The sequence below is a fragment of the Poeciliopsis prolifica genome, unplaced genomic scaffold (assembly GCF_027474105.1).
Source record: "Poeciliopsis prolifica strain line A6 unplaced genomic scaffold, Auburn_PproV2 SCAFFOLD084, whole genome shotgun sequence".
Classification (NCBI taxonomy): Eukaryota; Metazoa; Chordata; class Actinopteri; order Cyprinodontiformes; family Poeciliidae; genus Poeciliopsis; species Poeciliopsis prolifica.
Genome location: NW_026562459.1, coordinates 540,811 through 612,899, shown reverse-complemented (window position 1 = coordinate 612,899; position 72,089 = coordinate 540,811).

Sequence of the window (72,089 nt, the reverse complement as noted above, 5' to 3'; positions counted from 1 at the left end):
ATTGTCCTCCTCTTACGCAGATCGAAGATCCGGTGGCAGGGATAAGAGGTCCAGCATGGGAACTTAGACATCCATCTCCCAAAGACACTGGACAGTTTGTTCTGATGATCCCGAAGCATTTCCAGGATATTTAGTCTCTCCAGCATGTTTTGGTTCTTCCTCTGGTCTCCTTCTTGAGGGAGGTAGTCAGAAAACCTCCAAAAGGATCAGATGCCAGGACTCAAAAGCCTTTAGATGCGAGGAAGCTGTAGACTGATTTCACTTGCAAGTAGCAAAACCTTATTTCAACTGCTTGCATCCAAGACCTCCTTCTATCAATCAGGATGGTTATCTCAAAATTACAGATTAGGGTTGCAATCTATACCAGATTTCTTTTTCAGGTGTTTCTTCACCACGACAGACAAAGCTGAAAACCATCCCAGTCCAACCAAAGGTTGTGGCCAAAAGAGGACAACAGAATTATATTGTCTGTAAAAAGTAAAGACGAGATTATGAGTACCAAACGAGACACCTTCCTCTCCAAGATCATCTGTTAAAATCTACTGGTTAATCTAAATCCACGATTTTGATAATCAGTTGATGCCTCGTCTACAGCAGCATAGATTAATCTTCTCTGTGGGGGTTGAGAAGTGTGATGCTTTGATAGCTGGAACACACTCTCTGCTCCCCTTTCTTTCTGTTATTAATGCCGTCTTCCTGCCCTGTTTCCAGCCATGAACGCCTCCACAGCTGTTCCCAAATCCTCATCTTTCCTCCCTTCTTTCTAAAGTCCAAAGCTGACATTTTCTCTGTTGAATGTTTGTGACTTAACTGTGCTGTGGCATAAGACGTTTATGTGCTTATGAAAAGTAACCTACTGCCCAAAAAGGTTCAGCCTGTGGTCATTTTCTAGATTTTCTAGAAAATAAAAATAAAAATTTTCTGTTTGCTTTAAGGTCTTTCCCAAGTTGAAGTCTTGGGTTTATTTTCCATCTTCTTGTGTTAGAGATCGCAAATGTACTGTATTATATAAAGTTAATTCAGAGTCAAGTGAAAACTGCAGAGTACCATCTTAGATAAGTCATCCAAATTCTGAAATTTTGTTCATGCAGGTGAGGCGAGTGGAAATGTTCTGAATTTCATTTCTTGTGAAATGAAGGCAGTTTGATGTCCTCAGGGAAAGGAGAGGATCTGAGTTACACACAGTTTAAATGTGTCTGCTGCATGGCGTGTTCCATAATGTTACTGCTGCCAATAACAAAGGCCTGCTATGCTGAGCCAGCGCTTATGCTTCTCTATTTTTCCCTGTATTAAGGAAGAAAGTACAAACTCGAAACACTCAGACACCAGGAAACATCACCCGAGGAAAAAGTGGGTGGAAGATCACTGGTTGGTGGAACTTTTGTGAGTGCAAGTGAACAAACGCTGCAGCCAACTTTTTTGCTTGCACAACTAGCACAAGTGCAGACTTACCCTTGTGCATGTAAAGAAAAGAAATGGTAATGGTGCCAAAAAGTTCTCAATGTCTCATTAACCAAAGTGAGAAACTTGCCAAGGATAATTGCATATAGCTCCTGACATTGACAAATCAATGTGATGTTCTGCAAAGTCTGTCTGTCCCTAGATGTCTAAAAAAATTATACTTGACATTTCTTTCAAAAGATTCTGATATCAGAATTTGATGCATTTTTGAAATGTGCAATGGTTTTATGTAGAAAAGCCCCCATAACTCTACTGTCAAAGAACTTCTCTGATTGTGCAGAAGCAGATAATGTGAATTACATCACTATGGTGATACTTTTGACACAGGAGAAGAAACAGCAAAAATCAGGATCTGCTGTCTTTACTAAATGAAGGCAGCAGGTAGAGTTCATTGTTTACGTTTGATATGTTTTGTAACTAATAAATTGTTAAATCTGCATAAACTCTTGTTGCTGTTTCATTAAGTCAAATGCAAACCTTAAAATTATAGAATATCCAATAAGTAAAGGTCATAATGCAGAGGTTAATGGACAACTCAAATCCTTTCTAACATGGTCGCATGAATACATATAATAATGATACAATCTGACTTATACTTTTGAGAGTTTTCTCTTTTCAATCCATGTATTATCATTTCCACCTGCTGTTTTTTTTTTTTTTGGCACAAAAAGGTTCAACTGTGACATGACGCAAAAATAGGTGGAAATTGCTCACGTTTTCTGATTGGACAAAGAAATTATCTCACTGTATCCACATGAGTTTTTTTTAATCATGATTAAAAATACTTCTAAAAACAAGTTCTTCAAAATGTTTACGCGCAGGTTTACGGTGATCAGAGTGAAAGGTTTCCTGAATGAGCCGAAAGGCCACTCAGAGACGAAGAAGTCGTTGCTTTGAAAGCAACATAAAAAGCCAGATTGCAGTTTGCAAACGCACACGCAGCTCTGAGACAGCAAAGCAGATGGAGGCCTGGTTTCAACTGCAAGTCCGAAAGGATTGTATGTGACAAAAACATTAATACTGTCACAAATCAATAAGGAAGATTTTAAACCTCTTGGTCTTTCAATCTCTAACATATCCAGACTTTTGTGATGACTGCCAGTCCTTGAGCATCTTGAATGCAGACATATCGGACGCTCTGCAGTAAAATATCTAAGAGAGATGATGTTGCCATAGAAACCAAGGAATATTTCTGCAGCACACAAGGAACTGCACTTAATGAACCTGAGTAGACGGAGCATTGCTCCTCGGTGTTAAACACCGGCCAGAATCAGAGGAGATTTTAATAATGTCCGTGGAAATTAGCACGGCGATGTGGCTGGAGGCGGCGCACCTTCTCAATGTTGAGCGCTTCATGTGATGCAGTGTGATGTGACATGCTCTACGGTCTCTGTGGGGAAAACCTATCATCGACTCAAAGCACAGCTGAAGAACGTAATTACCACAGAAATGTAAAATAACAGGATAAGTCAATTAACAGTTAACGCTGATAAATTCGCATGCAACTGAACTTTTCTCAGCTGCAAATTTTTCAGAGTGGAAAAAAAAACATTATGTTTTGATGAAAGTGTACTAAGCAAACCCCTGCAGGTAAAAACACATCATTTCTTGTTAACTACAGAGGAAAAAAAGATTTGAATGAATCATTTAGACACTTCAGCTCACTGTGGGAAACCTTGTTCATACTACATAAAGGATAAACTTTGTATATTACAAAGTTTGCAGGAATAAAATACTGAAAATAAAGCATAATTGTCTTACTTAATGCACTTTTTTTAACAACTTACAATTACTGAGCCACTAACTTCATGACGTTAAACTGACTCAAAAAGAGAATTAGTCATGACAAATAATAAAATGTTTTTGTTTGAGGGTTTTATGTATCAGTACATAGAAATGAAAAAAGAAAAAAACCTTAGCAGTTTCAAAAGTTCTCTAAATTGAATCTTGAGTTCAGAAAAATAACCTTTGGATAGGCCGTTCCTCTCCCCCTTTCTAGCTGTAGCTTTGCACATTTTTAGGTGTATTTTCAGTCTTCGTTCTGATCATTTTGAGCTGAACTGAGGTTTAACTGTTGGACATATTGCTTCAGGTTTCAGTCTAGAACAGAAATTCATTGTCAAGTCATGAACTACCAGCTGCTCAGGTCCTGCCACTGCAAAACAAGCCTGAATTATCAACCCTCTATGGCGATGCTTGAACAAACAGTTCACTGGTATGAAGTGTTTGTTCTGATTGGCTAAGTTTGACTTTTTTCAAACAATTTTGGCTCAGTGAGGCATAAACTGAGAATATATCATGTGATTGTCATGTTCGGTAAATGGTGGCCGGTGGTGGATCCACATGCAGAACGGTTGAGGCGTGGCATCGATGAAGATGTTAAAGTACAAAACTTTAAAAAAAACAGAGGGAGCCAGGGGAAAACTCAGAGATCCAAGGGGAAAACTGGCAACAATACACCTGGACTGATGAGCTAAAAGGTTGCAGGTGTGAGAAAGTGACACAGGAGTGAGAGAAAGCACTCTGACACAAATAACTACACAAAGAAACGCAATAAAACTAGAGTAACTATAAAAGGACTAGTCACAAGAAATAAACTTAACCAGTTTAAAAAAAACAAAAAAAAACAACTAGAATAAAATAGAAACAAGATTAATTCAATAAAAAGAAACACAAAATAAACAAACCTAAAAAAAAACTTAAGATCCTAAAAGTGAAATCATGTCTCTGTAAAAGATCAGTCACTTTAAATTAAAAAAATAATTTTACTATTTTAAAACAAGCTGATTACCCTTATTAGCATTTAAATGTTCAAACAGCACCACATTCCCCCATCCTGTAGACTCTAAATAAACCTTCACTCTAAAAGTACAAACTGTTTTCCATTAAAATGTTTTCGTCTCTGTTTGCTCTCATTTCCTTTTTAAACACCTCATTGATATTGAAAATGCCACAACTCTATAGCACTTAGTTATGGAGCATTAACAGATTGGAAAAAGATTGGAGCGTTGAGTTTCCGACTGGTCAGTCCAGTTCAAGTTAAATACCCCATAATCCCAAACAGTATTTGACTATGAACTGGGCACTGATAATTTGACGATAAAACCCCATCTAGCAAACCTAATATACAGTCCTTATTAAAATCTGTCAAGTGTTGGTGACATTGTTTAAATGGATTAGGAAGCTATGATTTATTGTCTAGGACACAGGGATAATCCCTAATATCCCTATGTTTTCTATAATTATACTCTGCTTTTTGTCTTCCTGTGCAAAAACCAGAAAATGCCCCAATTCAACACTGCAACACATAATTTAAAAAAAAAATACATCTAAATGTAATCATGTTGCACAAATTGAGGCTGGAATCCATGATATACTTTCACACTTTTTTGTCAGAGAAGCCATAATACTTTTGATCCTTTTACGTTAAACCCAATGTTTAAATTTCCACTTCATAAATCTCTTGCTTTTTTAAGGGAAATGAAATATTCTCCCTGCCCTCTGCACAATATAAAAGCGACATCCGATGCGGGGGAAGTCAGAGCGACTCTGACAGATTCATGAGTAAACTTAAGCTTAGAAAAAACTGCCTAATAAATCTTTCTGCTATGAGGCACCGCAAACACTACACACATTAAATCTTTTTAGCTTTGACACTATATATGTCAGACATCTCACTGAATACCATTTTATGTCAATGTATATAAATTACCTACCCGATAAAGACAAAAATAAACTATGTTTGGCAAGAATATTCCTATAAATAAAATGATATGCTCTTTAGAGAGACAAATGACCAGCGCATTTATCTAAAATTAACTGGCATTAGCTCAATATGTCTGGATGTGAAGTTTAATCACTTGCACATTACCGCCCTGTTGGACCTGACTGCACACTATTTTAAAGACGTTAAATGAAAAGGATGCAAACACAGACAGCCTTGGTTGTTTTGCTGATGAATACAAAGAGCTTCACGCCTTCCTCACAGCAAGCCACAGTCATTTAAAATGCAACAAATTTGATCCCAGCGTTTCCATGCTCTCAGAAATCCTAACAGGCTTCTTAAGGACTGTGGAACGGTGCCCCCCAGTGTGCAAACATGCACACAGAAGCAGGCGCTGGTCATGCGGGGCAGATGTTATGCAACAACCACAGAGAAAATGGTATTTGAGCAGAAACTTAGTGAGTTGAAGTGAAACTGGATTTAGTGGATGAAAAACATGGTGAGCTGCACAGTTTCATGTCAGATTTAATCGTGTTGATTTATGCTAAATCGCTGTTTATGAGGATGTTTTATCTCTGCATGACAATCTCTTTATGTCTCCCTTTAAGACCAGCCACCCCTGTGACCGCTACATCACTCCTGATCTCACTTCTTTTAATCCCTTCTTACTGTTCTGTTCTTTACTTTTGTTTCACCATATCTATAACTATCTCTGCAAGCAATCTTAAAGAAATAGAACCCTGGCTGTTAAATGACTAAGTCTCATTCCTTTCATGTTATTGGAAACATGGGCTTCTTAGTATTAAAGCACACACACACACACACACACACACACACTGTTTTTCCTTTCCCGTGTCTTGCCAACTCCTGCCAGCGCTGGCATGTGCAGTACTCCATCCATTCGCGCTTAGTCAGCTGAAATTGCAGATGCACCGTCTGAATCAAAAAAGCCTCCCTGCATTCCTGTGGCAGCATCTAAAGGAACATTTCAGTTACAAAAAAATCAACAGTGCCATCCTAATGAGATCAAGATGGATTAGAAGTTGCACTCTGCCGTGAGCTGCCAGCTTCTGACACAGCCCACCATGTGCTGGGCTGCTGTTTCCCTAAGATGTAAAAGGGCAACTTTTAATCTCATTTCCTCCTTCATGGAAAGGCATAATGAGTAATCGTGTTACCCATCAGCCCAGATTCTCTGCTCGAGTTATGTGCATTACTGACAGTGAGAAATGGTCTGCCTGAAATTTAACCCAGCACTTACTCCAAAGAGAGATGTACTGCGCACTGTGTGTGTTCAAATGTTAGTGCGTGCAAATGCCTGTGTGTGTGAGGAGGAAAGTAGCAGGCAATCCTTACAGAAAAAGTTGAGCTGTTATATACACCTAAAAAGCTGCACATAACAGCTGAAACCTTGTTCATAAGAGGTTTTAGCTGACATTATCTATATGATAGAACACACACTAGCATCCACAAGTCGAATACTCACCACCACAGGGTGGAGGGGGTGTTTTAATTGATTGGTTATGGAGTAACTAATAGTTTCACCCACCCCAGTTAATGTTTGCCCCTGTGGCTTTGGACTGGTGCCTTACTGGCGCTTCAGTGAATAAGTTAAACACACCACAGATTAGGGCATGACAAGATGAAGTGCCGATGATCAAACAGACATAAAGCAAGAAAAAAAACATGACCCCAATGTGTAGATGGTGCTAAAAAGTTTGGAAGAAGTCATAAAAAGCCAGCTGAGGTTGATCTGGAGGTTGCAGACTTTTTTTGTTCTTTCTGTCCAGATGGAAATGAGAAAAAGGATTGCAAGTTTTAACATAAAGCCACTGTCTTTTATTTTTTCCAATTTGACATTATGTCCCTAAAAATATTATCAGGCTTTTTACAAGCCTCTAGCAGGGAGCAGCAGTAATTGAACATAATGCTGTAATGGAAAATGTATCATATTTTCAACAGTTAACATGCTTTCAGAATGAGCTCCACTTTCAAATAGTTCATAACAAATATTTATAGTCTGTACTGCTTAACCAGAAGCCTGACATTGTGCAAAGAATGTGAGAAAATGACTTAAGATATTTAATACTGAAAAACTCTGAGGCTGATCCTGTGATTGAAATACACCGTAAGTCTTTGCACTTCCAACTAATTTATTTAACTTCATTATGCAGATGGAAAACATTACTTCAAGTACAATTTGAACCAGAAAAGCACAACATTTTTTGCATATTATGTCATTTACATATTCATCTCTGATGCAAACAGTGTGTTCCATTTACAATTGATCTGTTTTTTATTCTAAAGTTTTTAGGCATCTGAGTGATTCACAGCACCAAATTTTATGTTATGATAAGAAATGGATAATGGCACGTCTTCCCAGACTATCTTTATTCACAGACGCAAGATGTTAGACTGAGAAATGACTTTATGGGAAGATCTTTCCTTTCAGAAGAAGAAATGCTTAGTTTGAAATGAATTTACATATTTGGATCTCATTGCCTCATTTAGTGCTCTGATGGAGTGAAAATCAAGCGAATGTGAGGTCTGTGAACACCATCAGATGACTCAGAGACTGATCATGGTGTGCAATGGTTTTCCATTAGTCCTGCTGTCCCTCCCTTGCCCACCGCAGTCTGGTCATCCATTCCACATTCATCCAGGTCTCGACAACTTCCCCGACACACTCATGAAGCACAATTAACTTATTTGCCTTCTTATAAATATTCATTGGCACTAGCATATTATCATTTTGTTCAAAACGATTTCAATCAAATTAGCATAATTAAACATTATCTGTGGTAATGCTGCTGGCCGAGCAGCCGCAGCGAGACTACCCGGCCATGTTTCGATGTGTGTCAGAGCTAAACAGAGGCATGATGGATAATACAATTATGTTTGGGAGACAATGTGAGCCCCGCAGTATTGTTATTAATGTGCTCTGTTAATGGCGATGAATAGGCATGTCTTTAAGAGCGTTTCTTTTTGTGGAGAGAAAAACGGGAGATAAGACGAAGACAGAGAAAAAGTGAAAGCTGGGAATACTTTTGTGTTTGTGCAGCTATGGATTCATCGACAGCAGGAAAAAGTTCAGACACAGCCCCATCAAGTTCAAGTTAGATTTAACCAAGCAGCAGGTTCCTCTGCAGGATTAGCATGTCTGAGCTGCTAAAAAGTCAACTAGTTGCAATATATTAGTTTAAAATGATTCACCTTGAAAAATAAAAAGACGACAAAAATAAAACAGTTGACTTTCTCAAAATTCAAAAAGTATGTTTTTTAAATGATTTCTGTTATCACTGGGAAGGTCCACAAAATTTAAACAAACGTGATCTGTTTATATATTGCTATATCTCCGAAGTCGATATAGCAATACACTTACAATATCAGATTGTAAATTATGCTGTTCTCAAAAGGCAAAACATGACCTTAGGGAATATTTTTGGAAAAATAATGACTCTCCAATTAATTATTCAGTCCAAGTTTGACCAGTCTAACTTCTATATTTCAAACAAGAGACAAAGTCTAGAATCCTTAAAAACAGTGAAATAGCCCTTTACTACCGAGCCAAAAGCAAATCAACCAGAGTATTTAGTCAGTGTCAGTGACCAGACATATTTCTTCTTTAAAAGTCGTTTGTATCTTGTCACCCTTTCAACATTTAGATTTTCTACCAGATTGCAAAAATTATTTCAAAGAAATGAACATAAATATACAAAATAGTGAAGGTCTTTGATTTGCCTGCAAGTCGGGTTTCCTCGTACATTTCAGCCACAGAGCGCATCAAGGTCTGGCATGCAGGCTCACTGGAAGAGAAGAGAGCACTGAGGTACGTTTACTTCAACTATCAAATGAGGTTTTATCTGAACCCGTATTGTTTGTGATATTTTTGGAGAGTCAGAGCATAACATTTTATACAAGGGCAGTTTTATAGAAGATTTTGACCTTTTCAGGTTTAGTGAAGCACAGAGATATATTTAAACAGATCCAAACACAGAATTAGATGCTTGAAACAAAAAACAAGAAAGATTCGCCACCAATTTAGCATTATCAATATTGACTAATTTGAAATTCATATTGTGATATGTTTTTCAGCCATATTGTAAAATCCCCTGCATTACATCATTCACCAAATGAGTTTACGGAAAGTTTGACTTTCAATAAAACAAATTTAGAAACTGAAAAATGTGTACAAAATGTATAAATGTACTTTATGACATTTTAGTAGGTAAATAACTAGTCTCAGTGTTGTACCTGAGCATCTGATTTGCTGTTTTCTTCCTAACAATATGTCAGAGCCATCAGAACAAAACGATCTAATCACATCACTTACGACCTTAAATCAACCCATTTTTTGTTTTTTTCCTATAATACAAACAGTACATGTACCGCCGTTCAAACTTGTTGTTCTCACACCTGTGGATCTAAAATTATAACTGTTTAAAGTGGATGAATCCTGGCACAAACCCATCCACTAATCCTCATGCTTTCGGGGTGTGTCAGTCTGACTGTCAGAACATTCCAAGTACAACTCAAAGCCAAGCAGCTAAACACAGACACTGTGAGTCACTGTGAGGGTGTGGCTGCGTTTCCGAGTGTTCCCACTCGTTCACCACAATAACACAGACCTCACAGGCCCGTGGCCTCCTGCCCAGACCCATCCAATCTGATTACGTGCTGTGTTTACACAGAAATGGTTACTTGTTGACAGACAAACTCACATTCCAGTTTCAAGCTCATGTTTTGAAACGAAATTTAATTCAGTGTACAAGAGCTGATAACCAGTCAGATAAAGAGAATATCTTAATCTGTTAGGAAGCATTCTGGGAAACATGTCATGAGTGAGCATCTGCAAAATAAATGAACATGTGTCAATAAAACATTTTTTGGCTTCAGAGCATAACTAATAAATATTATTCTGAGTTAAAGTGTGTATAGAATAAAGATACCTTAAACATTTTTTTAAATAAGGTTTTTCTTGAGGTTCATATTCATGAGTTTTAATAGAAACATACAAAAGGGTAGGTAGCCCAAAGAGCCAAGGAGTTATCTGACAACTAATCCATACAGTTATCTGGTAACTACGAAGCAAAAATGAGCATCTCCAATAAAAACGGAGATTTGTTATCCTTCACTTTGCTTGATGCATGTGGTTAAAGAACCAGGACACTGAAAGTGATCGATGAAGAAGCGTAAATCTTCACCCCAAGGCTAAAAACAAGCTGTGCTGTGTTATTTGGATCTCCAATGATAGATTAAATCAATCCATAATTTTTCTGCCAACAAAATACAGTTTTATGATCTGGCCCCTTGCACATAGGAACTGTTGTGGACTGCGCTCAGCTCAGGGAAACATGCACCCCTCCACTTTGGACATAGTATGGTTGACACAGGACTTTTGTTGTTTTTTTTACACGAAAAAACCAAAATATACAAGTTCTGACCTTCATTTATCAGGTCCAAGAGAAAAAGAATGAGGAAGAAGCACAGAGCAGAAAGGTTTTAAAAAACAATATTCACAAAAGCAACTTTAACCGTCAGAGCTTGTGAGAGATCAGGAAAAAATTCTCCAATTTTGAATTTTTTTGCTTATAATTCTTTATATTGGATCCACAATAAATGACATTAAAATATTCCATAGGGTGCCAATTTCTAGCCGTTTTCAGCACTCCATTCAAAAATTTCTCTACTGCATCCAATCATTGAAGTTTTGAGTGTTTGCTCTTCTAAGGCAAGGCTGAAACTGATGGTGAAAGCACAGAAACCACCCCAAGGTAAACCGTGCAGATAGATAAAACAACCTTAATACTGCTGTGATAACACTGGTAGGTCCATGTGGTTCGACTGTTTGCAAAATTCTCTTAATTGTCTTTTCCAGATTTGCACAAACCCCAGTCCAGCACTGCGAAATAGTAGGCAATTGTCAGGGATTAAGCTTTAAAACTACTGTAAAATTTAAGTTACTGTTATTTCAAAAATTGCATTATGGAGAACAACTTGTTACATTTAGAGAAACTGTATCTGTAGCTGTCAGGTTTTTTTTTTCCTTCAGTAGAGGAGAGGAAGATTAATAGAGAGCAAACTGATAGGATATGGTTCCATCTGAGGAATTGTTTTAAATGTTAAGTCAAGATCACCAGAAAGACGTGAGAAATAGAAAATACATGATCATGCTGCTATTTCAAATCATGCAATTGTCAGAGTTAAATGACTATGGCAGCTGTTTCACACTGAAATCACAGGTCAGGACTTCCAAACGCAGCAGTCACAAGATGAAGACAGTTCCAGTTTCAGCTCACTGTGTTCCCTCAGGGTTCACAGAGGTCACAATAAAGGCAATTATACTAATAACTGGTGGGACGATATGCATAGCAGGTCATGTAATTGTACTCTGTATCAATCAATAACGTCTTGACCTGGGGAATGAGAACAGCGTTAACTCATGACTTGCTTCATTGGTACCTGCTGCGGACTCTCAAATGAAAATCAGCGTTCACTAAAAGAAGAGAAAGAATTGGAAATGGAGCCTGTTTTAGTTGACTGACAGCAGAGCAGCGGATGCAATATTCTGTGTGAGAATCAGATAAAAGCACCAAATTTACCATCTTCTAGCGTTTAGAGAGAATAAAGTATCATACGTCGTCAGATTACTTGTAATCAATCTGACTTGCTCGCTATATTGTAATATAGTTATCTTAGGGTTAGAACCAGTGTTAGCATGAGTTGCTAAATGACAAGCCGACCCAAAAGAAGAGGAATACTCTGGGTTGCTGAAAGAACGCAGACTTTCTAATGACTTTTGTGTTATTGTTTCCTGATAGCAGCGAGCTACATTAACCAGAGAGTCTGTAAAATTCTGTAATGTCCTTCGACAAAGTGAGAAACCCCATAAGCCATGAAAAGAGCTGCATATTTTTGGAACCATTATTTGCTGGAATTATGCAAACAGCAATGAAATAAAGTAACACAGCAGCCCTCCTCACATCACATAATGTGTGTTTATCTTCTCTCTCTGGTTCATGGGTGTTTTTTTGCATCCTTTGCTTCGCTTTAAAATGTTTTATTGCCCCCCTTTATTTTATTGTTGTTTTTTTTATTTACATTTTATTGTTCTTTTTCTTCATGGCATGACATGTTCATTTGTCTCCTGCTGGTTTATTGTCTGTTTCCTACAGCCGTTCTGTCAGCAACATGCAAAGTGCCTTAAATTCAACCAATAAAGAAAGATAAGCGAGTATAAAACAAAAATATTTAATGACCTGATCTTTTATCATCTAAATAAACTCTGACTCTGACTGGTGTTGCTTGAAAACCTAGTTATGTCTATTCTGCCCTAGAATGACCTTTGAACTCTGATACTACTGACTGTTACCTTCTTCACTGAATGATATAAAATCCAATGAAAAAGTTGCTGTTGCTTTGTTAAGATCAGGTGAATTATTTTTTTATTTTGTTAAGGAAAAAAGTCTATTAAAAAAAAAGTATTTTGAACTGAACTGAAATTGAACTCAGCTAAACCATTAGCCTTTTGAACTGATCCAGTTGGTTAGAATATTCTTTTTTTTCTTGACCGAACATTGTTCCTGTTTACTTCGGTTATCTTTGTGTAAAATTTGAATTTATTAACATGAAACATGGAAGTAAAAAACTTCCCAGGAATCAATATATTTTCCAGTCACTGTACAAAACACCAACTCCAGGCGTTCGGCTTGAGCCTTCACATACTTGTCAGTAATGTCAAAAGCTACACCTAAATATTTCTAGGATCGGTGTGAATGGCGGTTTCCATGACCTGAATGTGTAACCTTTAAATTACACAGCAGTCTAACCACAAGGCCAACCAGTCTTCAACTTCCAATCAAAACTTCAGCCAGAAAGGTTGAAAAAGGTCAGACCTGAAAGGCCCGGCCAAAGTGATTGTCATGGGTGTACCGGGAGAAATCTTTCACTTCTAATAGGTCAATGAGATGTTTCCTTTAAAGGTTAGAAATGTATCTCTTTACTCCCTTCTTTTCCTCCAGAGTGGCTCACTGCCCCAGTCTTTGTGCCACATAACGCCGCAATAAAAGTTTCAGCTTCATAAACCGGTTTCAACGTCGTGCCGACTGGCTGAGGGCTTTCAGAGCCGATGGCGCAGGAATCCGAGCGATGCTTCAGCGGCGCAATCTCTCTATCAAATAAAAAGGAGAGGAAAAAAATCTAATAAGCACATTAACGATGAGCGAAGAGCGAAATTTAATCACAGATAAGGATTTTATCAGCCTTTTGTGAACATAAATCTATTCAACACTTTAGCCTGTCTGAATGATATTACATACTAGATTGAGCTAGTATGAAATACAGTGGGAAAGAAAAAATCTTGTTCATTATGGAAACATTGACTGCAAATCCATTTGTTTTCTTTGCCAAAATGGTTCCAGAGCAGAATATTAGTTTAATCTGCGCTAAATAATAAAATCATTAACATAAATTTAAAAGAATGTGTTGAATTATCTTTTTAATGTTTAGGGCTTTTTCTGATTTTATATAAAAAGTAGCTTTTCAACGGAGGTCCTGTGAGTCAATTCTGTAATTAAGATAGATCAACACATAAGACCTAGCAGACTTGCTCAATTACCACAACGGCTATTAAATTATATTGGAGCATAAGCCTGTGGAAACTGTTCTGTTTGCTATGGAAACTGCCATGCACATATTTCCAGCACTTAGTAGCTTTATGAACTTATAAAGAGCTGACACGAAGGAAAGACTCATGCAGTGTCCTGGAGAAATGGTGATACTAAACTTTTTCACATTTTTCCAAGACACAACCATAAGAGACAATATGGCTTGTTGTGTGTTGGACCAACTTAAAGTAATGCAGAGACAGAAAACAAAAGACACAAATTTTTAACTTTTCACAATGAAAAAATCTGAATAGTGTGGCATGAATTTGTACCAATAGGTTGTAAATTCATGTTTTTCTCAAAATCCCCTTTCACTGATCACAGCTCCAGGTGTTTGGTGATGTGTCTGAACCAGCTTTGCACATTAGATGACTAAACTTTTTCTCTTTTCATCTTTCCCAAACAGCACGAACTCTGTCTGGTTTTATAGAAAGCATCTGGGAACATCACTTTAAGTCTTGGCACATATTTGGATTGACTTTTGTGAGGGGGTTTATTATAAATTACCATTTAATTGCAGAGCTGATTGTAATAAATTATCCGGGTTTTGGTTGATTCTAACAGGTTTTCTGCATTGGCTGCCCTTTAACTTTGACTAGCTAATGTTCCTTAATAAAAAAATCATCATCACAGTATGATGCTGCCAGCACTATATTCCATGGCTGACACACTGGATTTAGGGTGATATGCAGGACAAGACATTAAATTTGTGTCTCATCTGATCAGAGCACTGTCTATCAATGGTTTGTTGTGTCTTGTCTAAGAATTAGGGCAAACTGCAAGGAGACATTCTTTGGCTTTCTTTCAACAACTTATTAGTCTGGAGACACATAATAAAGCCCAGATTTGTGGAGTGCATGACCTGCAGTTGTGGCTCAATGAAACATGTCCCAAGTTTCATAGGAATCTTCCTTTCTTATTATTTATACATCTTCTGTCTGCCTAATCAGTTTGAGTTTGGTGGTAGTTTTGAAACTCCCTTTTTGAATTTGATGATTTGAACAGAGCAGTGCAAGATGAACATGGTGTATAACACAACCCTGTGTTAAACTTCACCTCATCTGCTGTGTTCCTTAGTCTTTGTGGTGATATTTGTTCATTAATATTCTCTTGCAAACATCAAAACAGCTTCAATATTTACCAATCTAATGACGGAAAGAGTTTGTGCTTCAGTGTTTTAAGAATGATAGATCAAATAGTTTCACATTTGTGAAACACTGTGAAAAGCAGGTACCAGTTTTGTTTCTCACCACAATTATGCACAATAGTCTATCACAAACACACAAAACAGTTTGCGGCTGTTTATGTGATGAACAGATAATTCAAAGTGTATAAAAAACTTTTGCAAGATAGCACGTTTTTTCACAAGAGTACTTTCAAATTCAGCTATAAAAGACATTATTAATAGGCAACATTTCAGCAAGACGAACTCATATAAAGGTATTTTATGATTAAACTCTGTCTTTCCAGATAAGCCTCAGAACCAACTCACAGTATGTGTTTGTATCTATCAGTAGAGCCACATACTGATATCTTAAAGTCAATCACACGAGCTCACTGGATGTATTTGAAAAATGACGTCCAGATTGTTAAAATCCCACCACAGACAATAAAAACCCTCCAGTCTTTTCTCTGTGTGTTTGTTGTCAGCGGCAGAGATACAATTTCACTGCTGCTTTGGAGCGATGATGGGGATCCAGCAGTGCTTATGAGCTATGCAATAAAAATGTTGTTATGCAGTTAAAATGAAATGTATGTGGCGGAAAGTTTCCCTGGAACATTGACACAGCTGTAATTTGGGGTTTAGCTTTTATGGGACACCACGTCAGACACGGTGTCCACAATAAGAACCGTGGATCTGTTTGAGCCATCGGTACTCCAAACAGGAAGAAACCTCATAAAGCCGAAAAATACTTTGTGTTGTAGCGCCCTCTGCTGGTTAAGTGTATATTACATTTTAGTATTGGTTTGGAAATGTTAAATGTTTTTGTCTAAAATATGATCATGATTGCATGCAAAGTTAAGTTACAGAAGCAAAATAAGAAGGCAATTCGTGTTGTGCAAATGAATAATGTCTATTCATGTTTTTTCTATAGATAATATCAATTTTATGTACTTTTCTTACTGTGGGATCACATGGACTTCATTCAACTTGTCTATTACTCTGAGACCATTGCAAAAACAAACCTTCACATTTTCAAAGAAAAAAAATATTACTTAGCACTTAGAATCAAATCAACTCAAAAGCAACATTTAATAATATCTAAATCTATTTGAATAAAAACACAGATACAGATACACAAATATGCCGGTATCAGGTATTTTTTTAAATGTCTTCCTGATCCAACACACCTGAATCAAACTTTTTGGTGAATTACTTCTAGAATCCTGATCTTTACCTGATTATTTGACTCAGGTGAGTTGAAGCACAGACACTGGACCTCAACGTCTGGATTAGCCGTCCTTATATTAATACAGTGTGTATTAAGGATTCAGGTCACATGACCTCCTTCTGTCAACAAGACTGAACTAAAGAAAAGGCAAAGAAAAGTTCAATGGCTCAGTTGCCTCTGGAAACGAAAGAAAACACAACATCTTTTGAATTGAATTTCTCATTCGATCTTTTTCTGACAAAGCCAGTCTGGGACCACAACAAAGGTGCATTAACACCCCCCTAAAAAAGCAAAGTGAAATGAGCCAAATCCTCTGACACTATTTAAGAAAAGCACAAAGTCAGAAAGAAAAAGAAAGAATGAAATAAAAGGCGTCTATTTTGAAATCAGGTTGGCTGCGTTAAATGGCCCTGAGTTATGATCCTGGCTAGCTGAGCCGAGCCTCAGCAACTGTCTGGAAAGCAGCAGAGAGTCTGACCTGCATACCAGCCAGATGCTATTTATCACTCACTCCCATAGAAACAGACACACTGCGCTCCATCCAACCTCTTGACTGACTCACTGGACCTAACAGATGTTGAACACATCCAGAGGCTGCTCTGCAGGAAAGGTGTGCGGAGCCTGTTTTCCTGAAGCAACAGCCAATTTTTTATCTAGACAGAGCGAAAAAGTTAGAGACGCCTTTTAATTTGTCACACCCACATGAAAGGAGAAAAAGCAATTCACACCAACCTGATATTATGTTAAAAAAAATAATAATTTTTTAAAAAGTTTATGCCCCTTGGACCAATTAGCTGGTTGGAACGTAAACTCCACTTGTCTTGAATAAATTGCTTTAATTTAGACACACTGGAGAGTTTTTGAACATGAACTATTTAGGCTCGGGCTGCAGGTTCCTCTTTTTGGTGTATTTTTGATTGTACAAAAATGCTGCAGCATAACTCAAGCATATTTCAGTTCATGAACTGACAGCTGAACATTCTCCTCAAGAGCTTTCTGAAGACACTGTTCCTTCGTTTATGTGCTCTTGGAGTAAGTTTAGTAAATGAAGGTTCACCACTGATCCATGTGTTCTCTGTTTGTGGACAGTGGTTCTCATTATCGTTCAAAGTCTAAGAAAAGCCTTTACAGCCATTTCCAGACTGAGAAATGTCTGACTTTGTTTCTCATTACATTGTTCAGATCATCATATGTTGTTTTTTGCTTTTTTGAGAGACATTTCAGCAAGAAAGGTTCTGGCAATAAGCAGGTCACATTGATGTTGGTGAAACTGAACATAATGTATTTAATCACAGTTAATTTATGATTTAACAAGAGGGGAAATTACTTCTAGACATGGGGCCGGCTTAGGTTTTTGCTTCTTTCATAAATAAGATCATGATTTGAAATCTTCATTTTGTATTTACTCAGGTTGTTTTGATCTGAAAGATTTTAGAGTAAAACAAATAAACAGAAAAAATCTGAGGATTTCGTACTGCACAGCACATCATATTTTATGTACATATAACATTTTTGTGGAGTGTGGAGGAGATTATTAACTTAGTTACTGACAACTGATTCACAGGAATAACTTGTCAGTAAATTATAAAATAAATTTTAAGTGTATTTTTTAATTTGTCAGTAAAAATAAAATAGATTTTATGTATGAGTTTGTGCCTCAGACTTCTGCCTTTTTGCTACAAGCCAACTTTTTGCAGACATGTTGAGTTGCTGACATTTAGATTGTTAGGCTGTTTTACTGCCTCCTCAAATTTGCATTGCACTTTTATGAAGCGCAAACTATAAGCCAAGTCTTCTAGTTTTAATTTAATCTCTCCTTAAGATTTGACCATCAGACATCTTTTAGATTATTTTCTTAAAAACTGCAAATGAATGTGATCTGCAAAACAAAAAAAGATGCTGTACAGTTCCTACAAAATTAAAAAATGTTATCCTCTGACCGCGGTCGCCTCTTCAATTTTAGATTTTGAGATTTAAAGACAGAGATGTTACAAATGTATGTAAATGAAAGGAAGCCCAGAGGGACTGATTTATTGGCAGCTGAGACGCAAAGTTACTTGATTGCTTAATACGTAGGTGTCCTTCAATTTATTCCAAGTTTGGCCATTAATTACAGTGTTACTGTGATGAAAAGCAGCCAGTGCAGTTCAGCCAGAGGTTTCCACCGAAAAAAGAAGACTACTATTTTCTGTGGCCGGGTCAGCAGAACTGCCAGTAATGGTAGCTGAATCTGAGGTGAGTGAAGGGGCACTGTGCTCACTGAACAGCTTCAACTGGAGCAGGACAAATAAAATAGTCACACTGTTTACCTGGACAAACCTGAAAGTGGCAGAGACTTTGCTCCATGTACAAGCAGTGCATAGAACCAAGTTAAAATTAAATAATGAAACAGACACATGCTGAAATAGATCACTACAATCTCTTAGAGAAGCGTACATCAGCTGCATGCTTTCTGAAGCCTTCAACAAAGTTATGGTTTCATTCTGGCTGATTAGTTGACAACTCATCCTGGCAGAATTTGTCAAATTTATTTTTTTGGACCCATGTGGCTGTTGGTTAACATTCCATCCACCTTGTTCAATGCAGACTCACCCCAGCAACATGACATTATTGCCACCATGCTTGACAGTTTTTAGTGTTAGCCTCTAGGTATGACTTTATATGAGAAAAAAATCCACATCAAATTCAAACTTTTGCACCAATTTAATTTGAAAACATAAAAAGGCTAATTGATTCCCATAAAATGTATGTATAAACTTCTAACCCTGAACTGTAGATACTTTTAGCAGAACAACTTAAAAACCAACATAAAGCTGGAATTTCTGCTGGAATTTTTTTGTATGCGTGATCCTCGCCACAATTAGGATGTTATAATTACACCGTCAGTCAGTTGCTCTAATTACAAACCAGAAGCTACTCATCAAAAGTTACAAATTGTGCCAAATGCAAGAAAACATGTACTTTCCTTGATTTTGTTTTTTGTCTTCCTGCACAAACGTCCTGCTCTGCTTCACAGAGTGTTTATTTTGCTAACCAATCCCAACTAAAAACCATCTGGGGAAGAACGATCTCTGTAAGTCTACAATTTCACTCATCTTATGTGGTTTCAGTTGCACAGTTAGCTTCTGGCTAACATGCCTTGTTAGTATTTTGACTCTGCTTGTTATTTTTTATAACTTCAAGGATGCAAAAGTTGGAAAGAATGACTGTGGTCCTTGTGTTTACTACTAGAAGGTTTTCCAATTACGTTAAAATTACTATCATCTATAGAATTTGAGCAATTACTACATTTCCTTGTTTATGCATAATATATACTTACTCTTAGCAAGCTCTACCCTTTTCTTTATATCTTGAAGTTGAATGAAGGATATTTCACTTAACAAATTGACTCGCTAAATTGTATGTTTTTGTTTCCATTTCTGGAAATTATTCTAATTCTTTTATTCATAGAAAATGTTCATGTATCTGCCTCTTCCTGCAATCATATTTAGCACGCCATCATCTCAGAGTTTGTCTTCCAATAGGGTCAATGCAATCTCAATTTTTGAATACAACTCATGTCTGCAAATAAAAACTGCTAAACTGACCGTAAAATGAATTTGTGATTTCAAATAAATTCATTGAATTCAATAAGTATGCTTAATTGTTAAACTATGGATAAATACATAAGCTAAAAGTGGATAAAAAGAAAAAGAAAATTTGACAAAGATTAAAGAGTGAATTTATGGATAATCTGACAGCTACAGATAAAAAGTAGGTAACATTGCATGCAAGCTTCTGAGCATAATAAAAATTTTATTAAAAATTGGTCCTCACTGTCACATCCACTGAAGTGTCAACAGACAAACTCTACAATATTCTTTTTAACTGGATATTTTACAGTTAGAGAGAATATTTATTTTTGCTTTAAAAGATCAAAATAAAAAAGAATTGTCTTGGGTTAAAAAAACGTTGGTAAACACTTTTTTGATGCTTTGTTGAAACAAATCAAATCTATGCGTAAGTAAGCAAACAGTAGGCTCAAAAAGCCATATAAGACCATCATTTTAGCAGGCTAAAATAATCCATATACAGTAATCATGCTTACAAAAATTACAGGTTGTAAGCACTGAAATTAGGAGAAAAAATGCCTGTCTGGGCTCTTGCCCTGCTGTAAAGTTTAAAAGAATGTCTTTCCCCTGCAGGTTTTAAGTTCCATTCACAGTAAATATGTTCTTTTATATCTTTTTAACTGCATAAATATTTTTAATATACATTTGTAACATATAACATGTAAATCTGTAAGTTCACAAACAAGCAGCACATTTTTCACAAAAACACACCCTAATTTATTAAACTAACAAAATACCTAAAGAAAAGTAAGAAAGTAAGAAAGAAAAGTCAGATTTGTTGCTGGAATTAAGAATAAAACATTTCTACACCAACAAAGTAGAAACATTTGATCCAAATATTGAGAAACTGAGTACCTTGATGATTGGCATTTAAAAAGCCAATCATCTCAGTCCCTTTCTTCAAGACTTTTTTATCTTCTTCTTATCAGGAAAATGTTGCATATTTCTGCTGAACAAGTAACTTATTCTTCAAATTGAAAAAAACAATTTCAAAACATTTATGGCCCAAGTGTTTTTAATTCTTTTCAATGGTGCAAAATCTTTGGACACCAAGTAAAACCAGCAATTGCTGAGTGGAAGAGAAGACAATGAAACAAATGAAGAGCTGAGACCTTCTTGTGTTGAAGGCTGTATGCTACATAAGTGTTGCAAAGAATTCAATAAATAATGTCTAACTATACACAGTATGCATCCTGATATAAAAATCTCTAGCAACAGTATATTTGTAAATGTTTATTATTTAATACAAAAGTGTGATCTAGCAAACTCTAATGAAGATATTTCATTATAACAGATGTCTGCAAAAGTAAGAAAAATTGTCTGGGCAGAAAGACTTCTTTATAAGAACATTTACAGTATTCAGTAAGTTCAGATAGATGCTTTAGTAGCAGTATTTGTGACCTCATCAGATCATATCCTGGAAGGTTCGCTAGAAATAAAAAAACACTTTCCTGTCTCACTGAGAAGTCAGCAACTGTGAGGATCATGTTCCTCAGTTTCCTCCTGAGGTTGTAAAGCTTTTCAGCCTTCAACAATATGTGGAAAGCCCTCAGAAAAAAAGATGAATATCCTCTTAGCCACATGGATTATTGACTACCTGATACACAGACTGAAAAAATATCTGAGAATGTGGACAGCTCTATGGGAGTCCTGCAGGATGCATCTCTTCAGTCTGTGTATTTCCCAGTATGTTGGAATCCTCCCAGCTGAAGAGATGCTTGGACGACTCCGCCTTTGTGGATTGCTCCATCACGAACAGGAAGCTGAGTAAACATACTATGTTGAAGCAATCATCCAGACTGTTTGTGTGAAAAGGCTGAAATGAATCAGTTGGAGTGCTAAAGCATGTCAAAGAATGTAATTTCAGTTTTCATTTTAAAGTGGTTTTTTGTATTTTATGAGCATCATTAGGAAGACAACAGATACGTGAACACTGGCGTTGGTGGTTTCCTCTCATACTAAAACAAAGCAGCTGGATAGCAACCTAATCCTCAATGTATGGGTTACATTTGACAGCCATGCTCATAAGCCTGTCACTTTTTAGTTTTAGCTAGTTTTCAGAGTCTCGCCCTTAACTGACCCCTCAGAGCAGCAGGCTACCCTGACATTTATTCACCCCTTGAGCCTGTCAGCAGTCACATCTTCCTCTGGGAGGGTGATAATTGAGCCTCCAGCTCTTGTCCTGTAAAATTAATCACCATAAAAGTGTTCCCTTCAGGGCTACAAAACTCATAGATTCAGATCTCACCATTTCCCTTTCTGTTTAATGTCTTCAGCAGAACAGATCTGTCTTTCATTAACTTTCTTGTTTTTTTAGGAAACAAATCAACTATTTACACACTTTACTGCAGAGTTTGTCATCTGCTTGACAGTTGTTTTTTTTATAATGTAGGAATGGTATTTTTCAAATTTAATGTGTGTGCAGATGATATGTAGGTGTGCAGAATTTGTCAATGAAACTTGCTTTCAACCACCAGATGGCGCATTGTGACAAGACTTTGGCTTTCATACAAGTCATATTTGTCCTTTCTGCTGTCCTGTTCTGCTTCCTTGGGTTTCTAAGAGAAAAGTTTCATACTAAGCAATATGAACATGAACATTTTGTTTCCCTTGCAAATTTACTTGTTTTTTACTCAATAATAACACGCAGAAAATCACACACTCTCTGGTCATCATACTTTATTTAAAAGTAATAAAAACATTGTGGAATATGCATAGTATACATAACAGATAAAAGTGTACAAGTAAGATGTAAAACCACTTTAGGTTAAATGATTTACCCCTGGAATATACAGTGTGATGTCAAATGTATAAAAAACAAACAATAAAATTATTTTTTTTTAAATCAATGCTAAATAAACACATGACATTTTTTGTACTGTTGTAACCATTAAAAAAAAATTTCTCTTCAGTTCAACCTTATGAGTGGTGATACATTGTTGATGTTTCCAATATAAAATAGCTTACAATCAATACAATTAAGTATTGGCAAAGATCAATGTAATTTTCACAGTGTTGTTAGCAGCTGCTGAAAGTAACTGAAAAAGTTATTATAATGTAACTTAATTATTTTCCAAATCAAGTAGTCAGTGATGTAACTGAGTTACTTTTTCAAGGAGTAATCAGTAATACAATTAAAGTTACTTTTTCAAAGTAACTCTGCCATCACTGGTTATAAACGGAAAAAATACAAAGCTTACTGCTTGAGTTGAATGGATGTATAGCTGGATGTTGTGTGGCAATAGAACAATAGAAGATAAATTCTGTTTGTGAGTTTCTGAGTCTTCATCTGGAAGCCACAAAAAAGACACTAAACCAACAGCGACGCCCCCTTCTTCCGCCAAGCAGCGATGGCCAATGGGTTCACTGATCGCGTGACATTTTCTGGCGTCGTTTTAATGTTATACAGTAGCGTATGCATTACACTTGCATCATTTCCTGAAACATCATTTCAAATCCATTCACAAAAGCCTCAGAGACAGTTTGCAGTGATTGAATAAATAAGATTACTCACACTAATTTGTTCTGTCTGTATTTTTTAAAACCGAATACCACAAAATTTATAGCCCTTTTTTCTAGTATAAACACTGTGTTTAAACATTAGGTAGTTAAGAAAATTGTTCCCAGCACATTTATTTTATTTGATTAACTTGCTTATATGTATTTCTGCACAATTTGCAGCCACTGGCCTGCATCTTAATGTTCCTACACAACGGTGTAGGAAATAACAAACAAGTAATATGAACTGAAAATAAATCAGCTCATCCACTCATGACACAAGCATGTTGGGAAATGAGCTTTAGATTGCTAAAGTAGCATTTTTACTTTAAAAATGTGAAATTGCAACACTAATACTGGATCAATAGTAATATTCTTCACCTGAATTGTACTGAGAGGATATTTCCTCAGGTTTTCTGCTCTGATACAACACTGTGTGGTGGAAGCAACAGTGCACAGATCAGTTGGTAATCCTTTTACTGGCTTACTATGGAGTAATACCATATGTAAAAGGGTATTAGCATGGAAATAGATAATGTACCCTGCCTCAGGGCTCTGCTGGATCTCATGCACCCACACATGTCATCTTCACCTCCTCTTGTCCCCTCTTAATCTCCACACAGGTCCAGCTTCCAACATGAGTCTGATTTTCAATGCCAGGCACAGCCAGCAGCTTCTAAGCTTACTGCTGAGAAACGCAAGGAAGGGAGAACGAATGTGTGTTTTAGGACCGTGACAATGCTGTTGCACAGAAAATAAAAGGTATTAATCTCAACTTTACATCAGATAAAGCATCAATATTTTTGTTTTTTTCTTGAATGTCATTGCCTTAGATGTTAATAGTCTCAATGGGAACTTCTTAAGGTAAGTGTAAAATTAAGAAGAACAATGTTTTACTAGCACACAATCTCAAACCTTTGGTCTGACAGAGAGTGTTAAGGAAACCTCTGTACATAATGCCACATTGGCACTGAAGGCATCAAATCTGTAAAATGCAGCACTTAAAAATGTGGTACAAAACAATTTATGTCATGAATGAAAAGGTGAATCGAAGCTGCATTGAATGAAAAACTCCAAAATAAAACTGTGCTGGAGGTGATAGTTGATGCCTCAAAAACCCAAAGAACAAATGATTTCCCGAGACACAGGTGAGATAATTCATGTGGCTGTTTTTAAACATAAAAATCTGGTATGTTTTGTATGGTCCTTATTGACTATTTTTGAAAAACTTATCATGACGTCACTATGTTAACTGTCCTGGATGTGACCGTTTGGAAAGAAGACGACAGTAAAGACTGAGATTCCATTTTGTGGTGCTGACTCACACCTTTGTGGTTTGGTCATAACAGAAACGTCTGGGCTTAACAAGCTTTCCTCATTCTATGATTACAATTCAATTATATCCATACCTTGTAAAGCTTCAAGTAAATTATTGTAACAGGTTTTTATGATTTCAGCCAACAAGAACACAATTTGCAGCTGCGACAAACAGTCCATAATCTGAACACCAAAACATTTTTCGTACATACCTTGCTTCCCTTTGTATAAAGCGATCTATTTGTATGTCTTTCTCTGCTGTGCTGTGTGAATTTGGTGAAGTTATGCTTCACTAAATTCTGTGACCAATAACAGGTTCCCTTCAACTTTGTGGCATGTTGATGAGGCAATTCAGTCATCTGAATCAGTGTGTTAGAGTAGGGAAACATCCAAAGTTCCAAGGGGCAACACTGAGACGATGACATAAAAAAGAAAACAAGGGAACAAATTACAGAAACAAAACTGGGGAACATAGTAATCAAACTTAATTAGAGTATTTAAAGCTAAAAATGGTTCAAATCCTAAAACTGAAACTCAGAGACGATGTAACTAAAGTTTTGAGAAGATCTGATCTCTTGCGGCCTGTTGGCAAAACACCAGCAGTGCCAGCATAATAAGTAACTAAATATCAGCCTGGGCCTGGCACCAGCATCATTGTGGTTTGGCATTATGGGGTCTGGTGCCAGCAGACCTCTAGCTGTCCTGAGAAGCAGCCAAATCATACCCTCCTTTCGACAAATGGTCTGTGGCATGAAGACGAGTGTCTATGTGAGCGGTGGCGCCAGGGCAGGGGCCGACTGCACCGTGCCGGGCACATCTCTGTCACCACTACAGAGCACGTCCGAGGCTCAGGCATTATTGTCAGCTGGACACTTAACACGCAGGATTTCAGAGCCAAACTCCACAACAGATGTCAGAAACTATATCTGTATTTATTATGTGTGAACTCTCAGAGACTAGTGTCAATTCCTGCATGGTGAAAGTAGCTCATCATTTTGATTATTACAGTGAGGTTTCTTTATTAGTTTTTTTCCATTATCTTGAAAGGTTTCAAATTAAAATATAACAAACCAAATAAGATAAAGGTAGGAGAGTTAGCAAAATTGAAAATGTGTGGCATAGTTTCTCTATTTTAGAGGTAACTTGTCTAAATTGTCTCATAGTTGTTGCACTGTATTTGTAACCATTTGTAATTCCACATGCCAATTGATTAGCTTCAAACTGTTGGCATATCATCTTCAGCTCTCATTTCCTCAAACCATTTTGTTATGCCTCCATGCTTCACACTGATGCTCATAGTATTTGTGGCTAAATTTAAATTGGGCTGCCTCCCCCTTGGGAAACATGACACTAGATAAAGCAAATATGTCTTTGTATATATTTAAACCTGGATTTCCAATTTCTGTGAGCTTGCTATATACCCAGAAGCATATTCCATGTAGACCTAACAGAAGGCTCAACATGATTTAACCAGCAGGACTAAATCCATCTAAAATAGACTCCATCATCTTACCATGAAGCTATCATTACCCCCCCAGAGCTGAAAAATGATTTTCTTGCTGATCTGGTGGGTTTTCTTTCAGGTCCTGTAGCTCCAGACTGATTAGTTTGTATCTCTTGGAGGATTCATAAGGAGTGATTGTAGAGAATCCAGCAGTGACCTCTCAGACCTCATACTGAACAGCAAAATAGAAGAGTGTCTCTTCTTTGAGGTATCTTTCAATGAAGCAGTCTGGCTTCTTTGTACAGAGAGGTAGAAAAAAATGCATATCAAGAAGACATCATCAAGCAACACAACACATGTTTTTATTGAGATTGGTTCTATATGAAATGTATTTAATATGGAATATATATATATATATATATATATATATATATATATATATATATATATATATAGATAGATAGATATATATATATAGAGAGATATATATATATCTATATATATATATATAGATATATATATCTATCTATCTATATATATATATATAGATAGATAGATATATATATCTATATATATATATATATATATTTGTTTACAAAACAAGGCATGATAATAACAAAAAAGCCACTAACTTAACGAAATATCAGGAGGCCCATTGTAACTCAGAAACAAACAAGTGCAAGAATATGCTTGACATTAGAATGGTCAAAAGAGACAATGTTAACACTAAATAGATCCTCTGCAACATTTATCAAGTGTATTTTTTCTAAATCAAATCTTTCAATCTCTTTATGAAAGGTATTCTCTGCTGCACCTGTTTTGTTGTACCAGTGGCATCATATTTTAACTGATGGCAGAAGAGTGTGCTGAGACAAGACAAAACTGACTGAACATTGTCTCTCAACTTTAAAAGGCCCCAAATGTTGACATCAGGACAATGAGACACTCATTTCCATCATGCTCCTCTTCTTCTGCCAGAGCTGTTTGTTTTAGGAGAAGAAGCGGAAAGTGTTGCACTAAGTGCTCTGTTCCAATGTCTGAGACTTTTGATGGTTGGCTGAGTTAACGAATGCATCATTGGATGGCAGGAGACACTTAGGATAAACCTTTGCCTTTGTATAGTTCCTGTTCCATCTTGAGCTACTTGAGGTGCACAGGAAATAACCTGGTTTATGTCCTTTTCAATGAGTATCCAATTCAGGAATGGCAACATGAAGGAAGTGCTTAGTTATGTTTACATACCCAGGTATAAAATAGCGTGAGAGGGCACAAACGAAGGGTGAAGCAAAGTGTGTGATGAGTCACATCCTGCCATGAACTATGTGCCATGTTAAACTTTTGAAAAGCAAAGAGTGGAGTGAGAATTGGACCTGTTCACTTCAATAATAGACAATTAAAAAAGAAAATATATATATGACTGAGCAGAACTACTCTTTATTGATATTGTTGGCCAGATTCTGCATTTGCTTTATTGTGACGTCAAATAGTTTAATAGAGTGGTCCTAAATTAAAGCATGCCCTGTTTTGCATCAGGGAGGGAATAAACATTTTTAAAATAACCCTTTTCCTCTGAGAGGTTCCACTGAAACAAAATAAAAATATTTGTTTTACTTACTAAATATCCATGGCTGATGGTCATCCATTAACTGGTAATCAAATCATCCCATGTGAATAAAGGTTCCAGAGCAGCAGTGTGGGGTCATAGGGGAATTCCTACCACATAGCCAGCCCACACATGAAGAGTTGCTGGGAGACACAGCCTCATTCACTCCTATTATACACCCTCATGTAGGAAAGACTGACATACTGTCATCTGTCTTGACAGAGACGCACACAATAAATATCTGCACACGCTCAATTATTGAGCCTCAAAGCAGCTGTGCAGAAGATAAAGTGTAAGAGTGTTTGCATATGTGCGTGTTTGTGCTCAATGCATGTCACATTTCTCCCATTTCCCAATATCAGAGCTGAGTGGGAAATCCATCTGTTAATAATGCACAGGGCAAATGAGGAGTAGCCACCGCTCGACATCCAATACGCAGAAAATGCAAACAGCTGCCGCTTGCTGAGGAGTTGCTTTCAGCACAGCGACGTGTTGGGAGGTTTCTCCTTCCTCACAGCCTGTTCTCGTAATATTAGGCCGTCTGTTGCTGCGGCCGGACACACACAGTGGACTGCTTACACAGAACATGTTCAGGGTGACATATGGAAGGCATGCATGTACTGGATCAAATTCTCCACATATCTTCACAATGATCTAATATGAATCTATAGTTTTTGGACTTCAGTCTCCCTGAAGTTTTTGATTGTTGGCTCCATAGACTACAGGCAGGCTTATGTTTGGAGTTTTCTATTGAGATGAAGAGAAACTTGGATTATGTGTGGAACATAGTTGCATTACATATTAAGGGAAGCTAATGGTGATGACTCAGTGAGGACGCACATAATACAATGTGCTGCAGAGCCATTAGCCAGCCACAAGTTACTTCTGCACTGCAGGAACTATCTACACTCCTTCTCCCCATCAATGTTCATCTTCTGAATAACACAATGGTTTATTTTTCTCATGACAAGAGAAATATATTAGTTCTGACGCTTGTCAGTTTGTGAATACTGTTGCCCCCTTGTGGTGGTTTTCAGTTACTGTAGCTTTAGCAGCCAGACCTGTTCAATGTGCAGCTCATTCTGTAAAAATCAGTTGTCTGAGTCTTAAAGCTGAACTAACAGTGAGTATCAAAATAGTCAGGTTTAGTATCTGAAGGAACTTATTTTGAGTTTCAAAATTGTGCTAACGATGCTAACGGTGGTTAGCATGAACTTCATTTTTGTTGTGTTGTTTTTAAATGTTTGTTTTATGTTATGACTACTGCTTGTGAGTGAATTCCTTGTGAGTTTTTACCGGAAGATGAAGAAACTTGGATTATGTGTGGAACATAGTTGCATGACATATTAAGGGAAGCTAATGGTGATGACTCAGTGAGGACGCACATAATACAATGTCAGATACAGACATAACATCTGTATCTGAACTGTAATATGTTGTATTTCTCATTTGTGTTGCAGTTTTGCTAGTGGGTTTCTTGTTTTGTTTGCTATCTGCTAGGAAAACTATGCTGTTATAGTTCGACCGGATGTTTTGAATAGATACTAATGTTTTTCTTCTTTGCAGGTGATGCAAGCGTTCTCTGCACAAATCTAATTTCACAACCCAATAATGAAGAAATTTTAAAGCAGTCTCTAACCTGTTAAGCAACACAGTCTGAGGTAAAATCTTCATCCAATATAATAACACTTCTCTGCTGTTTTGCTACAAAAATGAATCCTTCAAAGTGAATAATAGTGACGTTGGTTGAACTGTTGCCTTGCAGCATGAAGATCTTGAGCTCTAAACCTGGATCTTCCTGCATGAAGATTGCATATTCTCCCCAACCATGTGGATTCTCTCCTGGTACTCCGGCTTCCTCTGACGGCTCCAGAACATTACTTTTAGGTTTGTATTTCTTTTTTTTTTATCTGTGTGACTACAGACTTTTCTACTGTTTATTAGTTTTGTACTGCACTACATTACAGAATGTTATGTTGTTTTCTTGGTATTGAGTTAGAAATATTAATAACCTCCTGTTAGATGCTGTAAACACATTTATTCAATGTGATTTGAAAGAGTTTGAGAAAATTACTAAATCATTGGATGTCAAGTGGCTATGGAATAATTCAAGCAGGGGGATTCTGCTTGCATCCCCTGTGAACACAGTTTACTTATAGGATGTTCAAATGGAAATTAAGATTTCTAAGCACTTCATACCAGCTACCAAATCTGTGGATAGTTAAAAACAGTAAAATTCAGGTAGACATGTTTTCTGAAAGATTCACAACCACAAAACCATGATCAGGTACTATTGACTCCAACTGTACTCCTTTGCAAAATACAAAAAATAAGCTTGATTATGAGGAAACCAGCATAATTTCCTCTTATATGCACTGCAGAGGGACTACAGCTGCCCTTTGTCCTGATGAATTAACTTACTGATATGTTTCTAGCCAAGAGTGCATTCTCTCGCTCTGTCTTACTCAAACTAAATATTTCAGAGTGTTTGGAACGTCACATGTAAAAGTCTTCAGCATCCCTTCCTCCGTCACGCTTCTCCTGCAGTGAAGAGATTGATGGTTGTTTGGTTTGTGGTTACACATCAGCAGGATCTGTCATCAGCACCGATGATAAACTAATCTCTCCGTCTTCCTCTTGGGGCTTTTTCGCTGCACCCATGTGTGTGGATGTCTTTGCATGTTTTAGGATCTTATGACACCATGTTGTGTCTTTGTGGGTTTCTGGGAGCATGTCCGGTCTCTCTGCCTGCGTTGCAGTTATCTTATTCATTTCCTGCATCTATAGGTTTTCTACCATCGACCTGGCCACCTTGTTAGCACTCCTGCCATGCAGTAACTGAGCCAGCAGTTCTGTAATGTTTGCACTGGGCCTCAGGAAGGAAATGACACCGGAGCTGAACTTCTGACAGAACACGTGTCTTTGTCAAGTCTCATAAGCTCGTACTTTGTGAGAGTGCTCCGCCATTTGCGGTTGACTTTCTTCCGTAAGTGTGAAAGACTGTTTTGTGAGGAATGTTTTCCACCCCATGCTTGCATTTGTGTAAATATAAGTCCATTATTGTGTAGGTAGTTGTGGTTTGGCCTATATGTGTGGGTATAGGTGTTGTCTGTTAAGTGCATACCCTGCTAGGGATACGAGTTTGTATATGTTACCCCCTAATTCTCCCTGCTGATCTCCTTAGCTTCCTGAATCAAACAGCCCACCGGATTCCTCACATAAGTCAGTAGGGTGCGCTTGAGTGAACCTAAATAAAATATTTTTGGGCTGGGAGAGGAGATGGCTTGGCGTTAAGAAACGCAGAGGTCTCAAACTGACTGGAGGAGAAACACACAGGAAACGGAGGGTTTGACTTATAGGATTTCATTCATTTGCTCCTTGGCTTCTGAAAACATTTTAGCAGAGGGAATTTCTGCAACATTGGGGCTTCAGAAAAAGTTTCAGCAAGTTCTATCTCAGTAATCAGTAGTTTGTTAGCAGTATTCTCAGTCTATGTTAGATTTTTATTTAAGATATCCAAAAACTAAGGCACACAATTCACATTTATCAATAACTCTTCAGATTTTCTGAAGATCATTTTATTTTAATTTATTTATTTGGGAACTATTTTTGGGCAGATTTGTACTTTTCCCTATTTTTTCCTTAAAGTCAAGTGTCATGCTTATGCAAATTGTATTGGTTTGATAAAAATATATATGTACCCTATTTGTTTGTTGTTGTTTTTTTTTTCATTTTAAGCAAGCTCTGCAGATTGTGCTGTTATAGTCATCTGCAAGGACTAAGAATGAACTGAGGAGAAAAAACAGACAAAATCCAAAGAACAACATTGAATTACCACCTAAAGAATTACTGATAAGAGGTCAAATTAAAATGTGTAGCTGTTTAGGAAAATATAGACGGTTTAAACTTTTGAACTGCACAGACGGTACTCTCCAAACATGACTAATTTTGAACTTTTTATCAATCTCAGTGAATGTTAAAATAAGACAGGCCCAAACTATTTTACCACCACTATCAATTCATCTCTTTTCTCAGTGCAATATGTGACATTATAAAAATTATAAGAAAGGACACAAAGTTAAGCATGGGGTATGAAACGAGCCTGAGCCCCAACAGTATGCTGCTTGCCTTCATCTCTGTTTACATGCTGGCTTCCTGTGTCCCACTCAATCAGTGGGATCTGGGTGTCTGCCTGGCACTGTGCTGGAAAGAAAGGCATAGACTAAACTCCTCCAGGAGCGACCCTTTGTGTTATTCATAATCACAGTCATACAATAACAAACTACCAGCCTAAATTATACAAAGGGCTAGAGTAACTGCTCATTATCTTGCAGGCAGCAAGAGGCCACATTACTGCATGCATAAATATGTACATTCTTCAATCTTTATTCATTTTTGTTTGATTCAGAAAGTTTTATTTCCTTCTTAAGATGACTTTTGTACGTCTTATGCTGCACAGGTGATGTGGCTCCTCTTCCCACTTCAGCACCCCTGAATGCCAAATATTTTTCTAGAGATAATCTCTTGAATCTCAGCGTCTGCTGCCTATCTTAATTTAGTTTTCACCAGTGTCAAATGGTTTCCTTCGTTGACCGATTTATCAAGCAGATTGGAAAATAAAAGCTCGGGGGAACGCCGAGATTTGTCTTGCAGATTCCACAGCTGATTATTTTTTAAGCGAGGACAAGGAGGTCAAGGCATGTGTCTGCTTGTCTGCCTCTGCTAAACCGTGTGGCATTTTGTTGTTTGCATTTGTCTCTTCCTTGTGTAAAACTCTGCACATCTCGATAAGGATCTCCCATCATTCTCTGCTTTGTTTATTTGAGACCAAGGCTTCCTGTGTGTGCAGCATTAGTTTTTATACAGAGATGTCAAACTGAGGGAGACAGATGTGCAAGCTGTTTATGACTTGCTGAGCTCATCACCGATTAAATGTGGGACAATTGGCAGCTGTCTTAGGGATTTTAATGTCAAAGAATAAGCAAACCGAAACATGAAGATGGATTACTAATTTTAAAAATTGTGGTCCAAAATATATTTTTTATTAGTTATCAAACATTTTTTTCAACATTATTAAAATATGCAAAATACTATGAAGAAGTGATGCATGAAAATAAACATTTTTTCCTCCCTTTTTTGCTTTCCTGATTGATTCCAACCTTTCAAATATTTCTCATATCTGCAATGACATGAGAAAGTTTATGCAAGCAGTTCTGTATGAACATTAACACTTTTCATCTGGCATTGCTGTTTTGTTGTTGTTGTTTTGTCATTATTTTCTAGCTAGAAAATAATAGTCTTAATGTCTTATCTAAGAAAACCAATTGTCATCTGATTGATTATTACAGTAAATCTTATATTTACTGCAAAAGAAGAGTAATTTCCCTCTGCTGCCTTTGTTTAAGGCTCGACAGTCACCTTTCAAATTAAAGTAATAAATGTTTTAACTAGAGAAAGAGAAATATTATGAATAATTCCTTCATTCAGATGAGAGGTAGAGTCAGAAGTCTTCTTAAATATATCACATTTATTTGTTAAAGTGTGACATGAAGCAATAGAACCCCTTAGTTTTTCAAATAAAACATTAATTTGACCTTCAACAGGATTAAAAATTATTATCACAGAGACATTTGGTGATGCATAGATTGGTTTTCTAGTCTGCACTCATTGAAAACACACATGCACACTCAACATATTTGTGACTTGGAGATGACACCCATTAGGGGAGCTGGCGGAGCTGCAGCCTCCCAGGTTGATTCTGACGTCTGTTTTACTCTCAGCTCAGGTATGTGGAAATCTATGTAGGCTTGTTAAAAGTTTTTTTTTCCCCTTTAAGTGTGTCTGTGTGCTTCATTGTATGTTTCAGGAGTGGGCTGGTGGGGGTATTTGGTGAAGATTTCTGGTCTTTAGCTGCCCTCTGGTCTCGCTCCAGAGCCTCTTTGTGCACTGCAGTCTGAAAGACGGGGGGAGGAGGAGACGTGGAAGGGATCCTGAACAGAGTATGGGGGTGAAGGGTTGCACTAAATGGGTAAATCCTCACTGCTCTCAGAAAGCATTCAAAAGACCCCAAACCTAAAACAGAACACACATTTAAGTGATAAATGAATTAACTCAGTTCTTACCTGCAACATTTTTGTGTGAATGCTAACCTACCAATCTTTGTAATTTAGCTAAATATGATGACAAATTAAACATTAACTTTTAGAATAGTATTCCAAGATGAAGTAGTCCTGAACCTAGACCGGTTCTGATAAATAAAAGCAAATAGATTTTGCCTGACAGTCCGCCCGATTGGTCAGTCAGCACCTGCAAAATTATTTATTCAGTTCAAGAGTTAGCTGCAGCAACAGCTCTAAACATCCTGTTCTCTGCACCCTCACTTTCAGCTTTGAATAACACCATACACTGAAACTCAGAGACTCTGACTGCAAAAACTTGTCAATATTTTATAGAGAATACAGGTGAGAACATTGAATCTATTACTTGCTTCTTTGCTTCACTTATACTTACAGTTTAATCAAGGACTTAGAAGTTGTGCTACATGCTTATTTTCTTATTCATTTAGTTTTATTTGAAAGATATAAATGTAAGTTCAAAGTGTTCTTCATTATTACGTCAGGACTCTTTAAACTTTAGTAGACTGCACAACACACATATGTTTAACATGACGCACAGTTGGTCACTTAAATGGAGCCTGGTTCTGCTGGAGGTTTTTCAAAGGAGCTGTTCCTTTCCACGCTCACCACATGCTTGCTAAGTATGAACATACAGCTAGGCTTATGATGATTTAGGGCATGGGTGCTCAAATGTTTTGAGACCAAGATCTACTTTTTCTCTAACCAGCTGGCTGAGATCTACGTCATGACACAAAGACATAAAAATTGTAAATTAAATTCTATTGGCTCATTTTCTATAAGAATATACATCAGTTATATCAGAAATGATAAAGTGATAGAAAACCTAATGCAGTTTCTTCCTCAGTGAGATTCTGACACTGGGAGGAAGTTACTGGTTTCTCAGTCAGAAGCTGGTTGCAAACCTGAAGTCAGCAGGTGTCATTTCTGGTAGATCTGAAATTTGGTTTGATGAGAAATTCTATGCAAAACTATATATTAACATCAGTTCACATGCATAATTGGAACAGAACTAATTTAAATCAAAGCATCTCTTCCGTATGAGTCTTCCTCCTAATTCATACTTATTTTTTAATGGCAAATGGAATAATATCTGTTTGAGGCTGTGGGCTTGTCTGTGTATTCCTAACTGCACTGTAAGCTGCAACTCCTGTCATCTCTGTGCTCAGAGAGAACTGCTCCTCACATGCCTTCAGCTCTGCTCGGGTTCTGTTTATCTTCCAGCACAACCTGTTGCAGGGAGCTCACTAATTGCCAGGGGACAGTGCCAAGCACTCCAGTGACAGATGTTTGAGCTGGATGGGTCCTAATGAAGATCGGCAGTGTAACATCCATTGGCCTATCCTCTGGAGGACCATGATTCATTATGCCTTCAGTCCTGCCAGAGGCCACTGGATCCGCATTATCAGCCAACACAGATCCAGGGAAAATGGAAGTCATAGCCGTACAATGAGCTGTGGGATCCTCATTTAGATAATTAGTGTGTTATTGAAACTTTTGCATTCAGTGAAAGCAATATTGTCTTTTAATTAGTTGCTTATTGTTGTTAATGGGTTTTTAGTTAATAGCCTTTGTCAGTTTATCATTTAATGACATTCATCCATAGCAACAGAAATAAATGGATTCATTTCCAAACTGGTTTATGAAACATTGGCTTATGAAACTATATTAATGCATTCAACCATGTTTTTTTCTAAGTTTAGCATATCTAATTAAAAATAAACCATTTTATTATTTGCATATTGATGGGTTGAGTATATTTTTCTGTGTCTAAATGATCTCTAACAATTAGTAGAATTAGGTCTCTTAATTGACTTTTATACATACCATGAATTGTGTGTCAGATGCATTTGTACCAATTTATAAATCCTGATGTACCTATTAATGACATGGATTTAAAGAAATAATAATGATAATTTGTAAACATTGTTTTACTCCAAAAGTCATACTAACTAATTTGACTTTCACTGAGTTGGATTTGGTTTCATAAATGAAGTATAAAACATTTTTCTTCAAATGCTAGGCAAATATACATGGAAATGCATATAAATACAATCTCGCTGCCACATTCGTATCGAACCAATTGTACTGAAATGTGAAGTCAAAAGCCCATTTATGACACAAAAATTCATGGCATTCTTTATGTTCATACAGGCTCATTAGTCTTCATTATTTTCATTCATGGTCAGAGAGGTGACGAAGCAGCCGTGCAGACGGCACTCAAACCGGACAGCCTCAATAACTGTCAAAGCCGCACGAGTGGAGCACGAATGCTAATCACCCCTGAGAATACAGCCAACTGACTCTAATCAGTTTTCCTTCAATGGTGGAGAGGCAGCCAAGGGGTTACTCTCAGACTTCCATCTGAATGGAGGCAGGTCTTATCCTGCACACAATGAGGCATATGGGACTGTGTCTTTTGCAAATCTGTCGACACAATAAGGACTAAGGCCTGAAGGTACTCTGCTCTAAAGAGGACTTAGACTGGGTGTCAGGGAGTGGCCAAGGAGGACGGATGCATAATTGACATGCAACCTTCCTGGCTGCAAGCAAAACACAAATAAATTAATTATGAGGTAGTGAAAAAAATGCCACAGATGTGAACATTTTGGCACAGATAAATACATGTTATAGGTAAAACATGGCTCGGGTTTAAATTCAAAATATGTTGAAATGATTATTTGAAATCGAGTTCTTAGTTCTTCATAAATAAAATTATGTAGTTTTGCTTATTTAATTCAAATTACCGAGATCCTGAAAACATTTCACAGCGTGACTGAACCTAATGGATGTTAAACAATTATCAAAGTTATTGATGTAAATCATCACAAAGGGAAGCAATTGCTATGTTTGTTTCTGTGTCTTACATTTAAATAACTATACCTGAAATGCAAGAATATGGTAATGACATAGAAATGAAGCAAGCAGTCAAGTCAATAAATTCAAAAAGAGTATTTTATTACAAATCAAAATCTAACAAAGTGCTACAACATAAATAGCTCCATTGTAAAATCGACAATAAAGCAACAAGATTTGGACAAGTGTACCAAATATTACAGACTATTCAACAATTCAAGTAGTTGCCGATCAATAGTGTCTTTTTGCTTCTGTGAGCTGCGTGTCACTGAACATTCAAATAAATCATTTTATTAGTTAGGGTTTCATTTCAAAAGAAAGAAAATCAATGGGTAGTGGTGACTAATTCTTGAAAAGCAGCAGATGTAATTTTTATGACCTATCTACATTATAGTTGGCACACCAATCAACAGTGCAGTAGAATCGGTAGTTTGGAAGGCATTTACACCTACACTCCACGAAGCAGGGCTGTTGCGTTTGTAGCTTTTTGGGAATACTATCATGTGTTTATACAACAGTGCCAAAGCAGCGATCTCACTGAAAACTGAACTTGGTGTGACTTTTTGGGGGAGATGACAAACCCTTAAAATGACTTTCCCAGAAACCCTGAACCCTTTAGTTTCTGGAGTTTACTCTTGCTTAGGCACACCCTCATTTTATTTTGGTGCACTTTCCGTCCCAGATAAACTTTCTCCACTGCTTGTCAGATCCATCACCTAGTTGGGGGAAAGCACAATCCACCTTTGAATGTTCACATCATTCATTCAGTCTTATTGCTGTACAGATGTTTTCCCTCCTGCAAAACAAAATCCACAATGACCTCATTGATGCCGACTCCAAAACAAAGAGAGGCCAGGCTCGATCGCTCCCTTTTTGTCCATTGTCAGGGGGCTCTTGGTACTCTGGTTTTGTGGCCACATTTGAAGAGGCCGTATTGGTTTTCACTGGAAGCCTGTTGCCTGCAATGCAGGTGCCGCTCAGATTTAGTTTCATGCCTTTTTATGTGAAGCACTTGCCATCTGCTTGATCTTCTGGTTGTGAAAAGAATCTGAAGCTCAACTTTCAGATTTGTTTGAGTTTTATTTTTATTTTTTTCCCAACAGGTAGGATGTGCGTAACGCAGTAGGCACAGGACTAATCAGTAACAGAGAACAGACTTTCACAATTCCTGTAGTTCCTCATCTTGGTTCAACTACTTTATCCCAAAAATGGTCTGTGCAAACAAAGTGAGAGCAATTCAGATTTACATTTCTCTAAACCAGATCCTCACACACCGTTCCTTTCACTTAGCTAAAAGCAACAAAAATTTAAAAAAATAAAAAATGCTCAGCTTTCAGACAATTTTCCAGTCAGAATGCAGAACAAGCTTTGGTGGAAGATCACGCAAGACAGTTCTTGGGTGAGGAATTTAAAGCATCCAGCACTGTGTACAGCGTCAAGCGGAGCGCCTGGAGGGGTGAGATGGATGCCAATCTCCCTGCTGTTTTGTCACACTGTTCCTCCTGTCAGCAGACAAAGCTGCCACAGATCTAGATTGTATACGAAGACCGACAACTCTTGCTTTGGGACTTGCGAAAACACAACACGCACCTGCATGATTGACGGAGAGACATTTTTGCCTCTGTAAACCACATGAAGGCATCAGGAGTACCGTACAGACACCTACACAATCTCGGGATGAAGTCTGAATCAATGATATTTCACAGGAGATCATTGGGTTCTTCATGTGCCACAGAGACAGCAGAGATGATCTGCTCAGTTTACCCCCACTGTGAGTCGATCTGTGTGTCTCACAGCCCATGTTTGCCAGTGTCCCGTGTGGGAGTAAAGAAACACCAGCTACTGTATAACACAGGCACAATGGGGCCCAGAATATATCTAGTCACCACAAGCGCCTGATTGCAGGAGGGGAAAACATTGTTTGAAGAGAATTTAAATTTTTTGGCATTCTGGGTTTGACAGTATCCTCTGGATTTTGTTTTGCTTGTATTTTTCTTGGGAGCTGCTAAAAGTAGATATTTCTCACAAGTTCTTCCAATAATTGCAGACTGATTGGTTTACTCTGGCAGTGTGGAATGCTATACATAATAATTACTTACCAACTACTGTATGTATGACTGTATGAAGACTTGAAATTAGAACTTTCTTTTTCTTTGGTTTATAGTAAAACCAAATGGATTTAAAAAATGGGAACAATCAATGTCCATATATTTAAAAATATATTGTTGCAAAATTTCCTCCTTTTACAACAAGCACAAGGACTCAATTGTGTGCTATTGAGCAAGATTTATAATAATGTCTTGAGATGGTTCTGTAGAATATCCAATTGCATGCAAAAATATGGATGTGGGAGTTTATTTGGCAGATAAACACCTTAGTAGACTCTTGGATATTTTTCTGGCATTGCATTGGTTGGATTTGTTGTAATAAGTAAGAGTTTTCACAGAGAGTGTAAACTGAATAAGTTGTCATAAAAAGAAGAAATAAAGCACCAAATGACGCAGTATATTTCATTTATACTCTAAAATTTATAGATGATAGTAAAATAAAGCTTACTGTCATCTCTCAATGATAGTATGTATGAGGGCCGGCTTTGCACTCACTCACTTTGTAAAGTCGTCTGACACTTTTCAGTACATGTTGCAGGGTAGAGGGCATGAAGCTACAACCTCAACAGCCTGGTCCATAGCAACCCCGTGTTTTCTAGTCTATTTTTCTGGAGATGACACAAATGGTTGAAGAAACGTGTGAAAGGTGTGTGCATCGATTTTAAATGTTGCAGGCAACCGAGAAAGCAAAGGTAGCGTGGGAAATGGTCGGGCGCACACATGGCTATTGCATTTTCAGTTTGGGGGAAACTACTTGTCAACTTTGGAATGTTGATGCAAAAACAAATGTCAACACTAATTGCTTCTGCTGTTGGAAGGAAACACAGATTGTGGCCAGTGTGAGACACATAAATCTGACATGCTTGGCTTGTCTGTGAGACTGTGTAGGAGCACGGCTCACAGCTATGTTGAATGTGTTTTGTCAGTTTTGCTCATTACTCGCGTTGTATGTTTGGAAGATTCGTAACAGAAAGAACTCTTGTGTTCCAGTGTGGTGTCCAACGAAAACACAATTTATTCCAGTAACACCTGGAAAAGCCACTCGTAATGACTGTGTGGCAGCTTACTTGGACACAAAAGTTGAGGCTGGCTTACAGGAAGAAGTAAATGAAAACAGAATGTGGAGCAAAAGCTTCTTCAAGTTATGCAGTTAAAAAAAATATGACAATGTTGGAATATTTATAAGATTTCACTAAAAAGACTTTTAAAGATTAGCTCAATAATGATAGCAAAGAGCTCTCAGGTAGTTCTGGCAGTTACTTAATCTAACCAACTTTGTTTATGAAATACTATAAGTTTTACTCCAAGCTTTTAAAGTTTGGAACTGTGGTGGAGTGAAAACCAGAGATGACCACTGGACTGCTTAGAATAACAGACTATCTCTCTGAAAGAGAAGATTAAGCAATTTTTATTTTAAACCGCTGACAAATCACATCACATTTTTCAGTAATTACATATGTAAACTTTAGGTATTGGTGTGGTGTGGTAGAGTTTCTGGAACTTTATCAGTGGCTATAACAGCATAATCCAAATGGTGTTTCTATTAGCATTGTTTTATGCTAAAAATGCTACAGTATATAAATGTGGTTGAAAGAGATAACATATATATATATATGTATATATATATATATATATATATATATATATATATATATATATATATATATATATATATATATATATATATATATATATATTAGAATTTCACATTCTGCTTCTAATCCTTGATGACAGTATAATCAATCCATTATGTGATGGTGATGTCATTATACATGAACATGTCAGTGAGCCCAAATACTTCTGCTAATTTAATTGTAAAATCACCTGTTAAGTTTTATAACTTGGTTTTCCGTTTTCTACCACAGGCTTCTCAGTATAATTCGTTGCTGACTCATCTTTTCAGATTTGCATACGACTTTTCTATAGGATTGAGATCAGGACTTTGGTAATTGTTTGGAAGACTCAACTGCAGCCAAGCTTTAGCTTCCTTGCTGATGTCTTGAGATGCCACTTTGACATCTTTAGATAATGTAATTTTCTTATGATGTCATCCATTTATTGAAGCACACCAGCCCTTCTTACAATTAGAGAGCAGTGCAACATGATGCTGCTCTTCTCTGGCTTGCAAGCTTCCTCTATTTTACTTTGTAAGTAATGATGGTCATTATAGCCAAATACTTCAATTAACATTTCATTATGGATAATGATACTCTGTTCAAAGTTTAAGTCAGCATATTTACATGTTATTTGTCATTGTGTGCATTTGCAAATAGTAATCTGATTGCAACGACCTGTCTACGGGTGGCCAAACTGCAACATGAAGATTTTCCAAACACTTTGTCTCTATCTTATCAGAATAGATAGAATAGAACTGCTTTATTATTTTATGCTTTCTACATTTCTTCCATCTTCCTTCCTTTCTTCAATCTGACATTGAATCACTGACTCATATTTGCACAAGCAGAACTATGGGAGGTCAAATTGCACAAAGATGCTATAAAACAAGCAGAACTATGGGAAAAACATTAAAAACATTTTCTATTCTAATGTAACTTTGTCCATTCCAAATTAGTAAAAACATTTTTTCTTGTTGATTCTCAAAGCGATGTTGAGCAATATAGTCGGAACAGTAATTGTGAAACGGTAAACTATTTCACATTTACACTTTCTAAACACTTACAGTAAACAATAAACGACCAGTAGCACCAGTACAATCCATCACAGTTGATTAAGAACGTTAGTGACCACCTGTTTTGGCGCACTTAACCCTCCCACTCTTTTTTCCTTCCTTTCTGCCAAACATCCACTACAAGTTTGACCTCATCTGTTTACGCAGTGGAAAACATTCTGACCTAATGAGGGGGCCCTGAGTTTACAGTATGAGGGAAATGCCGTTTCCAAGTCAATCTGTCCTCAACAAATGACTAACAAATACCACAGCAGGAGCTACTGACTGGATCAGCCCAGCTGTTGCTCTGCTGACAAAGAGAATATTGTTAATTGTTTCTTTATTAGATTAATCTTGTGCATGTGCAGCTATGAGAAATTGAGGGAAAGCACAGCACAACAGCTGAACAAATATTTTATCCAGCACTGCTGGTGCCAGAAGGTTTTGAATGAACAACCCATTTTATGAAGAGTGATGGAACAAAGTGCACAATTAGTCATCATCTTTTTTTCTTTTTTTTATACAGAAAATCTACACAATGCACAACATGACAAGCAGTATTTATTCATCAGATATATTTTAGCATAAAATTTTAACTGACATACTCATGCATCAGCACAATAATCAAGAATTTTCTATTTATTATTAGGGTTTTTTTGGTGTCATATTTCACAGTAGTATACAAAAATGATTTACTTCTAGTGTGCTTAGTTCTCAAAAAACTGAAAATATTCAGCTTTTGAGGACTGTAGATGTAACAGAAGCACAAGGTCAAATGAAAGTAAATCCTCTTTCAGTTCAGAAGTCTTAAAAATAAGAAGAAACGTGATAAAATGCCCAATGCTGCTTTAATTACATCAACATTTTTAATTTTGTGACAATGTTATTAAAACTCTGTATTAGGTATAGATGTGTAACAATGCAGTAAAGTCTCCAGCTCGGCTGACAAGTTGTGTGAAAGAATGAATTCTAAGACCTTAGAAACCATTGATTTAATATCACTCTGTGATGAGTCTGTGTAATTTGCTTAAAATATATATATATACTTTTTTTTCAATATTCAAGAATGATTAACTCAAAACAAACTCCTATGTCTTGTTGAACATTATTTTTAAGTTAGTTTTGTCATATTTTAAGTGTGCTAAGGTACTTGCAATAGAAACTATAAAAAATGATAACATTTTGTACTGCAGTGCATAGAGCAACTTCACACTGACACAAGTTTAATGTGTGTCCTGCATTCAAATTAATGTTGATTCATCTTAAAATCAGTGTCAAAATAACTGCACAACACATTTTTGCCAAATGCAGGTTTGTTAAATAATTCTAATGCAAATGAAAAACAACATGACCTAATAGTCCAACCCACCTGTGGATAAAATAGTCAACCAGGCAATGCTATTTATATTTGTATGCTTGGAATATCCGTGGTATGAAAACCTTCCTGGGATTCACTGGATGTGTGGTCTGTGTGCAGCAGAAGGAACGTCTGTGGTCAATCAGAACGACTGCACACATGTCAACTTCACCAGCATGCTTTGGTGTTTTGTTAACCTGAGGCATGTTGCATCTCAAGGAAGCAATGTGTTTCAGCTAATGGAACCGAGACAAAACATTTCATATGCTGATAGCGTCTGTTTGCACAAGCAGCTCTAAATGGGTGTCAAGAGACCAGAACCGACCTGGACATACTTGAGGCCGAGTGGAAATGGACAAGGACAGAATGTGACTGAGGTTAGAATGTATTACTGAAAGCATTTAAAGAGAATAAGAGTGTATTCATACTCAAAACATGTCAGGTTAAACCTAAAGCATGGTGACCAACAGATGGTACATCGGAGATCATTGGATTACCATTGTGACATTAAAACATTAAGCAGAACCACCAGGGTTTGTCTAAGGGATAGGGTTAGACTCTGAGACAGCAAGGAGACAGGTTATTAACGATAATCCATCAATACAGACACAGATCCAACCAATCTGTCAACCACTAAAGCTTTGTTTTGGAAAGTGTCTCATCTGTCCAAATGACATTGTTCCAGATGTCATTCAGATCCAACATCTCTCCAGCCCATATATTTGCACATATTATGCACTTCAATTTAAACTGTCAAGGAATTTTAAAATGCTGTAGAATAAATGTCAGGCAAGGTTGTACATAGACAGCAAATAATTTTCATGCAGAATTTAGTCTTCATAACATTGCAGTTGATAATACTCAAAAGAACTTATTTTTCACTTGACCATTAACTGTGTTCAGTTAAACTAAAAGTTTAGTTTCACTGAACTAAACTAACATTACACCAGCTCACAATAAGAACTTCTTTTACTCCCAACAACAGAATGTTTGTCATACTTTTCAGTGGGAAAGTTTTTATTTTTCATCATGTAGCCCAAATCTTTGCATTGAAACCTGATGTCAAGTGCCAATTAAAAATATCAGTTTGTTGACTTTAGAAGTGTAAAGAATACAAGTATCACACTCTCTGAATTAACAATGCTGCATTTACAAGGTGTGGCTATTTTTTCACACTGTGGGCATTGCAACAACTTTTACTGGAAGAAAAGAAAGAAAAAAGCCCAAATGCTAAAGTTTTCTCTCTTTTTTCAACTTTAGAAAAACCTTTAGGTTTTGTGTGTGCTGCAAGTTGAGTTAAAGGCTGTTATTCAAATTGATTCACTGTCCAGATAATTTGTTCAGTTATGTATGTCAATTAATCCACCACAGGGATTTAATTTCTTCATTTAATTTATATAGCGTTAGCCTTATAGCAGTTTTTTCATTTGCTATTCAATTTTTACATTTTTAATCACAATGATACTTTTAATTAATGTTTTCATTTTCAATAATCCTATTAGAATCTGAAGCATGGAGGGAGTCAAACTACAAAAAAAGACACGTGTAGGTCTACCACTTCAAATTCTTCCATTGATGCTTGTGGGTGAAACATGGCAAAATAAAGAGGTTGGTGGGGAATGAATACTTTTGCAAGTTACATTAAAGTTTTTCTGCTTGGAAAATATTAACTTTGATTTTAAGTTTTTAAATGATTTCATTAAGTTTAATACTCTCACTGAGTTTGGGTAAACCCTATGCATTAATTAACTTTCAAACTTTCTAACGTGAAATATTTAGCCTGAGTTACTCCTGGAGGTGGAAGCAAAAACTCAGTCTGCCTGCCTTTCAGCCAACCCAGGAAAACGATACATGTTTCTGAATAAAAACAGAAGAAAGAGGACTGGGACAGTGCCAAAATCCACAATTTAACTCACTGCTTAAATTTTAATTTAACACAGTAATCATTGTCTGAAACACCTTTAAAACCGTTTTCAGTTTTAAGACTTGATACTGATGTTTTCAGACTCTGCTCCATACACACAATTTCCATCCATTCATTCATTTATTACAACTGTTTTCTGTGCTCTCAGGCAGTGAGGAGGTAAAAAAACAACCTCGGTTTTCAGCGGGCCTCTGTGGGATGACAGCCTTTTCCTCTCTGGGACAAAAGTTAAACCTAGCTGGTAGCGTGGAGTCAATTCTTTCTCTGGCATAAATGCAAACACACCCTGAAGACATGCCAACCTTGACTCTTTAACATCATTGATCTGAAGTAAGACCACCACTCTCTGAAGGCTTAAATGGAGGCAACATGCAATCAATGCAAGAGCACAAGCCAACCTGCAAAAAGCTAGCTGAGTGAAAACAGTATTTCACTCAAACTTTCAAAATATATTTTATTCGGGGAATTTCACGACTTTTCCAAGCAGTGGCTTCAGGGTTGCCCAAACATTTGATGGTTTTAACCTTAAATTAGAGCTTTTCACTCCTTAAGTCCAATCACAGAAATAACTTTATTGGTGTGAAATTGTGCAAGATTTTCAAGAGTAGGTCATTGTAACATTAGAAGTTAAAGTATTTAAAGGTTAAGCAAAAATCTTATTACAAGTTGTATTTATTTTGAGAATTTATTTATTTACTCTTTACTTAATCTGGGCTTATGCTGATTGGGACACAAATGGGTCAAAGTTAGTCCATATCCAATACTAGTACTGCAAAGTACTTGTGGAGATGGAGAATCCATGCTAATGCTGGCACTAGTTGGATTCTAACACTGATAAAAAACTGTTTGAAACACCAAAACGTTTTCAGAATTGAAATGCACTAAGAAAACAGTTGTGATCAATGTGCTTAGATTCTCATAAGTGAAATAAGGATACACTTTATCAGCATTTTATTAAGTACATTTATTTTTTAGACAAAATTTCAGTAATGCACACCAGGTGAAAACAAGTTGTTGAGCTTCAAACAGTGCATCGAAATGAAGAAGAAAGGGAATTTAAATCGCTTTGAATCTGGCATGGTTGTCTGCTCTGTCAGCTGGTTTGAATTTTTAATAAAAATGCTTATCTACTGGAATTTCTACACAAAATAATCTCACAGGTTTCAACGTTCCAAGAAAATAGAAACTATCCAGTGAGCAGAACTCATGTGGACGCAAAAGTTGATGTCTAAAGTCAGAGGAGAATGGGCAAACTAGTAGACATGCAACATTAACGTGAAAAACTATTAATTATAAACTAAGGTACACAACATATCTGTGAACACACAGCATGTAGAATCTTGAAGCAGATGAAGGGCAGAGGAGCAGAAGATAACACTGGGTCAACAGAACTTGGCAATACCAGATTGGAAAAATGTTGCTTCCTTTGTTCAGTCTCAATTTTAAGTCTCACATCCACATGTTCAGGTCAGAGATTTGCCTAGAAAACATTAGCGGATGCATCCATCATGTCTTATATCAAAGGTTCAGACTTGTGATTGGTGTCCAAAAGTGTGAAAGATATGTTGTTGCTATCGTGGAACGTTAGCTGAGTGATTCTTTTATGTAAGTATGAATGAAAACTGGAAAGGCAAGAAGTCAAAGTCTTTCCAATCAAGTATTGAAAAGGTGTAAATAATAAAGTTGTGAATGAGTGTAGAGTTGAGTAAATCGAAAGGAGCAAACAACTCAAATAACCACAGGCATCACCCGTTTAGAGAGTTGCTTCTTTCTCAAGAATCAATGTAAAGTCAGCGACACAATACAAACAACTGGCTTCAGAGGCAACTTTTACTCTATAACATGAATTTGATTGTGTTGTATGTTAATTCTGATCTAATTGGGCTACATGTAATGAAACTTAAATGAAACCATCAGTGATTTTTGTTTCGTTAGTTATTATGAACTTAATTTCCACAACTGGATATGAATTTGATTGATTCGACTTTTAAATTGCCAAGGAATTACTTTTTTGTTTTCTAATTTAAATAAATTCAATAAAATAAACTTTGAAAATTTGTTTGTTGCATTCAAGATGTTTCTTTCTTAAATATTTGTACGTTTATTTTAATGAATTCATTTAAATTTGAAAACAAAAAAGTAATTTTTCAACAGAAAAAGCATTTTTCTCTTCCTTACAGAAGCTTAAAAAAACAACAGTAAAATGAAACAGAAAGCCACAAAAAAACAAATGAAATGGCTTCTAACACTTTTACTTTTTTAATTCTGTGCTTGCAAAACCACTACAACAATTGTCAGCATTCCCTGTTTCTAAGACCGCAGGCCAACTTAAATCCATCAAGGACAGACACAAAAACACAGTGTTCACAGTCAGCACCAGACACGCACAGACCAGCTCCCTGAACAATAATCACCCGTTCCTCAAGCCCTACAATTTATCCCACACAGGGAACTCTATGCATGCAAGTTTAAAGATTATGTGCAGCCAGTGGTAAATGAAGAGGCAATAAACTAAAGTTAGACAAAGATAAACACCCAAAAGCAGAAAGGTGTTAGACTAGCAGATTTCTCCTCTTTTTATTGGTTATTTGCACAGTGGAGTGTTGTGGATTCTCACTGGAATCACTAGGAGGAGCCAGTGCTTCTGGCTCATCTTTCCCCATTTGGACAAACTGATGGTTTCAGCAAATAAGACAAAAGATTATATCTGGTTTGTTGTTTTTCAGCATATTTGAGAAAAATAATTTTACTTCAAGTTTAATCCGTCCATTTAAGCCTTTTTAGGTCTAAGATAAACAATACAAACATAAATGGAAAATAGTTATTTGTATAGATCAGACAGAGCAGCTTAACCCTTCTGTGTATACTTATTTGAAAAAAGGAAGAATCAGATTTAATAAAAATATTTTCCTTTTTGCACTGCAGCTGAAAAGAGAGGGCAATTAGAAATAGGAGGCCGTCAGTGTGATGAGTGATGTTGGTTGGTGATTGATGCTCACAGTTCCCAGAGGATGGTCTGACCTCAGTATCCACGATTAACCCATCTACCAGTCAATCACAACACTCACTGACTTTCAAATGGGCAAAAAAATCATCTACAACAGAAAAAGCAGGCTTTTATTCACGGGGGAAAGTATGGCTTCATTCCAGAGGAGGAATGTGCTTCCATAGGTTCTTTTGGTTATTTATTTTGGTCCAGAGAGTGGAGGCATTTCTGTTTTTTAAGGATAGTTCTGGGGGGAATTTGACTTTGTGTGTTGACACCATGATAAGTTTGCTGGAAGCAAAGCTTCGAAGCCACTGTCAGCACTCAACCCAGCAGTGGCCACTGATGAATTTTGCAGACACATCTGCACAAAGTTCTTCTTCGATGTGAAATATTTTGCATTTGTAAATAATAGTGTCATATTTAGAGAGCTGAAGGGATTGAAACCTTTGCCGTCACACAGTCAATTGTGGTTCAGTCTCAGTATGTTTTGAAACTATTCATTATTTGTTCTCAACCATTTTCTTCATATTCCAAGTCCTGTAAAACATCAAGCTCTCCCTCCCTGACTGACTGAACAAAATATGTATTGTACAAGCAATTTACAATGAATAAAACATTCACTTCTCCACTTACCCTGGAAGTATTACTGCCAAAAAGTGTGTAAGAATGAGAGGGGAAAAGAAAACCAATAACTTGATGCACTTCTCTCTCACGGAAAACTCCAATGTGCCTAAAGAGTTTTATTCACTTACGCAGTTGGTGACTTCCAACAAAATGTCAAAAGAAGTCGACATGCAGACATTTATGTAAGGAGCACTCAGCTTGCTCCAATTTCCAAAGCAAAATGATGTAGCTATAAATTAGCAGCCGATTTTACATTTACACTTAAAAATGACATACTCGCCTGGTATGAATTATAATCAGTGCTGCTATGCAAAGCCAAAAGAAAAGAACCTGAAGAAAAACCTGAAATCACTGTAACGTGGTTGTTTAACATGTAAAGCTGACAAGACATATTTTAAGGTTGGACTGATTTGTTACATCTGTTTGGAGTATTTATTACTTCTGTTTGACTTAAACCCAACAGTTTAAGAAACGGTTCTGTTAAAACAGAACAAGGTCATTTATCTATCTCCAAAATCAGAAGCTCATAAATTATGTATCTAGACTAAAAGAGGCAGAACTACAACATAGTTGTAACATAAATGTTAGAAAATACTTTTCTGTGATCCAGTCACTACCAAATATTGGTTTGGAAATGTATGTGATCAAATGGTAATAAAAAACAATTTGTAAATGTTTAAATGTTTTTCAATAATAATCACACTTTCTAAGTCCGACTAATCATTCTATTTTTCACATTTTTAACTCCAGAAAAAAATAATATGGAGATATTTTACATCTAGATAAGATGATGCTCATCCATGACTATGCTGTGTAGTTATGTATTTTGGAAGAATGAGTGTGATTTTTAATGTGTTATTCAGTATTTGAGAGGAAAGAAGTACAAAAAGGACATTGTGGGCAAATTATTCTGTAGATCACTAGTGTCAAACTCGAGGCTCATGGGCCAAATCCTGCCCACCATAATGCCCCCAAAATAACAATTGTGTTATTTTAAAGTTTTATTTATCAAATAAAATGTGTTTTCATTTGTGTATGACCAAATGACATCAACGTGGAAGAACATTCATGATCTTGATCCAACCCAAAACAAAAAGAGTTTGACATTATTTTTTTAACCACCAGGTGAATTCAGCCAGACTCAGTCTTTCATGGAGATATTAATAGGAGGAAGAAAATAGACGAGGAACTGGGGGAATTTGATTTATTTTTCCCTGTACTCACTTATTCAGTTGAAAGTACAAGAAATGTCTTTTTCATATTCTCTTTACTGAAAGCCTTTCCATGCCTCCTGATTAAAAACTTGTTTTGCTCTGCCTCCCAACAGAGTTCTAGAAATGGCACCTATTGAAGCTTAGATCTGCATCCAGCTTTGCCATTATGCAATCTGCCAACAATTCACAAATTAATCAAATGCATACAGGAACAATGTGTGTACAATTTCCCTGAGAGGCCAGCAATCCAGTTACCACCTTTACACTGTGAGAGGCAATTTCCTGTGTGGTTCCTCTGACAAGGCTTCAGTGCAGAGAAGGGCCAGTAATTGAATCTCTGAGCTCTTGTTAAAAGTGCAGCTGTCGGTGGCAAAGCTCGGTGGAAGGGAAGTGTGAATTCTTGTGTCATGGTGCAAGCGGGGAAGTGCAGCCACATATGCCAGCCATCAGCGCCGGACTGTACAGTGTGTTTGACTAAAGAGTGTACAGAAAAAGCTCCAAGGAGCCTTGTCACGCACATGTGTGAACAAATGTGAGCGCTGTATGACACAAAGGCATTGTGTGAAATATTTCACCCTTTCACCAATGGAAAGTAAACGTAACTTCATGAAGCTACAGTCACATTTATTCTAATTTAAGATAAAATTAAAGCCTAGAAGCACTGATTTGAATGACTCAACCTCTGGATGCAGCTCATCAAAGCTGCATTTCCCCAAAAAGTGAGGAATAAACCCTGCTGAGCCCAGGGAGTTATTTATATGCTCTTGAAACATTAATGTTTCTGCATTGACTGGATATTTACAGAGAAACTGGTTATTTTAATAATTATCAGAGAATAACTTTCTGATACAAAATTTAAACAATGGGACATTCTGTGAATTCACATTCACTTTAAACAATATATTGTAGTTTTTTAAACGTTTTCTACTTACGACAGTAACTTTGACTAGAAATGTTTTAGATATTCAAATTTCTAATTCAAAAACTGCCTCACTCAAATAATCAAGTTTCACCATCAAGTTTATTTGTGTACCACATTTTAGCCACAAGGTAATTCTAATAACTGCCCATTTCAATATTTATCTTAACGTGAATTAATGTTCTAAGATGGCAGAAGTCTGCTTTTTCACGTTAGCCGTTAGCTTCAGCATGAGAAACGAAGTAAACTGAATACATACTAAATGAAAACGCTTAGACAGTTTGTTCCTTATAACATTTTAATAGAACTTCACCTCAGAAATCCTGAATTTTTCCTCTAAGTAATGGAAATTCAACATTTCTGAGCATATTTAATTGCAATTCCAGCTACATATAAAACTCAATGCAGTTATTAAAAACAAAAAGAACATCGAAACTTGCTGAACTCATGAAGAACATAATCAATTAGATTAAAAAATGCATTTATATAGTCGTGATTTTAACATAAACCATCTGTCAGTTGCTTAAAGTCCAGCTGGCCAAAGCATTAATAAGCCTGCAATGCTACAGATGTCGTTTAACCATTAATGGGGAGTCGAGGCACAGAAGGATTGTATCCTGTTTCATTTTGATGCAGCATATAGTGAGCTGCATAGGCTCCTCACTGTGCTAAACTTGCTTTACACATATACTCTGCATGTGCTGCAAGTTTTATACATCAGTGTTGTTTACAACTTGAACTATGTCACGTTCCATGGTAGCATTATCCATGTGACTCCTCTTGCACACCTTTTCACTTCAGTTTTTCCATTTTTCTAAATCGGTAAGCATAATTTTTGCATGATTTGTTGCCGTCTTTAAGGTTCTGAGTGGTTTTCTAAGCATATTTTCTATATTTCTAGTAGGGAGACACCCTGAGTAGCACCGGGCATGTCGCATGGCAATGATTGGTGGAGGTCAGAGGTCACTGAATGAGTTGTGCAGGAAATACTCAATACGGTGAATGTCATTATCCTTTTCGTCCAATTACAAAGTTTATTGTTGTTACTTGCTACGTCCCTCATGTTTTCAAAGACAACCGATACCCGGGTATTTTAAAGGTCAAAACACTGGTTATGTGTCGCTATCTTTTAATAGTTTTTGGTTTTTAATACCTGTTTCCATTCACAAATATAACCTACATAAATAGTTAATAAATATTGAAAAATGAGGTAATGTTTCTGTGTTAAGTCTATGAGTCTTGTGCTAGACCTCTTTTTTTTTCTAAGCTAGTGAGTCAGGAAGCAATCAACACAGTTCAATAATCACTGCGGTTGTTTAAACCAAACCAGGGAGGCCCTCCTGACTATTTATTTTTCTTGCATCAAGTTGCATTTGCTTTTTAATTTCATGGCCAAGTAGACCTCCCCGATATCGTGCCCCACCCCCCTGCTATCTTAACATCCCACCAACTCCAGCTCTTCTCTCTCATCCCCCTCAGCACTTTGTCCTTTCATCACAACTTTTCACCCCAAACATTTCCAGCTCTCCAGCTACATTATTATACAGACTGAACCAAAAACTTTTTCAACTACTTCCACATTTGTAAACTCACAGTACATCATGCATGGCCAACATACTGTCATTGGTAACAATGACCGTCTGAGTCTGAGCACATAATCTGGTACACATGATTGTGATTTAAAAAATAAAAAAAAAGATTTAATTTGCAGAAAGCTGGCACAACTAGAAAAGACACCAGATCTTAATGGATATCTTCATGAGTCACATGGAGTGCTATGATGTCTATTCCACTGATAGCTGCTGCTGGGCAATAACTGTCAAGTTGTGCTAATGCATCCATAAGACATGTTTTTGCTCTGATGGCCTTCTCTCGCTGTTATGACTGAAAATACATGTATTATTACTTCTGCACTGGCCTGCCGCCACTCTGACCTTGTAAAATTTTGAGTTGGGCATGCCATCACATGCAGACTGAATAATTTACATACCTGTCACTGGTCTGTCTGGAGGTTTTTGGTATGCAGTTTTCATTCTGCATATCATCATGAAAATAAATCTATTTCATTTCAAGAAAAGAGTCTCAAACTTACTGTTCTCTATTCAGTAATATAACAAGCAACTAATTGAATTATGATTAAAAAAGCTAAGATAAAGTTGAAATAAATAATAAATCTCTTTGTAATCTATCCTTAGTTTTGTAATTTTTGCTCAGATTTAAACATATTTTGTCTGCAAAACGAAAGCATTCATGTACTAACCTTAAAAACAACACAATGATAAAATTAGTGTCTGAGTCAGCTGAATTGTAAAGGACTATTTCACTGCTTGGCAGCTTCATTTCAAATTCTCCTGTACTCTGACTTATTAAATATAGATTGTATTATCCTTCCTTAAATACATAGATTTAAAAGCAGAAGTGCAAAGTCCAAAGTTTGTTTTTAAAAATAATAGTTTGTGCTGCAATTCTGACTTAATCCTTAAACTAATGTAAAGTAAGACTATAAAACATTTTTAAAAATTATTTCAAAATGAAATTAATTAATCTGTTTCCGTTCATCAAGCTCAAAAGTAGTCAGTCAGTGATTTAGATACAACCTTAGTCACCTTGTATGTAATTGTGGTGTGGAGCTAATTTAATAGAATAGTTCTTTGCTTGTCATCACATAAAATCTAAATCTTAAAAAATTTAAAACATTTTATAAGTTGACACAATTGGTTTTAAGGTGGCCTAACATTTGGCTAACAATGCTCTGTGCAGAAAATGTGCCACTGTTCCAGAACCCAGTGGTAATAATGAATACATCCAAAGGAAGGGAGTATTCTGCTGTGGCAGATCATACTTAAAAACAGCCTCAAGCTCTTTCTCTCTTGCACGCACACACGTACACACACGCACAGGTACTTTCAACACACAGAAACATGTGTATCAGCCATGAGTTTGACTTATGTTATGAAACTGGAACAGTAATAATTCTAATGACATTTGTCATTCAAACAGTGATGAATAAGATCAATTTACAACCTGTAGTGTCACTTTCCAATTTCAGTTTATTCTAGAAGAGATAAGCAGCCGTAACCTGATCCTGGTTTACATCTGCAGGCTCATAGTTTTACAGACTGGACTGCAGCATTGAGTAAATACTGTTTCTTTGTTTTCTTCCAAATGAAAATCAGCAGATGCTAGCATCATCTGTATTTGTTTTTTTTTTCAGTACGAGTCATTTCAGTTCATTCACACATACATTTTAATTAATTCCAATCATTAAATAATGCATCAAGCATTGTTAATGAATAAATAATCATTAGTTAATTGAGTTTATCAATGACTTGCAGACTTCACTTCACCTAGGTGGCATGTAGCAACAGCAGACAGGAGCTTGCATTGTGTTGTTGACTTTACTGCAATTCCTTCATACCAAGCATGCATGCAACAACAGTGGAAAGGAAAAGGAAACCATTGAGTTTATGTGGGATTATTTTTCATATTAAAGTAAAACATTAGCAGAAGGGTGATGACAGCATAATTACTGCCAAATAGATCAGATTTGAGTTCCATTTATTCCCAGTATGCCCTGCAAAGACTGAGACTCTCCTTAAATTAATTGAATTTCATAAAAAGACTCAATTTGTTGAATTTGTGCACAGAATTAAAGTTTGTGTTTTCTATAGTTTAACACATAGTTGTAAATTGTTTTATTTTAAGCTTGGAAGCAGCATATTTTCCAGTTTTAGTGGAATGGTTTGACTTTACTCAGTTTCAAAGCAGGCTTTGAATTTTTGTTTCAAACTAAAAGGAGTTTAGTGCAGTATGTTAAGATGAGTCTATAATATCTCAATGTTTAATGCTATGTAAGAATGTTGATATGAATTGTAAAACATCATAATACATCAAATAATGATATAATAAAAGAAGTAGACATTGCATTGATTATCAAATACATTGCAACTTACCTTTCACAGTTTCTTTGGTAGTTCTACTCTTAACACAGCCGTTTGAAATGTGGCCCTAACAAATATGTGAAGTGACAAATAAGAAACTCTGCAAGACTTAAGATAGGAGTTTCCAAATAGTCAGGTGATGCCTAGACGTGAATTATTCAAACAGCAATCAGTGTGGAAGAAAACTAATTGCGCCTAAAGTACATGTCACTGAATACCTTAAGTGATTCAGTCATCTAGAAAGAATGCATGATACTTGCCACAATAAACAAAAAAATGCTGATTGTGGAAGATGAAAATTGCCTGGTTAATTATCAGATTTAGGATTTTCGGACAGGCAGGAGTCGACCTTGACTTTATAGTTTCTGTGTCAGGCCTTGTTTGTGTATGAACGCATTGCAAGAGCATGCAGGAAGTTATGATTGTACTGCTGCACGCTTGAGACAACATCAGATTACATCTCAGACCACCAAAGATGAAACTAGCAGCACTTTTTCAAGAGCTGCACAACTCAGGTAAAGACAAGAAGATTCATCATGCATTCAAAATATTTTCCCACATTAAAATTATTTTTCAATATTTAACTGGAAATATCTTCTATCAGTCAGAGATTTTTTTAAAAGGCTGAGTGCAATTTGTTTTTTACACAATGAATGTTGATAAAAAAAACTGTTTTACATCTCAAATTAAAACTACTTAATTTTGTTGTCTATGATATTTGTGTCACAGAGGTCTATTTTTATTATTTTTCTCACTTAATACCACTAGCGGTAGTGATTTAAATGGAAAACTTTGGGATCTCACTAGTTATTATTTACAATATTATACAACATTAAAAATGTTGTATAATGTACAACCACTGCAGACAAAAAAAAGATAAGATCAAACTGACCCTGGAGGAGCACATTTCTGCCAAAAAAAAAATAGTTTTAACATTTATTTCACATATTTGAAACAAAAACTTGGCCATCATTAGTTTTAATCTGTATTCTAACTTTTGTTTCTATTATGTAGTTGAATGATTTTTGTTTATTTCATGCTTTCATCAAAATCTCTTTAATTTGCTTCACAAATAAACACACCTGTCCTTTTCTCTGATGTTGAAAAGCTCTTAATTTGCAGAAAAGTATCAGAGAAAATCCAATTCCTATTTGTTAATATATGAAATAATATATTTTTTTTTGTTTTTTGGCAAAATAAAAAATAAACTACATAAAAATGCACAATACATTTATGCAATTAACTTATTGCAATTTAACACAACACAAACAGTGTAACACTTGATTAGTGTTGATGTTAACTTTTTTGCCTTTTTTTTCGTGAGGCAAATGAAATTTAGGTTGCAGTCTTTAATCTTGTTATATTTGCAAACAACGTTTAAGTTTTATATAGCACCAGTCTAAATAATAAAATTCTGAATATATTGAACACATTCAAGATTCCCCCCACAGTGCAAAACTTGCAACAAGTTTTAATAATTGTTTAAAATTGTGTAATATTTGTAGTGTATTGTGTGGGAAATATATATTTAGTCCAACTTTCCACAGTGTAAAACATAGGAAATAATTTACTTCTAGAAAAAACATCTCTAGTTTCTCTGTAATGAAGCTTTTTCCTTGTTTGCCTTCTCCCTGGGTGTCCACAGAGTTTGTTGATTGAATGACTTGGAAAAGGTCAAATCTGTAGAAGTGGAGACGAAGATTGAGCCAACAAAAGCACAGGCACTCTCCTCCAGGACCTTCTTAAGCAAAAGGGTCCTCAGCATAAGGCAGTAAATGCTCTGGCTCCTTCTATCCCCGCTGCTAGCACGGTTAGGAGCGTGTTCAGCCAAAAGAAACTATCACGATTTAGGTCTAATAGTGGTGCAGAGAAAAACACATGTGAACCTGAAAAGGGTTGATTTCCTGAACAAACACACTTTTCATTATTTGGGTTTTGAGCTGTAAGGTTGCCAGGTTGGGTGGCGCTCCAACAGAAAACAGAACAGGTATATGGAGCACAGATGGTGGGGCATACTGGTGAGTTCAGCTATGAATTGAATCACAAATGTGTGTCATTTGTCTTGAACATATAAAAAAAGTTGTAAATACAGTGTTTTAATAAACTAAAAGGTTGATTTCGTAACTGATTTTAATTTAATTATGACAATATATGAAAGCAAAAATATTTAATCATCCCTGCTTCGATGTCCTGTCACTTTGTTGCTGTTAGATCTAAATTTTCTCATTGTGCGGCAATGAAAGATATTTTTTATTCTTTTCTGTTCTACTTCTGTCCTCAATAGTATGGAACTAGTGACACCATAATCATTATTTATGTTATCATTGGTGGGCATAATAAAAATGTAGGTTTCCAAGCCTGAAGTAAAAAGAAATGCATATTACTTAAATACTGTACATACTTTGCAATATAAATTCTTTAATGTGTGCTATGTCAAATGAAGTAACTCTGTTTTACACCGTTTAAATTTGGTTTCACTAGTTGGGTGGTGCAGTTTTAGGAATAATGATTAAAATCTAAAGCATAATATACAGTTGTTTGTAGTGAGTTACATATAGAACATAAAATTTATCTGCAACTTTGAATTTATTTTCTTTAACTTGTACATTTAATCTTGAATTGCATTCAGTGTAAAAGGACACCAATTTAAATTGGCAGTAAATTAACATTAAATCTCATACTTATTTACAAATGTTGTTTTCACTCTAAAATTGTGCCTGTGGATGTTTTTTTTATCAAATTTTATCTGCTAATTACAAATACAGAACTTATCAAAACAAGAAAAGTATTTTGTTTGTTTTTTATTCCGTGAAACAAAATTGAAAAGGTATTTCTTTTCCTTACTTCCTAGGCACCTCCCAGTCTCCTTACCCAACCAAACTGAATATTAATTTATTTTTTTTAAAACAGCCAGGCAGATGGCTTCAAACACCAGGTATCCCCCATGGGAGTCTCACGAGGAGGTCCTGGACACTCCAGGCCTGCCTGAACAGAAAGGTGTGGAAAGTAGCAAATCCAAATATACTAATGCATTGCTCACATTCCAGGACTAAAACACAGAGTGGCTCCAAACAGTTAAAACAGCACAAAGTAGGGAGGAACTAGAGGAAGAGTCTTTCTCCAAACTACGGCTTTAGCTTAAATATAAAACTGTCCAGACATCTGGAAAATCCGAAAACAAATAAAATTACTTAATTTGTGTTGAATCATTCATAAATGAAGTTGACAAAACAGCAATAAAAGCTCTAGTCAACTCAGAGCGTCACTCGGTTTGGCTTTCCAGTCAACACACAGACCCTACAATGGCTGTTTGGAGGCAAATGGAGTCCATATGCATTTTATTGTTACCTTTGGAGTTGGAGAAGTATAAAACAGAAAGTCCGGTTGACGGTAGATTCCACATGCTTGGATTTGGGTTCCTTGTGCTTTTGTTCTGTAGTTTGTCATATATTTTATCTACTCCCTGGTTTTCTGTGTTCTGTCAGCAACTTCTAACTTTTCAACGCCCTTAAACGTCTTGCGATAGTGAAGACAATTAATTGATGTTCTGCAACAGAACAGTGAAGAATAGAAATTTAAATTATTTGTAAAGGAGCATAGTTGTTGGTACCAGACATTGATCTCTAAGTATTTTAGAAACTGCTGATCTACTATTATTTCCATACAAAACCATAGCTAAAGTTTGCAGAAAAAGGGACAGAAATGATCCAGAAAGAGATAGTTGTGTGACTTTTTTAGAGACTTGAAATGATAGAAAGGCAACTTTCTATCATCTATAGTGTCTCAATCAACAATACTTATTCCAACCACAGTATGTGGAATACCCTACCATGGTTAGTCCTGAACCAGACAGGCGCAAAAGGGCTAAAACCAGCGAACTGAAGCTACAATTCACACAGGCTTACTAATGCTCAATTGATGATCACTTAAACCTCACCGCCTACTTCAGTATGACTGATATCCATCTCCATTCCTCAGTCTATCCATCATCTGGTGGCGTCTTCAAACAGCATAAGGCGCCACTTCCAAAAGCTCAAGTCATCTAAAACTGATTTCTTCAATGCCAAGACAACAAACAGCTAAAGGGACAGAATTGTAATGGGAGTATCATCTAATCTTGAATGTTCTTTTGGGAAAGTCAAGAGAAAATCCAAATATTGTGGCTGTAAAATTCAGCAAATTTAGAGAAAAAAAATATCCTGACACATAAAGTCAAGCGTTAACTTGTCAAGCCCAACTTAATGTAGAAGTCTTTAAAAATCCACTGTCTGTCTGACATCTGGTGATGGTTTATTTGAGATGCTATTGAATAACCATTTTCTGACATGCCTTTCAGTGTTAATATAATTCCAGCAACATTGTTTAACAGACTGCATTAGCAATAAATTCCACTCTTTGCCTTGGCCTTAGTCGTTTGAACAATTCCTCTTTCTATAAAAGTTAGACCAACCAATTGCTTCCCATAGATCTGTCTACTTTAGCTCTCGCCTTCACCCCAGTGCCTCTGCGCTCATTTCACAGCCACAGCTGTGCAAAAGCAAATTTATTATCAGCCTTAGTATTTCTGACAGGCTATCCGGCAGACGCTCGCGGTCCTTGAAGTGCAGAAAGGTCTTCCCGTTGCCTTGCTCCCCTGCCTCCCAGCAGGTCTGCGAAGTGAATTTACTGCCACTGTCAAAACTTCTGTCAGTTCTCAAAGGGAGGAGAGTGGAGACACAGACAGAGAAAGAAAGCATGAGAGAGCAATGTGGGACTTCTTTTTTTTCTTTCCACAGATGCCTGGACATGCAGTCTCTGCGACCCAGAGGGCCTTTGAAATCAGTTCGCTCATTAATAGTTGTCTCAAGGAAGCTTGGGGAGAGAAACGCTTGACAGAGACTGAATAGAAACACCAATCCTCACTTTTGTCCAAAAGTGAAATTCTTAGTTTCACCTCCTGACTGTAGCATAGGGATACTTTTTCCCCAGCAATTTCATGCCAGTGATTATAACCCTGTTAATGTTTCTGTTGCAAATTCAAGTTGAGTCATGACCAAGTTAGAGTATCCTCCCAGCGGCTGATGAGAACTACAGTGTGTTCCACTGGAAATTAAATGTTCCATGTTTGACTTATGGTGCAGAACAAAGAAGAGATTTTATTTTATTCTTCAGATCCAAACATATAAACTTGAATAATGTTGCCATGTCTTAGGTTTTGTTTAGTTATTGTAAATTTAATCTGAAAAGAGGATCAGCTTTCTCAGTCAAAGTGGGAATTTGGATTTTTGGAAGTAGGATTCCATAGTATCTTGCAAAAGTAATTATTTACCTTGGATCTTTCCACATTTTTGCATTGTTGCATCCACAAAAGTCAATTCAGTTGTGTCTTACTTGATAGACTGACGGACAGCAGTTCAAATGTGTAAAAGGGGGTGAGAGGAAACAGGTTTTCAAATCTTTTCAAATAAAAATGTAAAAAATGTGACCAGCATTTGTATTCTATTCCCCTGCATTATTACTTTGTAGAACTGTCTTGTGCTGCAGCTACATCTGCAAACCTTTAGTTGTTTTTCTCTGTCAAATTTGCACATTTAGACACTGAAATCTTTCTGGCTTCTTTGCAAAATAGTTTCAAATTGTGACAGATTTGCAGAGAGACTGTTTGAACATCAATTTTTAAATCTTACTGAACATTTTCATTAGATTTGACAGGGCCATTCTAATATGTGACGTAGACCGTTTCCATGTAGACCTGCTGTGTCACTGCAGTTTCAAGTCTTTCTCCGCAGGATTGCCTTCCATCCACTTCTCATCAACTGACCAGCAGCAGCATGATGCTGCCACCACCATGTTTCACTGTGTGTTCAGGATGATGTGTTTTGTCATTTTGGTCTCATCTGAGCAGACCAGTCTTTATTAAAGTGACACGCGAATAAGTTTGTTCATGCGATAAGTCATCAAAAAGCATGCTCCACCTTCATCCTTCTACCATTTCTTGTCATCTTCTTTGTCTTTTCCGCCATCAGTAACATCCGAATGTTGATCACATGACTTGTGTGATTTGAAAAAAAATGCTTCCGCGTTTTACAAAATACATTAATTTCAATACAGCTGAAAAACCACCTCATCCTAGTGCAAAAACCTTTTACCGAAAAACCTTTTTTTATTTTATTTTTTCTAAATTAGCTCGTTTCCGTTCAGCAAATTTATCTTTGCAATTCCAATTTGTGCATTTTTAAGGTCATTGTCTTGGTAGATTTGCAGTGTTGCAATATGTTTTTCCATTTTCAGATGATGGACTGAACTTTGTTCACAGAGATTTTCAAAGGCTACCATGCTGTTCTGATGGACAGAACAGTGAGACATTATACAGCGCTATCGTACTTTAACTGCATAGTATTCAGGAAATATGTAGTTCATATAATATTCACACGGAGGTTACAAATATTTGTGTTAAAGGTAGTTTAAAAATTCTTTTTTTTCAGTTATAATATAACTTTTTCCATTCACCATTTATGTAAGCACTCAATATTCCACTCCAGAATGCTGCGCTGACCAGCAGGAAGCCTTGATGATTATTCCAACAGCCACAGTGGCTCTGCTGCTGTGCTTTGGGGCATCCTGAGGGGAGGACGCAGGCTGAAAACAACCCTGTGGTTTTAAAAAACACAACTAAAAATCTGAGAGCTATTCACCCTGAGCTTGTCCTCTTCCAGCTGCATTCCTCTACATCCCATCTCAAAAGCACCTAAAAAATAAAGATGCAACAAGTCCCAGAGTAAACATTTTTTAAGGCTAATATAAAAACCACCAGTTTCCCAGTCCATACAGCAAGAAAATACATATCCACCTCTTTCACTTAGTCATATTTTGTCATATTGCTAACTTTATCATTTGAAGGCGACTGCAGTATTTGCCATCTCTTCACCTTCAAGGTAAGCAGTAAGAAATCTTTATCCTTCACTTAAAACACTTAAGACACTTTCTGAAAAGACATTTGTAAACTTTATAAACCAATTTTCTTTATTTTATTTTTACCTAACATTGTTTTAACCCAGTTATCTCTCAATAAAATGTTGAGAGTTACTCCTTACAGGAATTGCATTTTTTACCATCATCTGGAGTCCAAGTAAAAATCCAAATGAGCATAAGAATGACTTCATAGGAAATAAGTAAAACGTTTTCAAATCAGAATGTAAAAGTAAATTTGACAAAACATCACCTAAGAGATGAGATTCAGAGAAACTTTGGGGATTGAATTGGCAAAATCTCACATTAATGGTATTCACGCTTTCATTTTCTACTTTGTCCTTCTCTCATCTTCTCTCATTGTATTTGAGTTGAATTGCACAGAACATGTTACATTATATGTGTGAAACCTTTTGCAGCAGTTTGATGTCATGTCATGTGACATCAGGCAAACAGGTCATGCGTCTTTAATGAGTAACCTCGCTCTGATATCTTGAGCTGCTCTTTCCTTGAAAAGATTGAATAAGTAATCGCATCTTTTGATCCTTTTTTCTTGAAAGACATTCATATGACACTAGTTTTGTCAGGATAACGTCAGACTGTAAATCAGTGTGTGTGTGTTTAACATGGGGAAATGTTAATAGGCTAAAGTTATTTCTGGTTCAGCTGTTGAACATCAGTAAAAAGTGCAATCAACATCAAACTAAATAAAATCAAATAAATGTTCTGATCGATTATTTAATCTTCAAGGAATCATGTAAAACGTATTTACTTACTTTCTCTTTACAATCTTGTGAAAAACCTTGATGGAAGGATATATTTTCACTTCCTTGTGATATTGAATCTTAATTGGTTTTCTGTTGTTTTTCACTTTTTTAAGTTATGTGGAAAGACAGGCAAATGCATACCCTCAACAACCCATTACCAGTGAGTAACTCAGATTATGAAAACAAAAATTATCAATGGACAAAATGTACTTTACAAGGTTTCCATATCTGGTTGTTTTTAAATCATTTACCATAATTACATACTGAGCCTGTCATCTGTATTACTTTCAGATGTAGGTTCCAGGAAACTGTAGAAAATGAATTTTAATATACAAAGAGTAAAATATGATGCATTCTACTGAATCCTCACCAATCGAAAAATATTTAGGATGCATTTTTAGTCTGCTTTTGGTTGTGTATTTTTACATGGATATTTAATCTCACAGGATGGAAAATGTAGTTATAATCCACACTGAGATGCTGCTTTATATTTTTGCCTCCAGCTTTTGCCTCTCCTTTCCCTCCTGTAATACAAAGAAAAGGTTTTTGTTTTTCAAATTCAAGTCATCCTCTTGGTTGTAGCAGAGGATAGTGAGGATGTATTTGTTGGAAACTTGTTCAAAGTGAAATAATTAAGCAAACTTTATCTAACAGAAAAAGATGGGCAAAACAAAACATCTCCGTTAATAAATACTTGACTCGTAGAAACTGGACGATTAAAGAGCGGCCTGGCGCTGAGCCTTCAGAACTCGCCTGGATCAACCCACCATTTTGTTTTGGGGATTTCATGGCCTGTCTTCCCACAGATGTCTTCTGTCAGTTTGACTGATTAGACCTCTGCTCAGATTTGGAGTAGCTGAAGCACATAATGTCTTCCCCCTCCTTTTGAAAATAATACCAGATTCTGACTGGATTTCTTATGAAAACTGAACATTTTCTGGTCAAAAATCACAGATTATAAAAAAAATTGTTTTGTCTTCTTTAATTAGGAAACAATATTTGCAATTTTCAAATTAGAAAGAAAGCCACAAGAAAGTAAAAGTAGTGATGAATGCAGCATGATTTAAAGTGAGGGAAGACAAAAGATGTGAAAAAAATAAAAATGGATCACACTTTCACTTAAACTGATATGTCTATTAATTTAATATTTTCAAACTTAGCTAAACTTGGACTTTTTTGAGGTTATTTCAACCAATAAAATTAATTTCCTTTCCGATTCACAACAAAAGTAATAAAATTAATTTGAATCCAAATTACAGTACCAGAAGGTCAAATTCATTTCCAACTATAATTGTTGAAATTATGTCATTTAGATTCTTCCTCACACAGTTTGATTAGTTGTAACTGCTAAAATGTAAAGGGAAGCCTATTAACAGAGTTCTGTTTTAGTTTGGCTCAGTGGCTTGCAGTAACGGCTGCCTGGGTAATAATTTCCTTCTCCTGCCCCCAAACCAATCAAAGTGGAAGAAATCATCAAAATTCTGCAACATGATAAAATGTATTGCTGTCCAGCACAAAACTTGAAAAATGAAAGGCATAGAACATTTTTCAAAGATGCAGTTGACAGAGAAGTTAGATATTTTTGTCTGGCGCTTGAGTCGAGTTCCTTTTTCATTCATTACTACATTTGTGCAAAGATTAGTCTTTAAAGATGTAAAATTATTCCTATGAATTAGCTCTTTGCCACTTCATTTATAACTTTGTGGAGGTAAAGTATGCAAAAAATAATTGAGCAATCAGTTTGTAAGGATGTGAAGTTTAGACTGCTGCTCTCTGTTGGTCTGTTCTGTGATATTACGATCAATAAGGAGACATTTTTTAAGTTATTACAGCATTCTCTGAAAACATCTATGTAACAATATATCATGTCAGATGTTTTGCAGAAATCAGTTTAATATAAAATCTTATTTACAAAATTACGAAACTGCTCAGAGAAATTTCTTTGTTTTTTTTCTGTTTCTCAATGCAAGACTAAAGCAGAAAATAATGAAAATGAGTAGGTTTATTTATATTTTGAGAGAAAAAAAAATCTGCATAGCCACTAGAATAGTTTAAAATGCAGTATTTACCGTCCCACATCCATATGAAACATGACCCAAAAATCTGTCCAATGTCTGAGAGTTAAGGATTCAAATTGTTTATTATAAATCTTAAACTCGTTTTTTTCATAACATCTTTATTTAAAGAGAAAGAAAGGCTGAGACTTTAAAGGATGTCAATTTGTCCTGCATGAGAAAAATATTTTTCATTTCAGTTTCCCTAAAAAAGGAAACCCAACTTTTATGATGATGGTATAAAAATAAAGACTTTTTGAGGCGTTCAGAATATCATTTACTAAACATTTTTCTTTTACAATGTAAAATTTGTTTACATTCACAAGTTAAATACTAGAATTGTATACCTATGTACAAAAGCCTGGCAGATGGTTCAGCTGGGGAATAAAACAAACAAACAAACAGTGACGAGGAACTTACACAGTTCAGACTAAACCTTTACTTACAGCCTGTCAAAGCTGCAGGTCTCCTCCCCCTTGACCCAGGCCCTCCTCTCCCCTCGCTGCTGGAACAAAGCCCCTGCTGTGTGTGCCTGCTTCTGGGAGTCAGCCTGGGAGAACATTGAGCCACTTCAATCCTGGCTACGATTGATGCCGTTCGGGCAAGCTGAGGTTAGGAGGGAGGATGGAGCATGTAGCGGGGGGAGTGAGGGGAGCTGGGCATTGACAAGGGAGTGGGATGACGGATGGGGTGTGTGTGGGAACCGTGCCCTGACCCGCCTGTCCACTTGTGAAAAGGGCCAGTGCACAGCCAATTTGCAATGCAAATCGGCCCCCTTGCAGGCTCTGTTCGGGAAAAGCGCATCAATAGCTGGCACAATGCAGGCCTCTGGTGATGGCAAATGTCATTCCCATTTTGATTCTTGACCCCTTTTTCTTCCCTAAAGTCAGCCTACTCTTAAGAAGGGGTGAAAACGAAAGACGCCTCCCTGCCTTATTGTGTCCTTCGATTCCAATCAGTTCTGTATTTCTGAATTGCCACATTAGACTCCAGGAAAAAAGAAAACAAAGTTTGGGGTTCCCATTCACGTTTGAGGCAGTAATTGTCATTCACTCTGTGGTGGTGTGAAATATGTCAGAATAAGAATGGGAGAAAAGAAGCATTGGAAATTCACTCCTCTGTTCCATGAGAAGCGAGCGATGTTAACTATCGCGGCCATTATTGTTACACACTAATTTGTCACTAAGCCATTTAACTCCAGCAGCTAAATAAACAGATAAATAACAAAGCCAACGCTGCCACCTTTGCTGCTGGTAGGATGGAGAAAAGAAAAGTCCATCACAGAACTTCTGAGATGAAATCAACAATGGATCTAAAATCGTTTCGGATTCTCAGGCAAAGTCAAAAATGTCTGCAGTTGGAAATGAGAATTCAGTTTTTCACTTTGCATGTTTGAAATTGTACTAAAGATTTGCTTGATTTATCTTACAATCATTTCTGCAAATCAACAGGATTCACATTTAATGATTTGCCTAGAAAGTAATTAATTATACAAAACATTTCTAAATTAGTATTTTATACATAAACTGCCGCTGACTCCATATGATTGTGATCAATTTAGCATCTTTTCTAGATTTAGGTAGATATGCAGGTGTTGATTAAATACGTGTAAAAAAATAAATAAATAACACAGAGACATATATACCCAAACTGTTTTTACACTAAAACTAATAGTCATGTTTTTGGGAGGCAGCTGGAGTACCCTGAGAAAACAGGAAGAAACATGTCCATACAGATCAATCTCAGGCTGGGAATTGAACCCAAGCCCAACAGCACTCCCAACAGTGCCACCATGCACTCCTTTACTAATGCTAACACTTAAAGAAATAAAAAAAATATATATGTAAAATATGATTTGTGTATTTTGTGGTGACTGTGGTTCAGTGGCTGTCTACCAGTCAGGATGCTGTGGGTTTGATTCCAGCTTCGTCCTGCCACATGTTTATGTAGGCAATGCACTTAATCCCTAGTCGCCGACTGATTTGCAGACCAGGATATGAATGTGAGTGCTAGGGTGACTTGTGTAAAGCTTTTTAAAGAGCTGTTGTTCATATATTCATCCAGTTTATCACCATAAAACTTCTCCAAGATGAACAATCTCAACGAAGATGTTCTCAGTCGTAAACTTACCAAAAAATAAAGTTTTTTTCTGGTATCTTTTAATTTTCTCTGCTTTGCTTTGATATTCTAAATATTTAATGCCAAATATGATTATTTAAGCTTTGTGTATTTGTTTTATATATATGTTATGATGAAATTCACCTTAAATATCTGTGTATGTTTTTCATTCTCTCTGCATCCTTTTGGCTGTGTAATCCTATATTATGTATTTTACATCAAAACTTGACCTGAACTCCAAAAGCTTTATTTCCAGAGCTGTATTTGAGGTCTGTGTCAACACTTTATGTCATTATGTTATTATTTCCCCGCAGGAGTTCAGATTGAAGATTCCAAATGGCTCTGGAAACCAGAGTTTTCTCAGGGATCCATTACAGTATATGACCGGATCCCAGTTTGTTTGTTTTTTAAAGTATGTCAGAATTCCTCACGTAGTTCCCAATATTTGATCAACCCACAAAGAGAAAGGCAAATAATTTATTTCTGAGGCACCCAGTGGATCTTAGTGCATGCAATGTAATTAAGAATTAGTGTGTTTGTTTATTCTTCTGAGTTATTCGAGTATTTTTTACCAGAGAGGTGAATCCCTCAGAGAAAAACCTCAAATCTTGGAATTACCCCAGTTACCACTCGCTAAGACGTTATTAAGATGATAAAAAAGGAAACTTGATGCGTGTTGGGCTTCCAAAAGTATTAAAACCTTTGAGCTTTTTCACATTCATCATGATACAACCACAAACTTTACAGTATTTTATTGGGATTTTATGAGAGACACCAACACAAAGTTGTCTAAGTCAAAATCACAAAAGACTTACAAGTTTTAGATGTATGTAAACCAGGTCATCCAGGCCATTTTGGCCCCTTTTGCCCATATGGTCCAGCTCATTATTGTGGAGTTATGGAGCTGCCAGTGGCAGTAGGAGCTTTTGATTGGTCAAGTCACCAGTCCATCACAGAGACCCACAGGACAAGCATGGACACATGCATTCCTTCCTTGGTGAATTTTAGAAAGGCTAGTCTTTGTGGAAGTAAACATGAATGATATTGGTGGAGCATATTTTGCAAACCAACACATTAGCAACTCAGTATGTGTTATCGCATATCATGGTTGTTTTTCTTCCTGCTTCAACATATCAGGATGCAGAATAGTAATGTTTGCTGAGCATCAATAAGGAACGAGTCAGATGAATTCAACCTGACTGTACAGACACAAGTGAAAAGACCACATAGGTATTTAGAACCACGTAGACAAAAAAATCAGACCTGTGTTATTTAGATTGTCTTGAGGGCAAAAAAAAAAATCAAAGCTGGCTTTTTCGGGTTGCAGTATGACACAAGAAAAACATACAAACATTCAGAAAGATCCCAGGCTGAGATTTTGGACCATAGACCTTCTTACTGAAAGGTAACTGTTCTGTTTCTAGCATGTTTTTTCCACAGAGAGCTTCATGTCCCTTTGTTTTCACAAGGTTTTCTCAGTCATGTTCTTTATCAAAACTCTGAAAGCCCAAACAGAATGACTTCATTTATACTCGCATTAAATCCCACACCGGAGCATCAGAATCAAGAGGAGTGAACATATTATGAGTATAATTTGTTTATATTTGTATTTGCAAAAAAAGTAATTTTTCTTCTGTTTACCAATTATGCCCCAGTTTGTGTTGGTCACATTAAATCCTAATAAAGTATGTTGAAGTTTGTGGTTGTAACTGAAAAACATAAATTGAAGTTTTACTGGCTTTGACCATGAAAAACACCTTTTTAGGCCAAACAAACATCCAGAAATATCCAATTATTTTTTTAAAGTCACTTTTCACTTAGTTTTAATGAGCGGAGGAAGGTCTGTTTCCAAGCTGAAACTAACCCTAATGTGCCTCATAGTTCCAAAAGACCTTTTTCATGATTCAGTAGCTGAAATAAAGTGCCTCTGAACTCTGTGAGGAGGCAGGAGGATCTATTTTCACCTCTTAGAAGTGCCATCATTTGGAAGGTGGAAGTACACGCTCTAAATCGCGTCCCGGTGAGCTGTGTCGCGGCTTGAATGTCAGCACCGCCAACAGCCCAGCGTGGCACTTCAAACCCCCCTCACTGCCTCACTGTTACAGGCGCTGCTCGGCACCATTTGGCTGCTTATGGATCATCGTATTCCTTTCAAGTGTTTGTATTTGGCTCGGTTGGCCTATGTTACACTTTGGGTGCTTTGAAGCACTTAGGAAATAGATAAATATGTTTTTTTTTACCCCTCATATTTTGGCATCATTGGCAGGAACGAAAATGTGGTTTTCATGATGTCAAAAATTTAGCAAACTGCTCGCTAAGAGCTTTAGTGCAGAGCTGTCATCCAAAACTGTCTTAGTTTTAATTTCAACTGCTCTGCATTTGCTCTCAAATCACAACTTAATTCTCATCTCCTACTGAAGTTTTGCTTGTCGAAAAAATTAGCTTTGGCTTTATGTCTCTGGGTGTACAGATGTGCTATTAGATAAACATGGTAAACAAGCTGAATTACTGACCGACACTAATTTGTGATGAACAGCCTTGTCAAAAGTGCTTTAGCAGTAAATAACTCTCAGCAGCAGATAATGCATCCTAAGTTTCCGTGTTACAGTAAAGCCACTGTCTGGGAAGCCTCGCTCAATTACTGCAGCATATTTTTATAAATCACCCCCATCATTCCCCAACTCTCCAACACACACACACACACACACACACACACACACACACACACCTTCCCCAGTGTGTCCTAAACCGGACAATCAGTGGCATCCATGTAATCTGGAACTTGCTGCAAAAGGATCATGTTTCAATACGAGGTGAAGCAAATTTAAATTGTGGTCGATGGGAAGAAGCAGGAAGGGGTGGGTGACTTTCTTTCTCCTGGAAAGAATAAGTTAATCTTGGTTTCAAAAGCATGGGAATGCAATAAGACGGACTTGGTTTCATGCTACTTTGGGGAATAGTTGTCTGAGCCCTTGCTGTCAAGTCGTTGCAGATGAGGGAGGAGTAAAATAACGGACCTCTGTGACCTCCGTAATAGGCGCATCACTCCAGAGTCAGTAGGACTCCAATAAAAACATCAGTCAGAAGTAGGAGGTCAGGACCGAAGGGAGGGAGCTGCAGCAGGATGGTGGACTTTTTACCACAACAGAAGAACTGCACTAAAGAAAAGAAGAGTTGTACTATTTTAACAGCGAGCACGCATGGTTTGAAATGCTGAAAACATAAATTACAAATTGGACATGCATTTTTTTTTTACAGCAGTTGTATCCATCTTATTTCTTGAATGAATTCTCTTGGCAACTTCTGGGGGATTTACAATTTTTACATGTGAACAAATGGCCTACAAAAGAGCAAATATAGATAACAAACATGACAGTGGAATATCATGCACTAGAAAAACTATTACTCATCAGAAAAGGAGTAATTCTTTATTTTGAAACCAAAAATCACACCTGATCTGCTCTCTGGATTACTGCTCAGCCCCTACAGAAAAGTTCCTGGTGCTCTATCATTGTTAGCATGCATGTGAAAAGTTCAACTGCAAGGTTTTTGGGGACTTTTGGGACATTTTTTAGTAATTGGCCTTGTTTCCTCATGTGTTCTCCATGGAGTCTATTTATAAAACAGTCCCAAACTGAATGCTTTGGCTCTAAAAGCCTAAAGAATAAACTAAATCTGAGCTGCAATTCTAAAGCATGTAACGACTAACAGTCAAGAGATTTTAAGGCAGCTTCCCAGTCAGCCATGTCCTTTCTAACATTTATTTTCAAGCTGATCTCCGTGTCAACTTGAGCTGTTGTTGCTTTGTCTTGCTGTGTTGAAAATATCATCTTTCTTTCTTTTTTGTTTCACTTTGTTCCTCATGTTTGTGCTGCCCAAAGATCTCAGGCGGGTGAGTTCTTGCTAAAAGCAAGTGAATGTGTCTCAGAAGAGATGAGGTTGGCCCAGAGTCCGTTCCATGAACAAACCTCTGCATGTGTCTCACTGGAAGGCTGTGTGACAGTTTGTGACCGTGTCAGTTTTATGCGTTAGAAGTCGAGCCCTAGGACTTTTTTGTTGGCTTCGCTCAGACTCGGGCATAAAGTTTGAGACTGAAAATTTGGGAAAACAATTCTCAGTAAGCTGTAAACAGCCAAAAGCAACACAACCACACAGAAACTATGGTCACTCTCCAAAGCCAACATGTAAGTGGAACAGTGAGTTTAATAATGAAATGGGTCAAAGACCAGAGAATTTCTGATCATGTCAATGAAGCACTGGAAACTGTATTTGTTAACATACAGCAGGAGCAGAGCAGGTGAGTTTGATTTAAGCTTCACGTTGCTTTACTGTAAACATAATTAACAGAAAATTGACGTGATTGGCAGAAGACCTGCTGCAGGAACTGCTTCACGGTTTCACAATTATTGTTTGTGATTTTTTAAATTATTTTTTCAACCAGAATGACTAATTTTGTGGTGCTACTTTCAGAAATATTCACAATGAATTTTCCAAAACAAATGTTTTTATTCTTCATAGACCTTAGAATGCTTGATTTTTGATAATCGCCTTATCGATTATGCACCACATCTTGACATCAAGTAAGACTGAGGTATAGCAGAAGTAAGAATTACTGCCACCTTCAGGTTAGCATTAACCCAATGTTGCTGACCATCTTTGCAGAAAATTTCTAATAAACTCATAATTATGCATTGGTTCAAACAAATGCAGGGGTTTGTTGATTTTGTGCACCCATAATTTTTTTTTTAAATCGTTGGATTTTCTGACCAATGCAGATTAAATAATTTATGTAAATCTTCATCTTAAGAGAAAACAATTTTGTTCAAATTTCTTCTTTGCACATCAGTTTCTGTCCTTGAACTTTTAAGCGTGGATTTATTGTGATGTTGGTGGAATTCAAGCCATAAGTTTCCCTGTCAGAATCACAGTGTGTGAGCCCTCACACTTCTGGATCGCAGATGAATGAGCCTCTCGTCACACTGACATTATCCTGTCTATGAGAAACTGTCTGGTGATAGCCTGTTAGAAAAGTTGCCTCAGAGACAACAAAATGTTGTCAATCAGTTTGTGCAAAAGTGACTCTAAATGCCAAAGCAAACCAGCACTTTAAAGATGTCGCAGGTTTTCCTGAATTCTGCTGAATCCTGCTTTTCTAAAGAAATGTTTGGTTTTGTTTAAGTCTTTTGAAATACGTCTACATATTAAATAACTGAATAAAAAAGTAAATCCAGATGTAACGCAAAGTCTAGTACTTAAATTTTTTTATTTTTGCTTATTTGAAGAAAAACGTTTTCAAATTCTTAGTTCATTATCAGATTATATCAAAATCAAACTAAAATACTCACGTTGGTCTGACTTTCATCTCGTTTAGCGTCCTGCTGTTTTTACACATATGCAGACGGGTCTTTTTCGATCACAGTTGCACGCGGCGTCTCGGTTTTGATGCCTTATTTGTATCCACTCACACACACACACCTACACACACTCATGCAACATCTGTCAGGCTCCCCAGGAAAGCAACAGACATGCTCAATGAAATATGCATGGCACTCTAACATGTGTAAAAAAATAAATAAATAAATTCACCAGGCATAATCCTCCTGTGGCTCAGCTGTTCATTCATAATACATGGCCGCTCCATGCACCTCCACTTTGTGCTTATCACTGTATTTCTCCATACTTACTCTTTATCTCACACACTGCTGCCCAGGCAGTCATTAGCTCAGAAAAACTGTTTTTGCTGAACTGTTT